The 68870-nt window shown below is 32.5% G+C and overlaps 9 protein-coding genes, 3 long non-coding RNA genes and 2 other non-coding genes across 14 annotated transcripts; 11 read left to right on the top strand and 3 right to left on the bottom strand.

Moving 5' to 3' along the window:
- The first annotated feature begins 9483 nt into the window (after window positions 1–9483).
- Window positions 9484–12164, top strand: LOC122609968 (methionine gamma-lyase). Its single transcript, XM_043782927.1, has 3 exons — window positions 9484–9970; window positions 10548–10928; window positions 11517–12164. The coding sequence occupies exons 1-3, from the start codon at window positions 9568–9570 to the stop codon at window positions 12092–12094; spliced, it is 1362 nt and encodes a 453-aa protein (XP_043638862.1). The 5' UTR covers window positions 9484–9567; the 3' UTR covers window positions 12095–12164.
- A 3039-nt stretch (window positions 12165–15203) lies between these two features.
- Window positions 15204–19052, top strand: LOC122578669 (mediator of RNA polymerase II transcription subunit 10b-like). The gene is made up of 5 exons (XM_043750686.1): window positions 15204–15543; window positions 15679–15759; window positions 15851–15953; window positions 18587–18676; window positions 18875–19052. The coding sequence occupies exons 1-5, from the start codon at window positions 15320–15322 to the stop codon at window positions 18944–18946; spliced, it is 570 nt and encodes a 189-aa protein (XP_043606621.1). The 5' UTR covers window positions 15204–15319; the 3' UTR covers window positions 18947–19052.
- A 440-nt stretch (window positions 19053–19492) lies between these two features.
- Window positions 19493–20422, bottom strand: LOC122578668 (homeobox-leucine zipper protein ATHB-7-like). Its single transcript, XM_043750685.1, has 2 exons — window positions 20011–20422; window positions 19493–19908 (listed from the first exon to the last, which is right to left on the bottom strand). The coding sequence occupies exons 1-2, from the start codon at window positions 20326–20328 to the stop codon at window positions 19627–19629; spliced, it is 600 nt and encodes a 199-aa protein (XP_043606620.1). The 5' UTR covers window positions 20329–20422; the 3' UTR covers window positions 19493–19626.
- Window positions 20423–30755: 10333 nt separating this feature from the next.
- LOC122580386 lies at window positions 30756–32366 on the top strand. Its single transcript, XR_006320783.1, has 2 exons — window positions 30756–31136; window positions 31230–32366. It is a non-coding gene; the product is annotated as an uncharacterized LOC122580386 (long non-coding RNA).
- A 5931-nt stretch (window positions 32367–38297) lies between these two features.
- Window positions 38298–40594, top strand: LOC122580385 (endoglucanase CX-like). Its single transcript, XM_043752655.1, has 5 exons — window positions 38298–38507; window positions 38597–38806; window positions 39098–39298; window positions 39396–39488; window positions 39575–40594. The coding sequence occupies exons 1-5, from the start codon at window positions 38298–38300 to the stop codon at window positions 40331–40333; spliced, it is 1473 nt and encodes a 490-aa protein (XP_043608590.1). The 3' UTR covers window positions 40334–40594.
- Window positions 40595–41457: 863 nt separating this feature from the next.
- Window positions 41458–41560, top strand: LOC122580707. The gene has a single exon (XR_006320853.1). It is a non-coding gene; the product is annotated as a U6 spliceosomal RNA (small nuclear RNA).
- A 1482-nt stretch (window positions 41561–43042) lies between these two features.
- On the top strand, window positions 43043–44051 carry LOC122580508. The gene is made up of 2 exons (XR_006320808.1): window positions 43043–43212; window positions 43403–44051. It is a non-coding gene; the product is annotated as an uncharacterized LOC122580508 (long non-coding RNA).
- A 2226-nt stretch (window positions 44052–46277) lies between these two features.
- LOC122611245 lies at window positions 46278–50125 on the top strand. The gene is made up of 5 exons (XR_006325494.1): window positions 46278–46499; window positions 47984–48097; window positions 48250–48307; window positions 48524–48584; window positions 49414–50125. It is a non-coding gene; the product is annotated as an uncharacterized LOC122611245 (long non-coding RNA).
- Window positions 46335–46437, top strand: LOC122580706. Its single transcript, XR_006320852.1, has one exon. It is a non-coding gene; the product is annotated as a U6 spliceosomal RNA (small nuclear RNA).
- Window positions 50126–50626: 501 nt separating the features above from the next.
- LOC122611244 (growth-regulating factor 8-like) lies at window positions 50627–52823 on the top strand. Its single transcript, XM_043784233.1, has 4 exons — window positions 50627–51157; window positions 51360–51518; window positions 51740–52004; window positions 52098–52823. The coding sequence occupies exons 1-4, from the start codon at window positions 50974–50976 to the stop codon at window positions 52639–52641; spliced, it is 1152 nt and encodes a 383-aa protein (XP_043640168.1). The 5' UTR covers window positions 50627–50973; the 3' UTR covers window positions 52642–52823.
- Window positions 52824–52919: 96 nt separating this feature from the next.
- On the bottom strand, window positions 52920–56604 carry LOC122611243 (protein IQ-DOMAIN 17-like). The gene is made up of 5 exons (XM_043784231.1): window positions 56411–56604; window positions 55718–56044; window positions 54233–54484; window positions 54029–54115; window positions 52920–53944 (listed from the first exon to the last, which is right to left on the bottom strand). Exons 1-5 carry the CDS (start codon window positions 56522–56524, stop codon window positions 53174–53176), a joined length of 1551 nt encoding a protein of 516 aa, XP_043640166.1. The 5' UTR covers window positions 56525–56604; the 3' UTR covers window positions 52920–53173.
- A 4627-nt stretch (window positions 56605–61231) lies between these two features.
- On the top strand, window positions 61232–61866 carry LOC122611013 (NAC domain-containing protein 43-like). The gene is made up of 2 exons (XM_043783965.1): window positions 61232–61427; window positions 61547–61866. The coding sequence occupies exons 1-2, from the start codon at window positions 61232–61234 to the stop codon at window positions 61864–61866; spliced, it is 516 nt and encodes a 171-aa protein (XP_043639900.1).
- A 199-nt stretch (window positions 61867–62065) lies between these two features.
- LOC122580276 (NAC domain-containing protein 12-like) lies at window positions 62066–63006 on the top strand. Its single transcript, XM_043752553.1, has one exon. It carries the CDS (start codon window positions 62072–62074, stop codon window positions 62834–62836), a length of 765 nt encoding a protein of 254 aa, XP_043608488.1. The 5' UTR covers window positions 62066–62071; the 3' UTR covers window positions 62837–63006.
- A 4212-nt stretch (window positions 63007–67218) lies between these two features.
- On the bottom strand, window positions 67219–67821 carry LOC122611012. The gene has a single exon (XM_043783963.1). The coding sequence runs from the start codon at window positions 67819–67821 to the stop codon at window positions 67219–67221; it is 603 nt and encodes a 200-aa protein (XP_043639898.1).
- Window positions 67822–68870: the final 1049 nt, after the last annotated feature.

Raw genomic sequence — 68870 nt, 5'->3', positions numbered from 1 at the left:
TTCAATTCAGTAGCATGCCCCAACAAATGTATCCTTTCATGCTGCACTTAATTATAGTTTATAGAAAACTAGAAGTGTTTTTTATTCTAATTTTTAAGGGTAAAAATTGGAAAACAAAATGTATGTTCAAATGTGATTTTCCCAAATTAAGTTTCGTGAAAAACAATGTTTTCTAACTTATCTATACTCCCTATATAAACAAACTACCCCTTCCCCAAATTAAACACTCTACCTTTAAATTCCTTATTTTACCCTTATAATTTACACTTTCCCAAACACTTTAATCCCGAACTTCTTAAAATATCCTTAGAAAAATTTTATGCATCTACGTATCTATCATTCATATTTTAGAATAGAGATGTTTGTGCGTTTAATTAATGGATATTGTGGTATGCTGATGTTTGTGCGTTTAAATATTAAGTGACGGATTCATATAATTATAATCAATCCGTACATCGTACGGGCATTAAGACTAGTAACCCCATATTAAAACCTCATTTTTAGAAATTTTCAAATACATTTCACTTTTGAAATGAAAAACTCCATATGTCTTTTAAATTAAACACTTTTCCAAAATTTTCATAGGTTTTTCCAAAATAAAAGAACCTTTAGGCCATCTAAATTTTACTTGATTAATACGAGTATTAACTATAATAACATAGGTCCATTAACTCATGAAAATACTTTTCTCCTCTTTTTTTTTCATCCTATTTTTTTTTACCAGATCACCTAAACAATGTAATATAAGTATAAAACATTCCTAGCAACTATAGATAAATTGACATTTTGACCCACAATTCAAATTAATCTTTAATTTACTTGAATACTTCGACATTTTACAAATGTTATTAGTTATGCTAATAATAGTACTATCTGGTAGTCAAAGATGAAACTATAACATACAAATTGTAAACCAGAGTGGAAGCACCATCTCATGAGAGAAGCCGAGATCGTTTTAGACAGGATTTCCTTATAATAAGAGTTAAGTACTTTTTTCGTCCATGTGGTTTGTCGTTTTATCACTTTTCGTCATCGCCGTTAACTTTTGGCTAAAATCATCCCCGTGGTTTGCATTTCGTCCTTGATCCGTTAACCCAGGGGCATTTATGTCTTTTCATCCATCTTAAGTGCAAAATTCGTCCTTATGGTTTATCGTTTTTGCATTTTTCATCCTTATCTTTAACAAACCTCCAAACAAGAATTTAATCAAAAACCTATATATACATACATAGGAAGATGTAATTTAACACCAGCGGTACGACTAATTTAATTTAATTTATAAAAATGTTATAAAATTTACTATAATTTAACTCAATTGTCAAAATATAATTACTATTCACTCAAAAAAAATACCAAATAGGTACTTTATTACAAAGTATAAGTATTAAAGTTCAAAAATTAAAAAAAATATAATATTATATTACAAAAAAAATTTAAAAAAAATTCAAAAAAATAAAAAATGAGAACACCGGAACGGTATTACCGAAAAATATCAAAAATGCCAGAAATAGTTGTACCGGAGTACCACCCTCATACCGGTACGGTATATACCTGTATTTAAAACATTGTATATACGTGTTTGCATTTGAAGGTGATTGAGTAGATTCTCAAATATATATATGTATATATAAGTTTTTGTTTTGTTTGGATAAGTTGTTACCATTATTTTTTTATTTTTTTTTTTAAAGAGAGGATGAAAAATACAAAAATGAGAAACCACAGGGACGATTTTTGCACTTAAATGGGTGAAAAGACAAAAATGCCCCTCACGTGACTTGCATGTGAGGGGGTTAACGGCAAAGTTATAACGGCAGGGACGAAATGCAAACCACGGGGATGGTTTTAGCCAAAAGTTAACGGCGAGGATGAAAAGTGATAAAATGATAAACCACAGGGACGAAAAAAGTACTTTAACTCTTACAATAAATATATCATCTATCTCCGATTATACAAAAGAGTAGTGGTAGTCTTGCTTGACCAAAATTTTTACGAGCAGTATGAAATATGATCAGAACTTTTTGAAATCAAGAAGCAGCATTATATTCTGAAAAATGTTATACTTACAAACTAAATATAGACAAAACTTTATAAACACATATGGTATATTATATGAACCAATGAAAAAAAAAAAAAAGAGTGATAATGTGTTTAAAATTAAAAATAACGGCCCAAAAATGATGCTAATTAGGTAGCTCATGTTTACCAAGCATCAATAGATGAATTGGTATATGGTGGAATTTGAGACTGGGAGGTTTTGAGTTCAAATCCTAGTGAGAAAAAAATGATTGACAAGGGTTTTCCCATATTAGGTTTCCTCTGAAAGTAAAGTTGAATATATGAAGAGGCATGCCGCTGAGTCCAAATTTGTTAATTTAAAAAAAAAAAAACCTAGTTCATGTCCATTAATTATGCAACTGCCCAAAATGTAACAATGTCTCTGGTGGTAGTATACAAAAGAGGAAATGATTCGTCCAATCGTCCATATTTTATTAGTGAAGAAAGAAATGGATAAACTATCTATTATAATCGATGGAGGTCCATATATAATTATTTGATTATCGTGTTTTTTCTTTATGTTATTTTTATGTAATAGCTTAACATGAAATTAATATGCGGTCTGGTGATCAGTTGGGTGTAAAGTAACTCATTAATCGATTAGTGTTGCGAGTTCTAGTCACATGATTAATAACTTTGTAAATGTGTATGGGTGTTTGTATTAGTTATTTTAATAAGTAAAAGAGACAAAAATATAAGTTTGTTACATGCAAACATTTACGAGTACATTTTGTTAAAGTGTGTTACATACAAAAATATATAAGTTTGTTATCTTATTATTATGCATATTTTTATTAGACATATTTTTAAACACATACACCAAATAAGTTGATTTATCATTATCCTTGTTACATGCAAACATCTATTTAATTCATCTTAATAAAAGCACTTAGAAGTTTCATGACTATAGTTTGTTGAGTTTCATAGCTTCAACTTACCTATTTTAGAAACAGATATATACTGATGATGATAGTCGCAACTACGTACAATTTTCCTTAAAATTGTAGATTTATATTATTGTGATCCTTCCCAAAAGCGTATTAATTATTTCAATTTTAATGTCACATTCGTAGATAAGAGCTTGTCTGGCTTGGATAAGAACGTGACGTGCCTTCTCCACGTGATTGGTTTGGGTAGTTAAATCAAAATCAAATGGTGCTACCAAAAACTACTTTCCACTTCAGTTTTAACTGTATAAGATTCATAGTAAATATATGAAGCTTCAAAAGCAGTTATATGTAAGCATAATATTCTAATTTATCAATCCAAACCACTTCCTCTTCTTGGACAACATTGTACCTTCTAGGATTGTACTGATAATGGCTTATTGTTCCAATTCCCACACAATAAGAAGAATGTTACGCATCAAGCTTGATGATTTTTAAATATATCCAAATCCAATTGTAAGTTAAATTTGAAAATAGAATTTACAATTTATAAATACCAATAGAATGATGGTGGGGGTTTGAGATAATATAATTTATCGAGAAACCATATTTTATACATTTAATTAATGCGTGAAAATAGCTTTGCCTATATTTGGAAAAGTTAAAAGGAATCAAGTTTGGATGGCTGAATCTTGTGTTAGAGTGGTGTTGATCATGATCCAAGGCTCTCATGATGCCAAAGTTTCAGGGATATGAATTTCGTTTGTCATTGTCCTCCATGGGCCTCACCTCCCACTTAGTGTGCTTTTCATCTATACTCTTTATTAAAGACGAGCATGGTTGGATCAGTGGTAAACATCCTTGCCTCTGGAGACAGAGGTCATGGGTTCGATCCTCATCCCATGCAAGGGTTGGAGGGCATTTTCTACCATTTAGGTAGAAACTGGAAGCAGCCTCTCTACTTAGGTAGAGGTAAGGTCTGCCTACATCTTAACCTCTCTCATACACCGTTGAGGTATTGGGGCTCAAAATCCGCGGAAGGCGGCACTGAGCAGTTACTTACTTACTTACTTTCATGGTACCCGCGCAATGCGGCGACAGTAGTGAGGAAGACGGTCTGTTAGAGATTTTGGGTAGTTACATAAAGAAAAAAACAAAAAAGTCCAAGGGCAAATCTGGTAATTTAAAGACAGAATTACCTAATATAGAATATGTCATTTCTTTTATAAGGTATTATAGATTATAGATTATACACCCCTTCAAAATAGAAAGTGTTACCAAAATGTCACATGCGAAATTATCAAAATGTCCTTAATAAACACTCCACCATAGAAGGGTTTTTATAAATTACCAAATTTGCCCTTAATGAATTAATTTACTTCCTAAACCCTTATCTTGCTAATTTACATTATAAGTCCTTATCTTATAAAATAGTTCTATTATCTTAACATCAACTTACACCACTCGACACCAATTGTTGATGTCATCACCACGCGTCACCAACCCCACTATACCGTCGTCGCCGTTACCGCTGCCGCATTGCGCAGGTACCATGCTCGTCCTATTTTAGGAAAATGACTGATACTCCAAATAAAATAGCCTAAAAGTCTTCCTAACACTCTAAGAAGATGGCATGTGGTATACTAATTCTCTTTCATAATCTTGCCCCATGATTTTTTCACATGTCATAATCCAATAGTTAGTATAATTTTTAGGTTATTTTGTTAAAAAATTAATCATTTCCCCTTATTTTATTAACACGCTTTATTTGTGCTTTCCTATGTTGTATTATTGCTCGATGGACTTACTTTTATGTGTTGATGCTCATCTTAAAAGAATAGCACAAAAGACATAATGACATTAAACTAAAAAAATTATTAATCAAATCTAGTATTGTTTTTTTTTATCAATAATGTTCCATTCTTGAGTTTTATTTTGAGGAGATAAGAAAATAAAGGGTAAGAAATTTTTAGTTTTTGTATTCTTGAGTTTTTGTTTTAAAAGAAAGGGAAGGAAAATAAGGGGAAAAATAGAATGTTTTGATCCCAAAACTTTCTTGCCACTTTTGGCAAGATTTGAAAGAAAAAGTGGTTAAATTATTATTATATCCCTCAAACTTATATAAAGTTTTTAATTACTACAAGGCTATAAATGTAAAATTGTATCTTTTTACCCTTTCTTTTCTTTCCCTTCTAACTCAAGAATACATTCAACTATCAACTTTCTTTTCTTTTCTTTCAACTCGAGAATGCCTCTTTTTTATGTAATTTTCTATCCTTTCTTCCCCTATCTAATCTTCTCATTTCTTTTCTTTTAATAAAAACTCAAGAATACAGTGTAAGAGTGAAGTGGAGTGGAGTAGAGTAGAGTGGAGACTGTGGATTGGTGTTGTTACACACCTAAATTGAATGAAATCTTTTCAACATCTTAGCTTAGCTGTTTATTGTTTTTTTCAATATCAACATGTATTTTTTGTTTTTCATCTAACTTAGATGTGTGTTATACTACCCTCATTTTTTCTTATTTATAACTACGATCATTGGAGCATTATAGGCAAAATAAATTATTATACTAATAATGTATGTACATGTATATGGTGTAAAATTCCTTTTCTAGAATAGAGGCTTTGAGCCTCAGACCATCTTCAATGCAAAAACAAACCAAATGTCTTTGATGTCTAAAACTTCAAGCCCGTTAAAATGTGTGCGTATATATTTGAAATGTATGTGGAAAGAAACTTAACATTCATACCACTAACAAATGATACGTTTATCAAATATGTATTTTTACTAACTTGTGTAAAGTGTTACAAAAATTGTAGTATTGAGTATTTGATAAATAAATCAATAATTATGGTCTTTAATATTGTTTCTCATGTGGAAAATGTAAACATATATATAATATAGATGTTTGTAACTTTGTATAGTTAGAAATCTAGTTAAGAAATTTCAAAGATCTGTAAAAATATACAGATGACTAAACAATTAAAAACGCTTAGACAATTAATACTACAATACAAATAAAAACAAACGATAATGGTTGGTGGCCTTAATTGATCCACGTATTTTACAATGGCTTCGTCCATGAGTACAAGATCAACATCAACAACTCATTTTTTTAATCATTTGAGAACGATACATTTTGAAGGAAAAAAAACGCACGAAGCATCCTTCGAATGTTTTTAAAACATGATTAAGAAGATCAAATTGAAATGGACAATAATGAAAACGAATGGTTAGATGGGCCATACAACTTAGCAAGAGTAAACCATAAGAAAAAGGAATAGAGGTAAGAGGATGAGTGTTGGTTGTGGAGAAGTTGGGGAATTCGTGATTTGGGTTCGACTCGGTGAGAAGGGGAGTCAGAAGTTTTTTGATAATGGAACTCGACTTGGATTGGAATTTTATATAGAAATATAAGTATATTTGAAATTATATGTAATAAAACTTTAAAAATTTTTATTTTTATTTTATAATTTTTTTTTCCAAACTTCAAATTTAAACATAGTTATATAAAACATTAACATAATAATTCAAACTTGAAAATTAAAAGTTAGATTAGTTGATAAGATCACTCTTCATCATCATCTTGTCCATATCAAAGTTGGAGAACTCATTACTTAGACTCGACTCAATGAGATAGGAAGTCAAGAGTTTATTTTAAAAACTTTGCTAACTCGAAGGAGTTTTACAACTTTGGTTGTGACACGTTAAATATAAGATTCCACTCCTCTTCTCAAACACTAAAACCCAAGGACTTCGGAGTTTGGAGAACAAATCCAACATCATCATGTGTTGTTCTATTTTATCACGTGGTGTAACATTCTCATCTCCAACTCATCAATCAATACCGGATATGCATCGTTATATGTAATTAAATCCTTTTAACTACTAATTTATTACTCGTATCATGGTATGTTTAATTTTTGAGATATAAAAAATTAGTGGGTATTCGATATCAAAGAACATATTCATATAATGGAGTAGTTATGCACGTACTATAAACTATGAGATAAGTTGTTATAGGTGATTCAAAGAAAAAATTTACAGACACTCCAAAAAGTCGAACCTAAAACTTATGGAAAAAAAACTATATCTACCAATTGAGCTTAGAGGTGTAAACGAGTCAAGCCTGCTCGTGAAATACTCGAACTCGATTCGTAAAAAGCTCGTTTCGAGCCAAGCTTAAACGAGCTTGAGCCGAATTCAAGCTTACTGTTGACTCGTTTACTAAACGAGCTCGAGCTTTGAATCCATAACTCGATTAAGCTCGCGAGCCTAAACGAACTTTCATATACTAATCGAGTCGAGCATAAACGAGTTTTTATCACGAACCTCTGATAATCGAGCTAAGTTTTGATCACTTACCGAGCTCAATCTCAAGCCAAGCTCAGACTTATTTAGTTTTTTTGACAAACGAGCCGAGCTCGAGTTTATATATTAAGGCTCGAACGAGCTCGAGCTCGGGCTCGGCTCGTTTATACCCCTTTTGAGCGGGCTACATTTGCTTATTATTAGTATTTCATATATACAAAACCAAATGAATGTTTTTTGGTAAGCTAATGCCCTTCCATTCGTATTTGACTATTCTAATTTAGTTTTCTTAATAAAACACGTTAATAGTTGATATTGTTATCTTTTAAACAATAGTTATCGATAATTTAAAAAGGTATATTCCTTTGATTTTAAGAGAAAAATCGGTTATCTAACAACTATGTGTTTGATTTGAACTTTAAACTAAATTTGTTACATAGCAACCAGATAGGTGTTAAATTATATAGTCATAACATACGACTAAAAAGTTGAAGGTGATGTTTTTCTAATTTGATTGCCGGTTGGCTTCGCATGGTTGCCACGCCCGATCGACAAACCCATACTCCATGCTCGTAGTTGAATGTTGTAAATGTAACTACCATCTTACTCGTATATTTTTAGAAATTAATTCTACTATACTAAGCTATATATATCTATTATTATCTGTAAATGTTTAGGAAAAAAGAAAAACGTACTATTGCCTCATCAGCAAGAATAAAATTAATGCTATTCTTTGTTTCACATTTGGTATAGAAAAACAACTTGAACACATCTATCATGTTGATCGCTTGATCATAATGGTTATACTAATACTAAATGATATTGATTTCCTTTGTAAGTCATGTTTTGCTATGAATTTGTAACGAATTGAAGTTGTTATCCATCTTTGTCAGATCGAGGTGGTTAACTTATATCTGCCGTACTCATCATCCATATATCGAATGTTATTCTGTAGTATTTCATTATGCATTATGTATTCTTCTAATGATCGGAGTTCAATAATCATTAATTATCTTATTCATAAATTTTGATATGTATTACGAATATATATTATACTCGTATTAATTAATATTTTTACTTATATACTTAGACGTCTCAGATAAATCTATTTTTTTAACATAGTTATTACTGTATTTTTTTTGTCATGTTAATCTCTTTGATAATGAAAACTATTTTCATACGAGGCAAGATAAACGAATGTTCACAAACAAACTTTCCTTATATAGATAGGCGAATATATAACCTATATCTTGATTGCTATTTATGGATATACCAAAAACATGTCTTTGCAATATTATGATATGTGCAATGCCTTGTGGACTCGTAACTTATCACTTCAATCAAAAACTTGATATTTTGACTCGTGATTCAAAATGTGACTCGACTCGTACAAATCATGAGAGATCAAGTTAGAGGAATCGTGACCTTTGGATTATAATTAACGGTAAAGATTTAAAAATAATTATTAAATCTTGATCATTGATTTTAGTATAAAGATCAAGATTTCTCTAAGAAATCATCATCCTTTTTATATATAACATAACATAATATAATATAAAGTGAATCGGGTCATGAGTTTTTCACATTAAACTATAGACCTGGATTTCTATGGGTTGTTTTTAGCTTGCATAAAAAATATAAATCACAAAATTTATTGAATAGACTTTTCATATAAAATATATACAATTTTTTAATTCACATTGACAGCTCTTAAAGTCTGTTATTCACGAAATCCTTTAGATAATATTTATGTAAAATCTCTGTTAAAACCCACACAACATAAGAATAAGCTAGATTTCATCGTATACCAATTGGTGACATATATATTAACCGTGACAACCACTTCAAGGTAATAATCTAGTAATAATTAAAGCTGATAAAAATAAATTTGAAATCATGTATCTTAAATTAAGTTACACACTTCTAAATAATGATTTATTTTTATTTTTTTTAATTTTCATAGATAAGTGATCAACCGTTATGTACAAAGAAATCAAAAAAAAAAAAAAATTAATTAGACTCTATGGTCAATCTCATGTCGAAAACTTTCACACCATCTTCCTTGGTAAGTTACATAAAAAAGTCTTAAAAAAAAAAAAAAAAAAAACTTACATAAAAACGAAAAAATTGTGACCAGATTCACTGTACTTAATTACCAATTTACCATACTAATTCATACCATAATAGCCTCTGAATCCTATAAAAGGAGCCCTTCATCACTCAAATTCTCCATCATCTACTACTTCTACAACAAATCTCTTAAATTAATACTCCATTACAAATTAATTAATTAATAAAATCTCCATCCATCAATGGCAAGCACAATTCAAAACAACAACCTTCTTAATTTCTCATCCTCAAAGAAAAGAATGACCCCAGATGACTCATCAAACCACGAAGACGATTTCATCGCCAAAAAACCACCAACAAAACCAAATTGGGAAGACCCTGCATCCGCTCTGGCGAATGCCCGACATGAATTTGGAGAGCATGGCGGCGTTAACATGTCTATTGAAGCTTCTGCCACCTTCACCGTCATGGAACCTGAAACCCTCGGCCGCATGTTCGCAGGAGAGCTAGGCCCCGACCGTGATTTTTTCATCTACAGCCGCCATTTTAATCCGACGGTTCTTAACCTCGGACGTCAGATGGCGGCTCTAGAAGGGACAGAGGCAGCATACTGCACTTCTAGTGGCATGTCTGCCATCTCATCAGGTACATCTTTTTCTTATTTTATTTATTTTCTTATATTTATGTATACATTACATTATGGGGCTAATTAATTTTAATAGTATCTAATTATAAGTGTCAATCTTTTTTTCTTCCTATAAAGTGGGGTTTATCATGACCCATGTATATTCTTAATTGGTTAATTAAAAGCTGGATCCATATACCAACCCATAGCACCATTTTTTTACATTAGTGTTGTATCATAACCATAACGACTAGGTTGTTTTGAATCTAGTTGTTTAATTTTAAGAACTTACTTTTGACGGTTTCCATTCAGTTGCATATGTGTATGTCTTTATAAATTTGATTTACAGGAAACTTTTTAAAAAAAAATTAAATTAGCTATAACCCATATCCTCTCTATTAATTTGTAACCCGAGCTACCCTTAACATTCGATGTATGTAGCTCCCCCTCCATCATAAAAAGTTATGTTGAATACTCGTATTAATTATATATTCACTATCCTTGCTAATTTGCTATTATATTATTTTTTTACAACTAAACTTGCATGCATATAAAATATTGAATACAATAATTTTTGGTTATTATGTTATGGATCAGTGTTGTTGCAATTAGTCAGTAGTGGGGATCATATAGTGGCGTGTCAAACCCTTTATGGCGGAACTCACGCCCTTCTCACTCATTTTCTTCCAAGATCCTCCAACATAACCACCACGTTCGTTGACATACGGGATTTGGAGCAAACAAAGGAGGCAATAATCGAAGGTCGTACAAAAGTTTTATATTTCGAATCCATGTCAAACCCGACTTTGACAGTGGCTAATATTCCCGAGCTTGCAAGGATAGCCCATGAGAAGGGCGTGACAGTTGTGGTCGATAACACGTTTGCGCCTATGGTGCTTTCGCCAGCAAGACTTGGTGCCGATGTCGTTGTACATAGTATTTCTAAGTACATTAGCGGCGGGGCCGACATAATTGCTGGTATGTTCTTTTATAATCTTTAGTTGTGTATATTTTTTCTTTTCTTAGGTATGCCTGTTTCGTATGAATTCGAAATTAATTGATGTTTCTATACATGTTGGAACATATGACCCATATTTAATTTAAATCTTATAAGAAAAAATAGTTTATCCATTTTTATGTTTTAGACATTCATGAAATGAAAGGTTTAAAGTTTGAAAAGAAGAAGCAGGGATACATTTGTTTCATGTGATTCATAATGAACCCCTTTTTACAGTATCATCACATGAAACCTGTTTGTCAGGTTTACTTTTTCATGTATTCTTGACTCGTGTCCAACAACATATACCCGGTCATCAGTATGTTTATGGGTTGATTACAAAAGGCCAAAAGAAAGAAGATGACATATCGATTTTGATAGTCCATGTGAGGTGTTTGTCCTTTTCTAATCAAATTCTTACTGGCTAGATTCAAAAGTAAAAGGTAGTAACAGAATCTTCAAAATAAAATGGGTAAAGTATGAAATTGGTGATAAAAAGATACTTTTGATGCTTTAATTAAATAATATTATCTTTAGATTTATTTAAGATAAGATTTGTCATATTTCAGGGGCTGTTTGTGGGCCAGCTAGTTTGGTGAACTCACTCATGGACCTTCACCAAGGGGCTTTCATGTTACTAGGTCCAACAATGAACGCCAAGGTAGCATTCGAGTTGTCGGAAAGAATCCCTCACTTGGGCCTCCGCGTCAAGGAGCATTGCCACCGGGCTTTGGTATATGCCCAAAGAATGAAGAAAATGGGACTCAAGGTCATATACCCGGGCCTAGAAGATCACCCTGATCACCATCTCTTGAAGTCCATTTCAAATAAGGAGTATGGATTCGGTGGGATGCTATGTTTGGACATGGAGACCGAAGCTAAGGCCAACAAATTGATGAATCTCTTGCAGAACCAGACTCAATTTGGGCTCATGGCAGTTAGTTTGGGCTACTATGAGACCCTCATGTCTTGTTCGGGTAGTAGTACAAGCAGTGAATTGAACGAAGAAGAGCAGGCATTGGCTGGAATCTCGCCTGGTTTGGTTAGGATGTCGGTTGGCTACAGTGGGACCGTGGAACAAAGGTGGGGCCAGTTTGAGAAGGCGCTTTCGAGGCTCCAAGATTCAGGATTGTTATCTAAGAATTGAATGATGATGTGATGTAAACAATGTGGGTTCTTAATTAGTAATGCTATTGTTGTTTCTGTGTTGGACTGTATTTATGTTTGTCACTTTTGGACATTTCGATCAGTTGATCACTGTCTTAAATTAAGCCCATGCCGTTAAGGTAATAATAGCCTTAATTTGGCCATGCAGATTGAGGTATTAATAGCCTTAATTGGGTTTATATGCCATTTTCATCTTTGTATATGTTTTCAATCTATGCACTTCATTGCTGGAAGGGTTACTTAGTTGTAACCATTTCTGTTTGGCACTAATCATCAATAACATTAAGTTATTTGCTTTACAAAGTTCGTTGATTATATTTTAGATTCAACGTTTAATATTGATGATTTCTTCGGCTAAAGTAGTATTTGAAACTCATAATCTTCATTTGTGAACATTGTATCAGAAACTTTCTAGTTCTACCAATAAGTTCATAAAGGGGTGGGTCGAAACACGACCTACTTAACCATGATATCAGACCAATCGTAGTCATCCTTTGCTGCATAGATAATTTGTTCTGTTATTGGCTGCTAGACAGTGTAAGGTTGTCAACACGACAGATCGAGCTGAGCTTCATGCCTTCATCCCAGGTCTATTATTCAAAGAATCAAAGGGTCTATGAATTGGATTTATTGGCCCAATTACTATATAGGCTCAATTACTAGATAGGAGACTATAATTATTGGGCCAACTCATGACCCCTCCATGGCTCCATGCCTCCATCTGCGGTATTTTTAATAGTAGTCAAGGATGTTGCTAATCATAATCCTTACATAATAATTGTCATACATAAAAAATGATCAATCGTCTTTTACAATAATCCTTTTGTTTGAACCATAGTCTTATTCTTCAAAATTATGGTTACCAAGATCATTATATTGATGACTCCAGATATAAGATCCACAATAACATATTGGATGTTAGTATGTTACTCAACGAGCTCAAAACTAATAGCCTAATATCTATTCAAGCTTAAGGCTTGGTTTATACCAAATACAAATATGCAGATCAACCAGAAAATATTTTATAAAATGGCAACTGGTTTGTTGGTACACTATATTGTAATCTAAACGGTAATGGATAAGGTTTTTCATGTTCAAATTTTTTTAAAAAAATAAATAAAAGCCTCTTACTTACACATATACGACTCAATTGGGGTATTCCAATAACCTTTTGTATAAATATTTCAAGACATCTGACCAATAAATCGTACTTGTGATTGTTTCACGACATTGTGAAGTACATAAAAAAAAAATCATACCAAACATATTAGAGTACATTGTAATGTAATACAAGATATAATTATTTCTTTTACAAACTAACAACAAAAATATACTTGAATGGATTATCGAATAATATGTTTTGTCTGTGTGGATTATTTGAAATTGTTAGTTAATTCTCATTTATATGTATGTATATGGTTCTTTTCACAATACATATTTAATTTTTTACAGAAGGCTATGTTTATTATGTTTTTACACTTTTATGTTATTTAATATGTTATTGTATATGGTTGCTATTATATATGTATTGACAGTACTGTCGAACTTATGATATAGTATATTAGGTGCATGTTGCTATTCTAGTCTATCCTTAATGTACCCGGATGATACTCAACAGACAGATTTATTGAAAGTCTCTTTGTCACCGGATCAAACGAGATTAAGTATCTAATGTATAAGTGCGGAAAATCTTATACACTAGCAATCAACAACCAGAACACGAATGTGAATATAAACTTGAACTGTATATTACTTCAGTAAATGCAATTACAAGTAAGATACCAAGTTCGAATTACGAAAATATGAAAAATGAAATGACTGGAAGATTAACCTTAAACATAAATTTTAATCTCTATTTATACTAAACTAATGGATTAATCGGGCCTCGAGTTTCATGGACCGAACCCAACTCGTATGACCATTCGAGCTTGACTAGGTCGAGCTCGACCAAGTCAACACGTTGACCAACTCGAGTTTGACTTTATTATATTCGAAAACTTAACGTTTATTACAAGTACATATTCAATAGACTCAAGACAAACATCTATAATGATGTTGTCACCTGAAAATGCACCAACATTTATCTTTTATGATATTTTTCAGCCGACAGGTATGGTAACTAAAATTTTAACACTTACTTATTTTTACTTCTTTTTGATCGAAAACAGTATCTCTACCTTTATGTAGGATTAAGACTGTGTACATGTCACTTCTCCCATACCCTCCTTAGAGATTGGGTTTGTGTGATTATTTTTAGAGCTATTTAATTGGAAAGTCATCTAACTTGTCCTAAATATCTTTTCTGGGGTCCAAACAAAAAACTTCTCTATTGTGGGGATCAAAACCGGCTAAAACCTCTTTATGGGGTTTGTACCGGCTAGAAGCTGACGTTTTAGCCGGTTTTAGCCGCCGCAATAGAGAACTTTTTTGTTTGGACCCCAAAAAAGATATTTGGGAAAAGTTGGATGACTTTCCAATCAAATAACCTTTATTTTTAATATCTTATAAAACAATTTGCCATTTTTGAAAATCTCAATTCATGATTTGAAATACCTAACATACCCCTCTTTTTTATTCACTAATTTAAACATCCTTATCTAACATACCTATAATATCATTAAATCTCAACCACTCATTTTTTTTTCTCTCTTCCAAAAATTATTTTATTCATTTAATTCATTCAAAATCTTCTATCTTAAAAACCGTATATCGATAAATTATAAAAATTGTATGAATGTTTTTAAAATTTTATTATCTTTCATTAGAGATGTTATTTGATATAATTTCGACAAAATTTTAAATGCGAGGACGGAGCCCATACGAAATTTTATATATGACTTATCACCTTCAATGACCTATCACCCATACCATCTCACCGCCACAAACTTTCCTCGTTTTTTAATAAGGGAAAATTTCATATATATCTCATTTTAAAGACATAATTTATTTTAAATACAAGTTTTTAATGCATAAATATAATGCTTTTAAAGCATGCTTTAAAATATACGAGTATGAAATTATGCGTTTAAAATGGGATATAAAATTTTTCAATCCATTTTAATAACAGGGCAGGAAAAGAAGACCCAAACAAAACACCGTAATATAAAGGCAGAATAGAAAACCCAAACAACCAGGGAAAGAAAAGGTTGACGTTGTGAGTAAAAACCTGTCTGATCATCTGAACGGAAGAATAATACTAATAAAGATGGAAGCCACCGGGGGTAACGGAACCCTAAACAATAACAACAACGAGACTTCCCCAAACGATTCAACTGCGACGACGTCATCATCAATGTCTTCTGACGATCCAAAGCAAAACCTAAATCAAGTTATTAATTCAATTCAGAAAACCCTAGGCACTATCCATCAGCTTTACCTCACTGTCTCTTCTTTCAATGTCTCCTCCCAGCTTCCCCTCCTCCAACGCCTGTATAATTACTCTCTCTCTCTCTCTCTCTCTCTCTCTCTCTCTGTGGTGTGTGTGTGTGTGTGTGTATATATACATATATGTGTGTGTGTGTGTGATTGAATTGAATTGAATCGAATGAAATTGTGTGTATGCAGAAATACACTTGTTATGGAGATGGATAACATGGCGAAACTATCCGAGAAATGTAACATACAAGTTCCCATGGAAGTCCTCAAGTAAATACTTGCTATAAAATTTATTTATTATATATAAGTAATTAGGTAATCTTATCTGGAAAGTGTAATTGAATGAATTTGTTTCGTGAAGTTTGATAGACGAGGGAAAGAATCCGGATGAATTCACGAGAGACGTTTTAAACAGTTGCATTGCTAAAAACCAGATTACTAAAGGCAAAACTGATGCCTTCAAGGTTTGCATTTCTCCCTAATTCCTTCTTCCTTATACTACCTGTTTGTATAAGTGTTTCTGCGAATTTGTAGTGGTATTAAATTATTAATGATCTAAATATCCATTTTAATAACAGTAAGATAATCGATGACACTCCACTTCTTTTTAAACCTTATTTATAAGCATAAAAGGGATATTATCTAAAATATGCTTCACCTAACTGACATATATTGTAGTTCATTTGCCCAAAACTTGAATACACTGCTGATGGCGGTGTGATCACAAGAGCCTGTGGGGAGCCAATTTGACTTGGTCTTAGATGCTTTATTGCGTTTAGACTCCTTGCTATATATTTTCTTGGTTATATTTTTAATGCAACGTGGTATTAGACTATTGTCAGGTTAATGCTTTCAATTTTGATATGTTATTTTAGTTAGAGGGATTGAGTGAACGGTCCACATGTTTGACGTGTAGTTGGTATTTTAGTATTCTTGAAAATGCTTAAGAGAATTTTGGACTTATGGGCAAGGTGAAGTTCATCTATCATGTTGTTCTTAATACTCTCTAGTCTCCACCCATGGAACACTAAATTGTGCACATCCTTTGTGTTGGTCTCTTTGTGATGGGAAAAAGAGGGGTTTAGGAAAATTTCTTATGAGATTATGAACATGAGCAACGTTAAGGGTTGGTTGTGTATTTAGAAATTAGTTCCTGGATATATGCCTGTGAGATAGTGAACTTGATTGAGGGATGAAGATATATATGTAGATCGTAATTTTTTATCGATGTGATTGAATGAAAATTGGAGCCAGTCACCAGTATAAGTGTGTGGAAATGTAGATAACTAAGATCGAAAAGTTATATTGTGCACCAAAACTTTTCAGAACCTCTATTGTATGCACAAACTTTGTAAAAATGTTCAAGTTATGTAACTAACTATGATTGACCAATCAAAAATTTGCACGTGGCAGCTCATATGAGGTGCCACGTATACCATGTTACATAATTTGAACATTTTTACAAAGTTCGTGTTGGAAAAATTAGTTGTTTTGGATGCAAGTTATATATAGCATTTGTTGCTAGCATATAACAATGTCCAAAACGGAGTTGAGATGAATGTGATATTGATGCTCAAAGTTGTCCCTTGGTGACTTCAAAGGGTGTCCTTTCATGACTTGAAAGGTTGTCCCTTCGTGACTTCAAAGGTTGTCCTTTCAGTACTTCAAAGGGTGTCTTTTCGTGACTTGAAAGGGTGTCCCTTGGTGACTTGAAAAGGCATTTGGCTTCCTATATAAGAGGTTAGTAACCTCATAATCACAACACAATCACAAAAAAACACACACACAACACTCTGGCTGATCCAGAGCCTTTTCCAGCATTATCCGTCTTACGTTCTCTTGTTGAAGGTATAGTTCGAGGTGCTAGGTAATGCTTAGGTTGTTGTACCCTGGGAGATAGACGGGTTCACTTGGGTGGCCCGAAATCTGTTTTAAGGGACCTTTGTTGAACAGAAATCCTCAGCCATCACCTTCTTTCTTTTACTTTAGCTTTACTTTATGTTCTTCTAAAAGTATTCTCACTTTCTAATTCCTTTTAATTATTGTAATTTTCATTACTTAGTGTACTTTATTTTCTGTCACTATGTATATCTTTTTCTTGTTTCAAATTTCTTTAGTCTTTATATTGTAATTCGAATAAATATATCATTCTGTGAACGGTTTTCCTACAGTTCGTGCATACAATAGAGGTTCTGAATAGTTCGTGCACACTATAACTTTTCTGTCTTAGTTACAGACATTTTCGTGCACTTATCCCTACTTAAAATTTGACAGTTTTGATATGACATAATAGTTACACATCTATTATGTTAACTAGAAGATAGGACATCATCACATGATTACACGTTTACACTGCACAACAATGTCGATTTGTGAGGGTGAGCATGGGCTATTGAGTTTATTCTTGCGCGATTTACATTCCATCTGTCTGCTCTTGTGTAATTTGTAATTTAAGATATTAACACGAGAAATATAATCGATACTGCATTACTGCTGTATTACTGTTTTATAGCATTCTTAGATCGACTCTTGTCAGTTCTTGTTCGTTGAATTTCACCCAACTAACAGGATTATTCATGGCCGGAGATCCTTATAGAAACAGTCTCTCTACCTGTTAGTAGGGTTACAACTGTCTCCATCCCACCTCCGCCATACACTGCTCATGTTGGGATTGAGTATTGTTGACAATAAAATTGACATAACAGGATTATTCGTTTGTTTGATATTATTAATGCAAACTATCAAATAAAATTGTTTCTGTGAATTAAGTGCAACTAAGACCACTTGCGTTGGTACCCAGTGCTCTTATATTATCTACTTGTTAACTTCTTTTATAAAGTTTCCTCTGCAATGTGATTATCTGAATATCTAAACTAAGAGTGGTCTAATCCTGATAATTAATTCATTTGCATAAAAATATGCTTTTGAGATCATGCTACTAGGAACAATTGAGTTGGTACTCAGTACTGTCAGATTATCTACTAATTAGTTTTATCGTTCATTTATCCACCTTAACGTGAACATTAAACGAAGAGCATTGTAATGCCGATTTTTTTTTTTTCATATGCTGAGTCTGTCCATTCAACTGTGCTTACAGGGTTTGCGGAGGCACCTTTTGGAAGAACTTGAACAAGCATTTCCTGATGAAGTTGAAGAATATAGAGAGATTCGAGCATCTTCTGCAGCCGTGAGTGCTATAAAATTACTGAAGTTTTAGCTTTTAGTTTTCCTTGATTGCTTTCATCTAATATGTATAGCTACTTTGGTTCAGTTTATTTTTCAACCTAATCAATTGGTACTTGCAAGTATTGACTATGGTCCATTTGGCTTTTGAAAAGGCCTTTTTGAATTACGAACATGCTAAAACCTGAATCATGTGATGCAGGAACAAATGCGTCTTGCACAAGCACAAAACATGCTACCAAATGGAGATGTGAAAGTCAAACCTGAGATGTAGAATTGGAGTATGTAGTTTTACGTACCTGCATTGTCTGTAATACAGTAATATCTTGTTTCAAACTATAAGAACACTTAAATTCAGTAAAGCTTGAAACTTATATTAACTTAACTTTGTGTTGGTAGTATATTCATGCAAAATACGAGTATAATTTATGGGCATATGCTCCACTAGAATTCTCGCTGTAAGTGGTGTTGTACATGTGCTTATTTGTTGCTGTATATGTGTGAGTTAGTGATGTATGATAGTTTTAGTGGGTAGTTCTTTTTCATTTTTGAAGCTGTAAAACTGTAGTAGTTGACATGTCTTGACTGACGTACCTTGTTAGACGTTTTAATGTTTAGTGTGTCTGCTTTTTTGTCTCTTCTCTGGTGCAATATGTTAGTGACGTCCAATTCACAATCTGAAAGCTTGACTTCGTGGTAACTCTATATGGTAGGGTTTAGCCATGTCGGTACAAAGCCCACGTTACTATTTTTGTTTAACTGTTCTCTGTTTTCTTGTATGAGCAGGAAATGGCTTTTCAGTTGGAAAATATTGCAGTAGTAACATGAAAGGTGCTTTCATTTATGTGATGTTTATATACATGTGTAATCTAACATCTATGTTTACTAAGGAAACAAACTCTATTTTATGCCTTCTCGATTCTTCATTAACCTACAATCTCTCGTAAAACCGCTTTAGAAGTCCCACCACTTCTGCAGGTCTGGCCCGAAGCTGTGGGTAGTCTCTTCCCAGTCATTGACGTTGCATAGTTGTTCCTCAATGTCTAAAAACTCATTTCCTCCCTCAAAATAGGCAACACTGTCGTAAAATGGAACATTAATTTCTTGGCTATAGTTTTCTAACGTAACATTTGCGTCGCTTTTTGTTGGAGAGTTAGTTACTCGATCATAAGATTCTTCACCACTGCTGCTTCCAGTAGTGTTTTCTTTTTCTACTACATTTCTTAGCATCTCCAACTGTTCATCAAGAAACAAACGCGTTAATCTTTATTCACACAAAATCCCGAAAAGCAATGAACTTCAATGCTGTATAGTTATACAATCACTACTATACTATACCTGGTTAAGCAAGGCCTGATTTTCTTTTTTCAGAGACTCAGATTTGGATGCCAACATCTCATAGTTATGCTTGAGGGTGTTGTACTCTTGCTCAATTTGCCTCGACTTTGATCGTGCTCGTTTGTTCTGGAACCATATAGCCACCTGACGAGGATGAAGCCCGAGTTTGTTTGCTAACTGGTGTTTCATCCTTAATTCTGGTCTCGATTGTGTCTCATACATATACTCGAGGAAGCTTATTTGTTTGTCAGTAAATCTTTTTCGACCCTCGTTCTTGCTCTTCCTAGCTTCTGCTGTTGATACTTTGTGACCAGACATTCTTTTTGAAGCTTTGTCAAAGGACAGTAACTTGTTGATGACTTAAGTGAGTATTTGTGAAGATCTTTTTTGTTTTAAAAATTAAAGAAGACAAGTGGGCGTTGGTTATATAGTGCCTTTATAGAGAGTGAGAGCTTTCTATGGAAGCAACAAGTGTACGCGTTGAAATGGACATTAATCTTACCTAGCTTCGTCTTTTTCTATGCATCCACGACTTGTACCCGTACACGTTTTTTTTCCTGTCAATTCACTTTCAATAGTGTCACTCTTTGTATATAAATCCAGTCTGAAAAGGAAAACATCAAAAACATTGGATTTCAGTTTACTTTTGGCTTAATTGACTTAATTAGAAATTGCTTTAATGTAACAAGTCACAAAAGCCTTTACGAGAAATGATTAATTAGCCTAGAAAAATTAACCTAATTATTAACCTAATTAGGCTAATCTTTTTTAGGCTATACAATTTTTAATAATTCACACATATATTGTATTTTACTAATATAGATAAAAGGAGAAAACACAGATAGATACTAGAATGTTTATGAAATGTGTATGTACATGTTATGAAAAGAGTTGTATGGAAACAAAAGTACAAGTGTGTATAAGCATGAATGGGGATGGATATTAATGGAAGTGGGAATTGGTAGGTAATAAATGGAGTGATGTTTGGGGAGGTCCCTACTACTTTTATTTTGATTGACCAAAAGGAAAGAAGAAACTGGTGAAGAAAGTATGGACACGTTTGTATGTGGGGTGTATGAAAAAAGACAAAAGAGATAAGATACTATGTGCCAAATGGTCCAATTAGGTGTAGACTTGTGGTGATGGGGGATGTTAAAATATCTGACGTGTTAACTTTGTTGTTTTTGAAAGGTATATTCTATATTATTATCAAAAATGAATTATGTAAAGAAAAACGTGTAAGTGTGATTTCCTTTTCAATACATTATACACCTCTACTAATGAAGGACGAGTTATGACAGTAATTCCGGATGAACAGTGACCTATGCTTGTAGCCGTGAAAGCCGTTTGCTAGCTTGTTTTTCTTTTTTTTAATTATATCTTTTTACTTTTTGTTACATAACTTTAATTCTTTTATTTTTGTCAGGAAAGCTTTGTTTTATTTAATTTTTAAACTTTCATCTTTCTAACTTTGGCCACAAAAGTTTCATTCTTTTTACTTTTTATCACATATATTTACTAAAGTTTTATCCCTTTTACTTTTTTATCACATCACTTTCGTTTCTTTTACTTTTTGCAAGAACATTTTGTTTTATTTACTTTTTATACTTTTATTTTTCTAACTTTTATCACGAAAGTTTATTATCTTACTTTTCACCACATAACTTTTGTTTTTTTTCCCTTTTGTCAACTACACGAAAGTTTTAACCTTTTTACTTTTTGTCACAAAACTTTATTTCTTTTACTTTTGGCACGAAAATTTTGTTTTATTTACTTTTTAAACTTTTATTTTTCTAACTTTTGACACGAAAGTTTCATTCTGTTTACTTTTTATCACATAAAGTTGCTAAAGTTCTCGTCATTTTACTTTTGCCACATCACTTTCACTTCTTTTACTTTTCGCACAAAAGTTTTGTTTTTTATACTTTTATTTTTCTAATTTTTTCCATGAAAGTTTCATTATCTTACTTTTCACCATATAACTTTGTTTTTGTAATTTTCGACCAGTTTTTTACATTCCCGGCACGAAACTTTTAACCTTTTTACTTTCTGTCGTATAACTTTATTTCTTTTACTTTTCGCACGAAAGTTTCATTTTATTTAGTTTTAAAAAATTCATTTTTCTAACTTTTGCCACGAAAGGTTTAGTCTCTTTACTTTTTATCACATAAATTCCTTAATTACCATGAGTTGTAAATTTCACGTGTCGTTATCTTTTTCAAGGTAACGCCCAAAGATTGTGAGATGACCAATGCTTTCTTTGTTTTCTTCTACTTTTATCGCGTATCTACGATTATTGCAGTCCGCAACGCAGACGTTGAATTATACTAGTTGAAATGGTTTTTTGGTGTTGTCTGTTCCCTTTTATGTTAATTCTTATCTTCGTAGAAAATTAAATAGGTTAAATATTTTTGTTTAGGTATTTAAGCTCATACATAAGTTTCCGTATTGATGTAGATGTGTTTTAATATATATGAATTTCAGTAACATGATGATGAAGTCTCTTGGTAAGATTCTTGACCTCTATATCGTCGGTGATCAAAGACACGTTTCAATTAATTAGTGTAAACGTGAATACTTTTCAACTCCTTGAAGGCTGAAGCATTTTCTGAAGAAAAAAAAAAAACATGGTAACATATAAGATAAGGGAGGTGATATTCATATAATCATATCATTTATTTTGACATTTTCACTACAATCATGGAATAATGACTTGTATATATAGGTTATCAATAAATATCATATATATATATAGTGGTAGAAGAAACAAAAGCGATGTGACAAAAAGTAAAAGGGATGAAACTTTAGTAAATATATGTGATAAAAAGTAAAAAGAATGAAAACTTTTGCCATTTGTGGCAAAAGTTAGAAAGATGAAAGTTTAAAAACTAAATAAAACAAATCTTTTGTGTCAAAAATAAAAGTATTAAAGTTATGTGACAAAAAGTAAGAACATGAATTTAAAAAAAAAAAACAAGCAAGCTAGCAGGCAGCTGCACAGCTAGCTGCAAGCCTGATTCATTGTTTATTCGGAATTACTGTTCATAACTCATCCTCTATTAGTAGAGGTATATAATGGTAGATGTATAAAAAAGGTTGCTAATATCAAATCCCATAAAATAAGATTAGTTTTGGATATGGGCTCAAAACTTGGGCTTTAAATGTTGTGAATAAAAGGCTTAGAAAAGGAGGTTGGGTTTTACATTAATTAACGCAGTGGGCCGCTTCTAAACTAAATGAGCAGGTATATTCACATTTGAATATCTGATGACTGTATGTCTGTATCCGCTCTATGTGGGGCTGTGGGCAACAACCGCACTAGTATGATTTCGGGCTACAAATTGTAGAATTATGCGTTTGGTTCATATATTCCGATGAAATTAATGTATTTGGTATTTAAAGATAAAGGAATCTATTTCATTGAAATATAAACATTCTTTCATTTTATAAAATCTTCATTGGGAAGGAATATAATTTCATTCGTCACTTGAATCTTTATAAAATTAAAAATATTCTGACAAATTTCAATCCTTCAAATTCCATTTCCATCAAGATATTTCATTCATCTAAAAACTTGATGTGAATCATGCGCGCCCTAACACTCTTACTTTTGAGTTTTGATAGTAATCTAGTTTCCTTTTTTTTTTCACTGGAAGGTTCATTTTCATCATTTAAAAAAACAGAAAATAATCTTTTTAATATCATAATAGACAGTGGCTATTTTTTCACGTGATTGAATTGATCTCATGCTTAAAAAGATAATCAAAATGATCGATTAGAATACTATTCAGTTTTAAATTCCAAGGGTATAAATCAAAAAATTGTGTATAGCTCAACTGTAATGTGTCTTCTAGACAAACCACTTGTCACTATTAGAGATTGCACAAGCTCAAATGTATGATTTAAACTAGACTTAAGACCTGTGTTAATGCAAGAGTTTTACTCGTACAACATAAAGTTATATTGTTATGGGAATGAGAATATAAGACTGTTAGGTATCTAAGCTTAGTGTAGAACACTTACATATTGTTTTCTTAATCCATAAATTTCATAAAGGCTCAAACATTTATTCATTAATTAAGGAATATTAAAAAATTTGTATGTGAGAGGTTCCACACCTAAGCTTAGGTGTCGGACAACCTTATATTCATTTTTCCCTATTGTTATTTAGTTATAATTTATAAGATACTAGTTTCTAATATCCGTGCATATTTTTGATCATATACTTTTTTTTATCACTAGATCATTCGCTGATGGGGAGTTTCATTTAACTAATTGGAAAAAAAAAAAATAATAGAGTAAGTTGCGAGTTATGGTAGTACCTCTCTTTCGAATTCCTTTATAGCACAAGGACAGTTTTCATCAATAACAATCCTACTTTAGTGAATTGTAAAAGACAAACGAATAATGACTCCGCTAAATGAACCTACACAAGCAAACAGTAAAATAAAAGAAATGCAATTTAAATAAAAGAAAGTAAGAAAGAAGAAAGAAATTCCATACGTGCAGTGAGACTGCATCCACTTTTGGCACCTTTCTTTCCAAGACTACCTTTTTAAGTACTTTATCTTGAGATGTTGGAGTAAATTCTATATTCGTTACTGTTTCTTCTATCTATTTAGAGAAATTAAACCAGTGGCTAAGCCAATTCTGTCAAAAGCCTAACACAAGCAATCTGCAATCCCCAAGTTATGAGTCGATTAATCCAACCGAAGTGAATAGCACCTTTAGTTGGTACGTTTCATGAGCTGAAATTCTCTAAAAATTAATTCGGTAATTCGCGCTACAAAGCTCATTCTAATCGAGTTTAACAAGTAATGTGAGTCTACATAGCCTAGTTAAATTAAAATAACCTCTAAGTTGTAACATAAATTTTCTACTTGTGATACATGATCAGTTTACTTGAATTCGAGTTTGAAATACAAGAGTATTTTACCAAGCCTGAGCTTGTATAGATATTGAAGCAAACTGAACTTGCACATTGTAATTGATCAAATAATTTGGATACGAAAACAGTCAATTCTTGTACTTAAATCGAAGCTTAATTATACAGTGGTACCAAAAAGTTAGACAGTAATTGTTGGATATATGGGAGTAAAAGTGGTCAACCTTGAATTGCACAGCAACAGATACACAGGTCCCATTTCCAATGCTTTTTTGAAAAGTTGCCAATCGAAGTCAACAAAATTTTTAAAGTGAAACAAATTTCAACAAATCACAATTAATGTGTCATTTTGGTCCATAAGTTGCAAAAAGGTTTCCACGTAAGAAATTGTTGTGTTTCTTAACATATGACGTCGTTTTATATATTTACTTATTTAGCAAGGTCGTTGTAAAACTCTACTAAGTTAGTTAAGTATCCAAAATAAACTTCTGATTTCATTCATCGTCGAGTTGAGTCTGAGTTAAGAATTCTTCAACCACTATACGGATAAAATGATGATAAAACATTAATATATTAACTAATTTTACATTTCGTTTTCAAGTTTTGAATTATTATGTTACTGTTTTTAAAAAATTATGTTTAAATTGAAGTTTGAGATATATTTTTAAAGTTTTATTACATATAATTTCAAAAATACAATGCTTTTATATAAAGTTCCAATTCGAGTTCTCCCCGAGTTAAGTCCGAATCTCCAAAAACTCGATCTGGACTCCCCTTTCATCGAGTCGAGTCTAAGTCACAACTTCTCCAACCTTAATATTTGGATATAATAATTGGTACTATAAATATTAGTAAGACTATTTACCCCGCGCGATGCGCATATTATTATAAGTTATTGTTCAATTAGTGTTGATTTAAATGTTTTGATGTAGACAATATAAAATAGAGGTAAATATTGTCAAAAATTATAGAGATGACACATAGGATAATGACCTATGTGGCATATTTTAAAAATAGCTTTAAGTTTGAAGATGTCTTTAAAAGGCTAGGTTAACTATTGTTTTAATAATTATATAGATATTATATATTATATATATGCATCATCTGTTTATATTTTTATCAATGTTTTAAAAACCGGTATTTTTGTTATACCGGCGTGGAAAATTTTTTCAATACCGGCCGGTATTGAATAGTGAAAATACCAGACTTAAAATACCGGCGTGATCTCCGGTATTTAAAACATTGATTTTTATACTATAACAAAGTGTGATAAATTGTAGAAGCTCTTGTAAAAAAACATGGAACATATCTCGTTTCATTCATGAAATCTAGATCTTCAAGAATACAAAAGGTTGATATGACATTGACAACTTTTCGGTTATAACAAAAATGAAATATACATCTTAAGATATAACCATATAAATATTTTTTTTTTTGTTTGTTTTTTAGAAAGGTAAAATTATTTTGAGAACTTTTTTTGTGAGAATCTTTGATAACTTTTCAAATCAAGTCCAACCGATGATTGTTCTTTATATGAAAATTATTTTTTGATTGTTTTATGAATAACTTATGTGTAATTTTGAAGTTTATAATTGTGTGAAGACATGGATTATCATCCGTTATATAATTATGTTGAGATTTGGATTCTTGATTACATGTGCACGAATATTGCTATAATCACATGTATGCAAATCGATCACATGTAATCATAGCAATATTCGTTCATATGTGATCAATAATCCAAATCTCCACATAATTGTATAACGGATAATAATTAATGTCTCCACACAATTATAAACTTCAAAATTACACATAACTTATTCAGAAAACAATCAAAATTTTCATGTAAAAAATAATCATCGGTTGGGTTTGATTTGAAAAGTTCTCAAAGGTTCTCGTAAAAAAAAAGGTTCTCAAAATAACTTTTCACTATATATATATATATATTGAATTATACCCGTCCAATTGACGGTATACCCTGAGTATAAAATAATTACTAATTAATTATGAGTGTTATTTTATCAAAGGATAACTCCAATCGAATATAAAACCAAGTAAATGTAATTAAAGATATTTGGATACAACACTTAAAAAGTGTTGATTGTATTAATTACTCATAAACTTTACGGTAAGACTAAAAGCGTTCTTAATGATATATACTCGTATTATGTATGTATACTTTGAAAGGAACATAAAGAAATTTCTAGAAAAAGAAACAAAACCAAAAAAAAGATATAAAAGATTTAAATCTAATATAAAAGCAGATATCAAAATAGGCATGTGAAATTGATAAGGTAAATATCTAATTTAACATTGCTATTTTACAAAGATAAATTAAAATATAGAAAAATATATATACCATTACCATTAATCCTTTTTAAATCATAAGTCTGTTATTCAAGATTGTAGATAAAGAAATAAATTTAATATTACGTAGCTGTAACTTAACACATTTATCAAACTATTAAATATATAAAAAAACGTATATGTAAAAAATATACCATAATGAATATCTATTATCAATATTATTATATATTAGTGTTAAATTAAAATTGTATGTAAATCTTTGCCTAGCTAACTATATCTTTACTTAGTATATATCTTAAAATGTTAAAATAAAAATTATATATAAAAAAATACGTATATGCAAAAAAAAAAAACATAATTGATATCTATTTTTATTATATTATTAAGTTTATTATATCAAATTTCAAAATACCAAAAATAAGCAAAAATTGTTACAATTTGACAAGTAAGCAAAAATCCTACATGTCATTTCAAAAAAAGTGTCACGTGAGCATTTTTATATCCTCTCTTAGTTATATATATATATATATATATATTAGGTTTTTTACCCGCACAATGTGCGGTTATTTGATTGAATTATCAAAGGTTTTAATATGATATTGATAATTAAAATTTGGTTTAGTTAGCATAATATTAATGTTAAATATGCTTGAATATTTTATCAAAACTTAGATTTGTTAAAAAAGTATATTGAATATATCATTTTAAAAAAACGGATAGAATTAATGTCTCAAATAAATAATTGTAGTTATAATGTTTGATTTGATATAATGTTTACCTAATTAATTCAAATCTATCTAAATTTAAATAAAAATATATAAAAAAAAAAGTTTGGAGATGACACATAGGATAAATCCTAGGTGGCAATTTTTTAGCATAACTTTAGATTTGAAGAAGGCTTGAAAAGGCTAAGATTCCTACTCTTTTAATATAGATATAGATATACTAGGTTTTTTTTACCCGCACGATGTGTGGCTGCTTTAAAAAGGTGCTCAATAAAGTGAGATTTGAGTTAAACTTGCTTAAAAAAACATTTAATGAAACGCTTAATAATATGTGAACAAATGAGTTAATGGAATGGATCAATAATGATCGTAAAGAAAAACATATGGACGAACCATCTATTTAGTTTCACTCAATTAAATTAGCAATAACGTATTCATTGTCCAATCATTAAACTAATTGTTATATACATTTGTTTTGAACTAACTTTTCGTCTACCATCATAATATTTTTCTCATCATCACAATGAAAAATTATATTGTTAAAAACAAAAGAAAAAAAAAGATTATATTAACCATTATCATAAAATTCAATAAAAGATAAAAGAATTAAACCAAAAATTGTACATAATTTTCATAGTGATATGAACGAAAGAATTAACATAACTCTTTCAGAAAGTTATGATATTATACAAAGCTCTTAACTCATATAAGATCAATATAATTTAGTGGTGATAAAAAAGCTTATAAACTTTAAATATTGCCACTAATGATTAATGCGATAAGAGTTCCAACTAACCAACGGCCTGAGCAAACTTTCATATAATCACCATAAAAAAACGAAAGGAACCTCATATAAATGTTAAATAAAAAAAATAATGAAATATCATTAGGTATAGACGTAATTTTTTAAATTAAAAAGAATATATCATTTTATCTAATGAGAAGATCTTAGATTCTTACAATATATATATATATATATATATTTATTTTAACATATATGCATTTATTTGTTTTCTAAATATATAGTTTATTTAAAGTGAAATATGGAGTTGACACATAGGATAAAATCTTATGTGACAATTTTTCAAATTAGTTTTAAATTGCGAAAGGGCTTTAAAATGCTTGGTTAACTATTGTTTTATAGGAGTTATAGATATATTATTATATTATATATATATATTTTAATACTTCAGAGTATGATGTGAAATGATATTAGTACCATTTGTTTTGAATGATGTATCACATTTGTGAAATACTGGCTTGTACAGTCAGCTGTAAAACTTGTACATTGTGGTATACCAATAAAAAATAATGGTACGAATATCACCTCCCTAACATAATACTAGTTAGAGTTTTCTAAATTAGTCAAATTAGTTTTTCGACAAGTGTTGAATCTGAAATCTTTTGGTTAGGATTTGTGCGGAAATTAATTTTGAGAAGTTTGGTGGTGGTTTCGTGGTCTAATTCGAATAAACGAGTGAGATATCAATATTTTAAGTTTTTCGACAAATTGTTCGGCCACTCAGTCGGAGAAGATGAAGATGATGACAAATGATAAAGTAAATTTCAGTTTTCGTCTCTGAACTTTTCACGTTTTTCACTTTCAGTCTCTCACGTGTTTTGCACGTGTGAGACTTAACGACTGAAACTTAACACTATTTGGCTAAAGGACGTCAATTGAAAAATTCTGCCAACTTTAAGGTTAAAACTGTAATAAAAAAATGTTAGGGACGAAAAGTGTAAAAGCTGACAACTTCAGGGACGAAAAGTGTAATTTACCTTAATAAAAATAATAATAATAAAAATTAGGGGGTAATTGACTGGATGATAGAAGTGACAACTATGTGTCTGCCTATGGTCGGTAGTTAAAATTACCCCCCGGGGGAAATTGAAATTACTCGATCCTAGTCTTGTAGTGTAGTATGCAAGTGGGCCCTTCTTTAGGAACTACAGTATGATTTTTGTAGGTGCTGCCTGCCACACATCAATTCTGCTACATAATTATATTAAGTGGACAAATTTATTTAGAGGTTTGGTATCCCGATCAGATTATTAATGACAGGGGTCTGCTTTTTATTCTATCATATATACCATTATAAACATGGGGCCATACTTTTTGGTATCCTGTGGTTGGGATAATAGGGGTGTTTATTTAAGCGTCGATTACATATCTGTCGTAAGTATTTTAAGTTACATTAAATTCTATTACGGATTAATAAGTATATATGTACCGTTTTATGAATAAAAAACTTATTCCAATAGATCTAACGAATAGATTTTGGTGTGATAGTGTGTACCGCTTTATGAATGAAAACTTATTCCAATAGATGCTTTAAATTAGAAAACTTATAGAAAAAATTCAATTTATTTTCTATATATAAAGAATCACTGCCTCCTTTTCTATAGATTACAACTAGACGGATGCTCGCGCAATGCAACAGTAATAACGGTAACGGCGACGGTGTGGCAACGACGGCAGTGGTGACGCTGATGTGCAGCGATGATGGTAATGGCAGCGGTGGTGGCGTGGTAGTGATTGTAAATTATTTGATGTAAAAGGGGTTAATATGGTTATTTAAGGGTTGGAGAATCTATGTTGCCAAATTTTAACATGGTTGCATATATTTATATGTATCGTGTGTATCTACGTTCGTGCGTTAAGTGGTGAGTACAGATATGTCAAAAATGAAAAGTACATAGTAAACATTTATACGAGTATTATTTTGAAAGAAATAAAACTAATTTTTACGAGTATTATTTTGAAAGAAATAAAACTAAGGAATAAAAGATGTATATATAAAGTCTCGCATATAGAGATGAATAGAGAAGTTAGGACCGTGTGGGGCGGGTGTTTGGTTTGCATTTAATGACTTTGCTTGTCTTTTTATCAACAACACACCTCTCCTTCTACTACCCTCACTCATACACTCACACATATCACGTTATTCATCATTTTCACACACTCTCTTTCAAATATTACTATCATAGTCATACATCTAAAAATTAGAGAGAAAGAACTTTATATATGTTGTAGGAAGTAATTTGATTTGAGGGGAATGTTGTTTGGCTCGAAGCCACCCGGAATCTTCAATCTTGATTATTGATTGTAGAATCCGGGTGCCGTCGGACCAGGCTTCATTCCCCTCAATTGTACTTCTTGTCATAGAAACACCTATATATTATCCTGTTTCATGATAAGATTTAATATTGTAAGTTGGTTTAAATTTTTATATTTATTTACATCAATTATGTTTTTTATTAGTATCTTTTGATGATTTCCTTTGTTGTGATGATGATATAAGTGATAGATGAAGGAGAAGCTAGCTAGATTGGTGTAATGATGAAGAATAATGCTTTGATCTCTAGCTTTATGTGAAATACACAGAAACAGGAATTAGGATATATGCTACTTTAGAAAGGTGATTTAATCATTGCTATTCGAAACAGTTTCCAAATTTAATTGAAAACTTTTTTTTTTGTTGTTGTTGTTGAGTGAGTATTTATTGATTACATATTGTCAGTCTTTTAGTAAACCAGTTATAATGATGGTTGCAAGAATGTGCTATGTCTGTATCTGCTCTTATTATTTACCCTTGGCTACTTTTAGCATTGATGCTATTATTGACTTTAGTATCACTCTTCCCTCATCATTACCTTATGATTCTCACATGATCATTTTTTCATCTTTCATTCACTCTAGGGTTTGATTTTGCATGATATGTTATATTTGTACAATAATGCTTCTACTTTTTTCTTAATTTTCTTCTTCGATCTTGATGTATTTGTTTTCTAATTAAAGGATTGGATACCGCTGTTGTTGTTATATGCGTTTCTGTGTGTTGCTGTATGGTTGAATTAGTTGTCTTACAATACTGCTGCTATACATACATACATGAAGGCTAGAATGATACATTACGGAGCATTAATTTATTACAATAGACTACTGATCGATCGATTGATTTGATTGCCATAGATGATGTTCATCTAATGTACCCTCACTATTTATGGTGGAATAATTCTGCAATAGATATATTTTATTAAATTATTTATCTAAGTACTAATTATAATCTGTTCATTTTTTATTTTTAAACTTGAATAAAAAGTTTGTGGTTAGTTATGGTTTTGATAAGATAGGTTGCTGGCAAACTGAAGTTGGGTCAGATTATAAAGAGCTTCATCCCGGAGAAAACAAAAAGCTTTCAACGAAACTTGATCTGCATACGAGGCTTAATTTCAATTGAAACTGGTCATTTAAATACAATCTCTGATTATTGCAAATTGTAATTTACAACAATTTAATGAATGAGATGTTAGATCGGATAATGTAGCATACAGGATAAGTAATTAGTTTGTCAAGTAGATAAATGACATGAATGGCCTTTTAAAAACGTGTCAATAGATATGATCCAAACGAGCTGGTTGTTCTCGTGACTAAGTAATTAATTTAGTACTTTTGCAATGAAAGCTTGAGCTTGAAGGGAGAGATCTAAAATGATCATCAACAACCAATGTGCAACAAAGCAAGCTAGATTAATGGAGCTCTATTTGAGATCTTGATGGTTCAAGCTTGAATAATTATAGAGAAGTTGAACTAGTTACATATATACATTAATTAATAGCACTTACAAGCTACAAAATGATCGTGAAGTACTTATATTATGGTTGAACACGGACATGTGAACTTCACCCCTTATATATATGTATCAAGCTCGATTTTATATACTTGAAGTGGAATTCGAGTAGAGATATAACTCGATCGATGAGCTGAGTTCTGCAGGTAGATCTAGTTAATTGATGCTCCCATAACTATGATAAAATTATGTTATAAGTAAAAATAAGGATCCAAGATGATTATGTCCGACTGTTTAAGGGTAAAGTTACTCTTAAATTAATAGGGGATTAATCTTGTATGAGAGAATGATAATAAACGGTTGGAGGGTGAAAATAAAGGGTTTAGTACTTGCTGGCGGTTCCCTAATGGTGTGAAGGATTAGCCTCACGCCACCAAGTGTTGGAGTGAATATCTTCAGTGTAGGTATGAATGCATTGCCCTTTCTAAGTTGTTGTGAAGGGGTATTTATAAGCCTCCCACGAAGGGTGTCATGAGATGGGCCGAGGTACCTAGAAGCTGGGCCTAACGGTAACCTCCGACAGGAGCTCGTCATCGTTAGACAGCTGTGTGGAAATCGTTGGCTTGGAGACACAAGCATGAGTCGTGTGTACCAGCGCGCATGATTCATCGTACTGTTTGTCGGCTAGATCGTCGTAGGGTTCGGAGCCTATTTTTGGTTTCGGTACAGTCTCTGAACCGTCATTGCCGGAGAGTCCGGAGCCTATGGGATGGTACATCATCACCGACCAATTTAAGCAATTTAATCTAGTTGGGCAGAATTATGTGTATCGTGTATGTAATCAAGTTTCACACTATCGAGACCCTAAATATGGATATGTGATCGAGACCCCTTATACGTTTAGTTATATGGGCCGTCCATTATACTCAGTGTAGAATTCTTACAGGCTTGTATTTTCAAGTTTATCCGGCCGCAAGAAAATTCACTCCTGATTTTCAATCTCGTGCCATGGGTCAGGTAATAACTTCTTCAGAGATACATCATATACAACAAATCTTCACATCGACATAAATTATCTTAAATTAGCTCCGATTTCAAACAACCATCTTCAGATGGAGTTTTTTCGTAGGTTTGCCGAGTATTACAAACAAACAAATTCAGAGACTCAAGTACGTACAGTTGGACTTTGTCGTAGGTTTTGCCGAGACCAAAAATCAGGTTTATCAATACATAAAATAAACAAGAATACACCAACCTAAACTTCGAAGACTCTATATTGATCAAAATTTTCAATTTTTAAGCCAACGTTTGGGCGTACATCATATTGTAGGGTACATTATGTGCTTATGATTGCGTTATTAGATCACTTTTAATCGAGGCACATGTACAAAGCATAACTATTTCTTAATTGGCAAATGACATAAAAAGCTATTAAGGTACTTTTCATTTTATTCTCTAATTTAAGGATGCAACTCTGTTTTTCCTTTTAAAGAAAAAAGACTTTTGGAGGTCAAATGACATACAGATGTACTTGTTTTGTTGTTTTTTTTTTCGTTTTTAATCGAGGTTTTTTTTTTTTTTCTAATTTAAAACGTAACTTTAATTATAATTTCTTGATAAAACATATACATGTGTCTAATACGACAAACGTTTGCATAGTGATAGTAATATTGCTCTTAGGTAAACCGTTAAACCTAATCCATCAACCAGAGAATCTGACCACAATTAAGTTCTTAGGTATTGAAAAGTTTTGAATAACCTTCGTATGAGATTTTTGTATAATATTACGCGTGGTTTATCATCAGTCGCTAACTTGATAGTTTCCAAAAGTTTTTTTAAAACAAAGAAGACAAAATTACGTCCATAAATTAAAAAAATCTAAAGAAGAGTATTTTGATTAAAAATTTGAAAAAATTTCAGTGCCTTTTTATGTCATTTGCTCTTTCTTAATTATTGACACAGAAAGAACATGAAATCATATTTATATGACTTAATTGGACAAAAAACAATCAAGTAACGTCCCACTTTGGGCCCATGATTGGATTATCCCAGTAACGTCCTATACAAACCCAACTGCTAACGGCCAGTTTTGGCCCATTAGTTTGGTTTCTCAAAATCATCTCTGAAAGAGCCAGGCTAGCCAGCAGAAGAAACTGTAGTTGGCTTCGTTTCCTTGAAGTTGGTTCCATTTTTTTATTTATTTATTTTTAATTACTTGTTCACCCACCAATATTATCAATAGAATCTATGCATTGTAATGTAATTCTTAAGGTTGTGATAGAACTGAGAAGCATGATTTCTTCAGCATATATCGTACTAACTCTAATTGGCAAATTGTAGTAGACTCATTACTCTGTATATCTAATTAAACTTGTTTTATACGAGTAATTGAACATAAGTAATTCTTTCGTTTTATTTTCTTAATTAATAAAGAAAAGGGGGTAAAGAAGATTATGGGTAACGATTTAGAAGCAAGACACTTGGGAACATAGATGGGATCTTTGTGGCTGTATGTCTAAGCTTCTAATACTTCTCCATAGAAAATGAGAATATGTGAAAATTGAGCCTCGGTTAACTATAACCCTATTAGACTTGGTAAGCAAAATCGAAAAAATAATTTTAGGGGGTGTTTGGTATTGCGATTACAAAACAAAATCTGCGTTTTGAAAAAGCATGTAGGTATACATGCTTCTTTAAAAATGCGTTTCCATAGCCAATAATCACTTTTTCATACAAACACTTTTTTTGATTATTTGCGTTTTACAAACGTAATAATCAGATAATCATTTAATAACGCAATTTCAAACACCCTCCTAGTAATATTATGTGTGTTGGAAGATCATGGCCTCATGGGTACCGATCTAGAAACAAGACACTTGAGTACATAGAAGGGATCTTGTTTCTTTATGTCTAAAGCTTCTAAAATTTCTCCATACAAAATGAGTGATTTCGGAATGGATAAGGTCATAGGGATAATGTGTATATATGGCCTCTTGATTCAGTTTGCATTGTTTTAGATTTTATTTGCTCGTGATTTACAGTAGTTACTTGTACAAAAAAGACACAATATGAAGACAAAGTACATATATGTCATTTTCATATTAATTCCTGTAATTACGCCACACCCCTACTTTCTTTCAAACGCATCTTTCTTCCCCCACGTAAATCATGCCCGTGAAAACTCACTTACAAAACTTGGAACACTGTTAATTATATTAGGAGTAATTTTTAAGCTCAAATACATATTGTTACATCCATCCCATCCCAAAGTTATTGTCATGGTGTTAACCAGTGGCGGATTTTAAAAGTTTTAGTGGTGGGGTCAATTTTTTTTCTCTATCGTTATGTTCCGGGTATTATATTATGGTCATGCAATACATTTAATCGGGTCGGGTCAAACAAAAATAACATTAATAATCTAAATTTTTTGTTCAAATTACCAATGCATAGTTTCTAACCAACAAAAAAACTACAAAGACTTATGAACATACCAAAAGAAAAGGCGTTGGATTGTGGGAAGAAGACCTTGTTACGTGGATTGTGGGTTAAAATATAAATTATGAATGAACTAATTGAATTGTGGGTTATAAAAACTAAAAAGGTAAATTTTATTTTTTGCTAGAGCCTAAAAGTCAAAAAAGGAAGAAAGACTTTGTTACGTGGATTGTGAATTGTAGGCTAATACATAAAACTATGAATTGACTAAATTTAATTGTGGATTATAAAAACTAAAAAGGTAAAATTTTATTGGACTATTAAATTTATTAAACGTATTAAAAGTTTTTTAAAAAAAATCCATGGGGCCCAACTTAATAGATATAATTTTTTTTTAACGAAATACGAATATACTAGTATTATTAAGCGAAAAAATAACGGTGGTCTGGGCCCTATGGGTCCTCAAAGAGAACCGCACCTGGTGTTAACTGTAGTATGTAATATGTAAATATGTAATCAAATGAATGTAATTATGATATTGATCCTTCTATTTATTCTTCTAAGCAAGTAAGCATAATATCAAGTCACATGATAGAAATTAGAGAGAATGATGAGCAAAGATTATAAGTGGTTTACATATGTTAAATTTTTATGGTATAAAGAAGATTATTAGGCTAACAAATTAAGAAAATTAATCATTTTATGTAAAACTTATTTATAATAATGTTACTAGTTATGTCGTTCATTCTTACTCTATTACTATTATAACTTTCCAAGTTAATATTATATTTTACCCAAGAGAAAAATGAATTTTGTTATGTAAAGCTTCATTAACTACATTGTTTTATGATCTACTTCTTGTGTTTTGGATACATCTAAATATCGGTGTTATATTCTTGTATTCTTATTTTACCAATAATTGTGAACTTTTTAAGATTTTGTTAATGGTCTTCTATTTTTAATATACTAGATGGGTGCTCGCGCGTTGCAACTGTACCATTTAATAAGCGATAGTTAAGTGTGGTGGTGATAGATATAAAAGGCGATGGTCGGGGTGTCGGTGATGATGGACATTATTACATTGAAAAGTGATTGTATAAAAGAAAGGGAGACAAAGAAGTGGTGTAAAGTGAATATATTTTACTTATTTTAAGCTTAGGGTAATTTAAGGATATTGTAAAAAGTGCTTAAAGTTTTAAATTCAATGCTCTTTATTATTCACACAAAAAAAATTTAAATAGTATATAATATAATATAAAATAATATAAGAGTAATACCAGTAATTTTCGGGTAGGGATTCCCTCAAGTTAAGTTAGTAACTTGAGAGATAAGGTTAGAAAAATCTTAATCTTCAAGAGTCAAAATTTGATAATCAATTTTGTATCTTAACTCTTAATTTTATTTCAGGCATAATTTTCAATGAGTACTTGAATCGAACACGAAAGGCTCCATTTCATTCTATGTTCGGGAAATTTGTCCATTTGTAGGGATGGAGCCAAGAGGCAGATCACATGCCACATGGAACCATGGAACCCGTGCCTATGCTATACGTTTACCGGCCATATCTTGTTCCTTTGCTACTTATTTTCTTTTTTGGAATTTTTTCCCCTCATAATCATTCACAAAATGTTGTCTCAAATTCTCTACCAAGGCAAAGACTTTGCAGGATCACAATTCTCGTACTATTAGCAGTCATTTTTTACATGCACTATCTAGTCCTAAAACATGGGATTTCCTTCATTTATGGACTAATTTATGGCGTAACTTTTATTTTTTTTTTAATGATTTGATGCACAAAATGGTCAACCTTCTATATATTTTCTTGACCCAAAAATCACATTCACTAATTATTCATATTCCCAAATCTTTACCTTAATTAGTGCTATATTCAGTTCCTTTTCTATCCAAATCAAATAAATAAATAAATAGAAAACATAATCATATCTTCGTTATCGATTACATCAATCGATAAAAACAAACATGTCGCATTTTCAAATGTAGCTACTTCCCTAGAGCCATAAAAAGCTAGTGAAAACACAACAAGCAAACATAGGGAAGCTGCCCATTTTGTTAAATTTTGACTACAAGTATTAAAGCAATTAAAGCAGAAAAAAAAAAAAAAAAACTAACTTAAATTATGGTGGTAAATTAAGAAGAAATTAAGGTGATCTTGATTGAAAACGTTTATTCATTAATTGTAATCAATTCCAAACTAAGTCACACTTGTTTCTTTAAATAGGATTTTTTTTTTTTTTGTTGTCTTCTCGTGATTTCACTTAACCACCACCCAACCCAACCCATCCCAACTTCCTCCTACTATATAAATTAGCCCAAAACTTCTCATCACGTACAAACACAAACAAGATGGCTAACTCCTTCAGTTGTGCTACATTACTCATCTTTTGCACCTTAACCTTTTCTCCTTTCACTTCTGCTTTCACTACCGAACATTATTTTAATGCACTCTCTAAATCCATCTTGTTTTTCGAGGGTCAACGATCCGGCAAGTTACCAAATAACCAACGTCTCACATGGAGGGCTGATTCCGCCTTACGTGATGGTTATTCTGCCAATGTACCTTCACACATACTGTATCTTTTTACTATAATGTTTTTTTGATATGAATGTTTTTCTTGACAAATTTTTTTTTTTTTGGTTATTAGGTGGACTTGGTTGGAGGTTATTATGATGCAGGGGACAATGTGAAGTTTGGGCTGCCAATGGCCTTTACTACTACTATGCTTGCATGGAGTGTAATTGAATTTGGGGATTACATGAAATCCGAATTAGTGAATGCGAAAGAAGCTGTTCGTTGGAGCTCTGACTATCTTTTGAAGGCAGCCACAACCACCCCTGGCACGTTATACGTTCAGGTATGTGCGACCTCTAGTTGCATGCATGCTTAAACAAAAGGATTAGTAACTTAGTTAACTCCACAATTCTGTTTTTATTTTATTCTGGTATATATGTTTGTTTTTGTTTATCCTTGTTTCAATGTGTTAAAAGTTAAAACATGGCCCTTAGGTTCATAATTGACATATTATTTTCAGTCGGGCCATAAACCCATTTGGTTTGTCATAGAATTCCAAGTCATATTTTAACAAACTTTTCACACACACAAAAAAAAAACAATACTAATGTCTTCTTTAACCAAAATTGAAAAGGTTGGTGAACCTAATTCCGATCATCATTGCTGGGAGAGGCCTGAAGATATGGACACACCACGTAATGTATACAAGGTGTCGGCTCAAAACCCTGGATCTGATGTGGCTGCCGAGACTGCAGCTGCATTGGCTTCAGCCTCTATTGTGTTTCAACGCTCTGATCCTTCTTATTCACATAAACTACTACAAGCAGCCATGAAGGTATGTATTCTCTAAAAATTTTCATCACTTCCTGCATCAATTTATTAAATTGTCATGTAAGAAAGCTAATCTTGTAAAATCTATAACGAAATACCAGGTTTTTGAGTTGGCAGACAGGTACAGAGGCTCATACAGCGATTCACTTGGTTCTGTTGTATGCCCATTTTACTGCTCATACTCGGGATACAATGTAAGATGTATGAAAGTAATTAAATCATATGATGACATTTTTTTTTTTTTGTATTATACTAATTTTTCCTTAAAAAATGAATACAGGACGAGTTGTTATGGGCAGCAGCATGGATCCATAGAGCTTCAAATGACCCGTCATACATGTCTTACATTCAAGTAAACGGTCATACAGATGGTTCTGATGATGATGATTTTTCCTTTAGTTGGGACGATAAACGAGCTGGGACTAAAGTGCTTCTAGCCAAAGCTTTTCTTGAAAACAAAGTCAACCAATTTGTACTCTATAAACAACACTCGGATAACTATATTTGTTCATTAATTCCAGGATCACCAAATTCACAGGGCCAATATACACCGGGTGGTCTGTTATACAAACAAGGCGAAAGCAATCTCCAGTATGTCACAACCTCATCATTTCTGTTGCTGACATATGCCAAGTACCTTAACTCAAATGGTGGTCATACTACTTGTGGAGGCTCAATGGTGACATCCGAGGCGCTTATTGTACAAGCAAAGAAACAGATTGATTACATATTAGGTGAAAACCCAATGAGGATGTCGTATATGGTTGGATTTGGTAACAGATACCCGACACGCATCCACCATAGGGGATCATCTGTACCATCTGTCCGTGACCATCCTGAACACATATCCTGTGATGCGGGACATCAGTACTTCAACTCTGGTTCACCAAACCCGAACTTACTTATTGGAGCTATTGTGGGAGGTCCAGATCACAACGATAACTATGGGGATGATAGGAGCAATTATAGTGAATCAGAGCCAGCTACTTATATTAATGCTCCATTTGTTGGAGCTGTAGCATTCTTCTCAGGACCTTGAATTGAGTTTTGATGTTTAACCAATCAATGGATGTTTGAGGATTGAGAGATGTTAATAATGGCACGTATGATCCCATATCCTTTATTGGGGAGTTGAGCTTTTTTATTTGCAAATGAATTAAGTTGTTCTTTGGCGAATTTAGCCAAGCGTGAAATAGTATGATTTTTATCATATCACTATCAAATTAGTGTCACATTATATTTCTTTGACAAACAATACTCTGTAACTTTCTAGTAGTTCTGGAAGTGAAATTACACAAAAAGTGGCTTTGTTTTTGTAGTTCGACGTTTTGCATGACTGATAACGAGTTGACGTACTGATCTCATAAGTCATAACCAATGTGAAAGAAAGTTAAGTATAATGACAATTCAAAGTTTTTAATGTCAATATCTTAAGTTTAGTAGGACATTCGGTAATTTGGCATATACAATGCAGTGGTTATACCTTTCTGCATCAGATCATGTTATATCAAATTTAGATCTTTAAGCTAAAAAGAGTATATATGAACTTCTCTAAGACCAACAGAAGTCAACATTCTCTTCTTGTGTGAGAATTGTTTCATGAACAATGTCTGCTTGACTTTGAAGATCTAAGCTATTAGCAAGTTGACCTTTTAAAGATATCAAATGATCATCAACATTAACATAACTATCAACATCAACATTCCATCACCAACAACTAAATTATTAACTATATCACAATTATATAACACCTTCCCCGAGCACCAGAACTAGATATATTCACTTAGGTCACTAATAAAATCGTCAAACTTGTAACGTTCATCTGAGTAAAGTGATACGCAATGTGAATCCGACGTGGAAAAACACATCAATTTATCGAATCTATTCAGATAACACAATGGATTTCAATGTTAAATGTAAGTGCTAACCATATGATATGATCATTTGTTTTCGACTTTTTTGCATTAGTTGAAAATGGTGAAGTTTTATCTTTACCACCAAAAGACATTTTTTTAACATCAATACTAAGTTTTTTAGACAAATTTGAAAGACGTAAGGAAGTATATATAGTAAAAGTTTGGCCAAAGTACCGAAGCTCGTCCCACATCGACCAGATAAGAATTTTTTGGTCAGTTTATAAAGCGCAAGGTAAGAACATACATCGTCCCTTCGGGGACATCCGATAAAATTGGAACGATACAGAGAAGATTAGCATGGCCCCTGCGCAAGGATGACACGCACAAATCGAGAAATGGTCCAAATTTTTTTTTCCTCTTTCTGCTCGTATGGATTTGATTTCAATTTCTTACAGACCCTTGTTTTTTTGGTATTTTGGTGCGCCATTAGTTGATTTAATTGTTAATTAGGGTTGGCGTACCGATGGATAGAAAGCACAATCACATCCTTTAGGGTTTTTGGTTATCAGTAAGGGTTTTTGTGTCAGTGATAGTTCTTCAATAATCAGGGTTTACGTAGATCGTTCTTCATCAATTAGGATTTATGTGTTGTGGTTGGATGAAAACTGATAACCCTCATTGTCCCAGCCTTGACTACCAGGGGAGTTTGGCCTAGTTTTTTGTTTTTTATTTTTGCTGTATTTTATGGTTTGTTTGCGATAATTCCACTTTTTATGGCTTATTTCCTTGGCTAATGAGCTTATTTTTTTAGTTTTTCAAAATAAATACACATACTATTATCAGAAATATAGCCCATTTTAAACATCCTTTTTTTTGTCCAAAAGCTAATTTTTTCTTGCAATTACTTGTGGATTGGTGTCGTTTGGCAGGAAGGAAAGGGTGGTTCCTTTAAGCATACCATCGGGTTGTGGTCTGTGATCCGCATAATGTAGGTCTTAGCAAGAGAAACATGGGAGAGAGTTATGTAATGAAGGAGATAGTTCAAAACAAAGGCAATTGAATTGGAGTATAAGGTCTGTTGGAATTGTAGTGTAAGAACATGGAGAAGATGATGTAATGTTGATAATCGGATTTGGTAGGGATCTCTGTTTATATGCTTTAACTACCTTGAATGACGGAATTCATTATTTGACAATTTATTTGCTATGTATAATATAATAATCCCCTTTTGACAGTTTTTTCTGTTCAGATTTCTGTACTGATACATGATATTTCTAACAGTTATACGCCTGATAAATGAAAAGAAAGTAGATAAGTAAGAGTAGTAAGATGTTCTTGGAACATCGGTATACGCTCGTGCTTGTGGGGTTTTTCTTTAGCATATCATTTGAAAGCCTATGGCTACATCATATGTGGTAACATGAATAGCCCATGACCTTTCCTTATATGCTTCATAGTGTAGATGGTTAGTATATGCATTTTAGTTGAGGGGGCAAGATGAGTGGGTCAAGAGGGGTTGGGTAATGGGTAAGATGGGTATTGATGTATAGTTAGAAACATCTCAATTTTAGAACAACTCAAATTTAAATTGAAAGGGCTGGGTGAATTCAAGGTACCATGATTTATGTGATATCCCAATTCCCTTGAGGTTTTCCATAGTTACTTACTCAAGTTACAGATTTTGGTTGCAGCTTTTATGTGCGATAATTACTAGTTTGCTTAATGAACTTTGCTTCAAGAATCGCTTTTACCAGTAGATTTCTATGTTTAGTAATAGCATTTTTTTTACAGCAATATAGTGATAATTTACCTAATTTGCTTAGATTTTGCTTATTCTCATTAATTACTACAAGCAGCCATGAATGTACCGACTCTTTAAATTTTGTCATCACTTTCTGCATCGATGTATTAAATTGTCATGTAAGCAAATTTGTAAAATTTAATCAACTAACACGTTTTTTAGTTGGTGAACACGTACGGATGCTGATACAGTGATTCACTTGGTTCTATTGTATGTCCATTTTGCTGGTCATACTCGGGATACAATGTAAGAAATGTGAAGGTATTTTAATCATATCATAATCAAACGCTCATACAGATGGTTCTGATGTTGATGATTTTTCTATTAGTTGGGGCGATAAACGAGTTGGAACTGAAGTGCTTCTAGCCAAATCTTTTCTTGAAAACAAAGTTGACCAATTTGTACTTTATAAACAACACTCAGCATAACTATATTTGTTCATTAATTCCAGGTACACCAAATTCACAGGCTCAATATACGCCACACTGTCTATTTTGCAAATAAGGAGAAAGCAATACGATTTCGGTATGTCACAACCTCATCGATCCTGTTGCTGACATACGCCAAGTACCTTGACTCAAATCATAGTCATACTACTTGTGGAGGGTCAATGACTCAATGGTGCCATTTAAGACGCTTATTGTACAAGCAAAGAAACAGATTGATTACATACTGCCCAATGAAGATGTCGTATATGGTTGAATTTGGTAACAAATACCCGACATCCATCCACCACAGGGGATCATTTGTACCCTCTGTTTGTGACCATCCTGATCACAAAATCATGTGATGCTGTGTATCAGCGCTTAAACTCAGGTTCACCAAACCCGAACTTAAGTACTTATTGGAGCTATTGTGGGAGGTCCAGATCATAACGATAAATATGGCGATGATAGGAGCAATTATTGCGAATCAGAGCCAACAACTTATATTAATCCTCCATTTGTTGGTTCTCTAGCATTCTTTTCTGGACCATGAATTGAGGTTTGATGTTTAGCTAAATGGATATTGGAGGACTGGGAGATGTAATGGCATGTATGATCCCATATCCTAGTTGAACTTTTTAATATGCAGATGAATTTAGTTGTTCTTTGGGAAATCTAGTCAAGGTTGCAATATTTTGATTTCTATTTACTGTCAAATTTGTGTGTCACATTATATTTGCTGGAAAAAACAGTTACTCCATAACTTTAGACTAATTAATGGCAATATCTTAACTTCTTAAGTTTTTATGATATTAGGTAATTTGGCCAGTAAAAATGTAAAATGCATAGATTAGAACTATCTCCAACAAATCATGTTATATCAAATTTAAAGCTTGCAAACTATAAAAGCAATGGAACATTACAATATGGAAGAGTGTTTGAAGATTCTTAGCCTTTGATGCTTTTCAGGTTGGTATATTAGGGGGAAGATAACTTGAAAGTAGTATTGGGTGTATCTTTGTAACACCCAAAACTTGAGTTGCCAAACAATGGTCGTTTTTGGCGTTAAGTTTTCACATGAGTCTCGTGTCCGAATGGAAATCAAAAACGCGTGATTTAATAGCTACGTTCATTATTATTGAACTGATTTACAAAGGGATACTGCAGGAAATTAGAAAGCACTAATTCACGAAAATAGCAGTGACCTTTAAAAGTATTAATATTTAGCAATGAACTTTCATTTATTCCCGAAAATAGTAATATTTGACACGTGTACATGATGACGTGAACATTTATTAACTACGTGATATTTTTTAATGGAATGGCATTATTTTTTATTTTTCTATTATGTAACTTTTATCAGCCGTGTCATTTCCCCACCAAAAATGACATGGCTCCATTTCAGTTTCGGTTTCGGTAAGGTATTTCTTCTCGTCATTTTCTTCTAAAGCTAATTCAGCTTGATTTCATTGATTTCCGTTGAGTCTCTACCTATTTCAAGTATTGAAAAGCTGAAAAATTGTGTATGAAGATCTTAAATGAGACATAGATCTAGTTCTTTTTCGTCTATCTCGAGATTAAAAATCTCAAATTATATGCCAAAACGTCGTCGTTTTAGCCGGAGGGAGATCCTGAGGATGTTCATGGTGAGACAACAGTTTCATAGGTCGGATCTGGGACGTTTAAGAATAGTTCGTCGACAGATGACATAGATCCAGATAGCAGAGGTCCAGAGGTTAGCTCGAACTCAAACAGACCATTGGCGGTTTCTAAGTTAGCAGAGGTCACTGTTATTTTCATAAATTAGTCGAAAAGTCCTTTCTATTTTCTGTAGTTATAAAGTATGCCACGTCATTAAAAAATGCCACATAATCAAAAAATGTCCATGTCATCATGTACGCGTGTCAAATGTTACTATTTTCGGAATAAATGAAAGTTCATTTCTAAAAAATAAAACTTTTAAAGGTTACTGCAATTTTCGTGAATTGGTCGAAAGGTCATTTCTATTTTATGCAGTTATCCTAAACATTTAAAAAGGGCAATGGAATACTACGGATCGAATGTTTCTTAACAATAAACATTTCAAATCAGAGAAGTTAATGAAAACCATAATTATGTAGATGAGAAATATCATTCAAAACTATTAAACGTTCTACAAATATGAATTACTAATAAATATGGAGACGTTTATCATAAGTTGTCTTATCACGTAACTAGTTTTAATGGTCATTTGTTCTTATCGTTTTTGTGTAATTTCAATAATAAGTTTTTGAAACAAACTTGAATCAGTTAACCCTTAATTTAATGAGGAAATGTTAGTTAAACATGCAGTACCTATCTTAGGTAAAGCAGGGGTATTATGTAAAATTCAGGGGGAGTTTATGAAAAATTCAGGGAGGTTATGTATGTTTATTAAATTTAAAGGTTTAATATGTAACTTTTTTTAATGTGACAGTACCTAAGCTTAGGTAAAGTCTGATCATTTTCCCTAATTTAATTATATAATATAATTGAAATTCATATGGCCACTAGCTGTTATTTTTTAGGGGAGGTTTTCAGTTCGAGTCTTACCAAAGGCAAACTTGAGATAATCAGAAGATTATTAAGTGGTTGAAAATCACCTGAACACTAGTCTCACTGAATGATTAATGGGTTATAAATGGTACATAAGATCAGAAGATTTTCATTCACTTACCCACATGAATGAAAGAAGTAAGCAAGTGTAGTTTGGTGTTGTTTGTTTATAGACTTAATAAATAAGTCGTGACTGTTATTAAAACTTAATCTATTAAGTAATCATTTTTTGACTTAATACAGTGACTTAATTTATAACATACGTACATTATTTATTTATTACAAATAAGCTTTTAGTTTGGCCAAAGTACCGAAGCTCGTCCCACATCGACCAGATAAGAATGTTTTGGTCAGTTTATAAAGCGCTAGGTGGAAACACGTATTGTCCCTTCGGGGACATCCGATAAAATTGGAACGATACAGAGAAGATTAGCATGGCCCCTGCGCAAGGATGACACGCACAAATCGAGAAATGGTCCAAATTTTTTTTCCCTCTTTCTGCTCGTATGGATTTGATTTCAATTTCTTTCAGACGCCCTTCTTTTTTAGGTATTATTGGTTAGGATTTTGATGCGCCATTAGTTGATTGAATTGTTAATTAGGGTTTGTGTTACGATGGATGGCTAACAGAAACTATAATCGCATCCTTTAGGGTTTTTGGTTATGCATTAGGGTTTTTGAAGCGTTTACGTACCAGGGTTAGTTCTGCATAGCTTTTTTTTCTTTTTTTTATATATTCAAGTTGAACTGTCAAAAGCGTATATGGTCTGTAATATAATGTTTCATATGAACTAACTACCTTGAATGACCGCATTCATTATTTAGCCATTAATTTGCTATGTATACTAATAATCCCCTCTGACGGTTTCTTTTATCATCTTTTCGGACTGATACATGATCTTTCTAAGAGTTTTTATGCTTGATATAACAAAAGAAAAAGTAGATAATCAACCGTTGTAAAATGTTTTTCGACATCAGTATATGTTTGTGCTTGTAGTATTTCTCTTAGCATTTTATTTGGTAGCTTATGGCTTGATCATATGTGGCAATATGAATAGTCCACTACCTTTCCTTGTTTCCTTCATAGCGTCAATGGTTAGTTTACGCAGTTGTTGAGGCGGCAAGATGAGTGGGTCAGGTGGGGTTGGGTAATGGGTAAAACGCGTATTGTTAGAAACATGTCAATTTTTAAAACAAATCAAAATGATTGGTGCCACACAAAATGGTAGTTGATCTGATATGGGATGGCCTAAGGAATGGTATGAGAGAGTTCCTAACTTACGCAAATATAGTGTTTCTGTTATTGATGAGCTAAGGGGGGATAGAGTTGTTTGGTTTGTAATAAAGTGACTGAAATGAGATTGAAACTTAGTAATGTTAGGAATGATACTAGAAGGTATGGTAGGGAAGTGGATTGGATCAAATTAATTTGGTTCAGTCAATGTATTCCTTGGCATGCTTTTATTATGTGGTTAGTTGTGAAGGATAGGTTGACCACTCAGGATAGGCTAACTAAATGGATTCATTTGAGGCAGTTTAACTGAGCTTTATGTGATGGTCAACAAGACTCTGTTAAGCATTTATTTTGTAATTGTGTGTAGTGTGTACTCAATGGGGCTGTGGCAGGAGATTAGAGAGAAGATAAATGGGCAGGTATTTCTGATGGGTGGGGGGAAATTGTTCAGTGGTTTATTGTTAGTTTCCTACTAAATCCCCTAAAACTGTCTGGAATATTGTACAGAGAATAGCTTTTAGCTGCTAGTGTATAACTGTATATTGGATATCGAATGAAACGAATACTAGGTTGTTTAAACAGATAAGCATACAAAGGAGAAGTTAAAAGATAAAGTGCCGGAGTGCATTATGCTTAGGCTGCTGAAGCTAAAATTTAAGAACTGTGATGCTTATGATGAGCTGAAGTTGACATGGGAAATGCTTTGAGTGGTTTGTATGGGGATATGGGATTTGATTCTAGATGGTATGTTATATGGTATGAATATGCAAGTGAAGCTAGTCCAAATGTTATGTTGCAGACGTTTAGCATATATGGCAAATGGCTGATAGATTGGAGGTCAAATGGCTGATTCAGTAATTGAGCTGTGAATGAGTTATTAAGCTGCGAATGACGATTGCAGTACTGAAGACAGGTTACATTGTGTCTTATGTTTATATTTTGTGGTAAATATGTAGCTAACTAGTATAGTAGTTGGAGTTTTTGATTAATTAGTATTGTATGTAGTGAATGTAGTATAGTATAGGAATTTTATTGGGTTAATAATGGGATTGTCTATATTGACAGTTTCTGGGAAAAAAAAGAGATTGAAAGGGCCGCATGAGTTTAAGTTACCCTTATTCAGGTAGTATCTTGGTTCCCTTGAGGTTTTCCGTAGTTGCTCATCCAAGTTACCTTGTTTGTTTGCAGTTTTTATGTGTGATAATTCCTAGTTTTCCTAATGATTTTCGCTTCCATAATCCCTGTTATTATTAGATTTTTCTGTTTAGTAACTGCATGTTTGGTTTGCTTTTGAAAAGATTTTTAGACTTGAGCTTTGAGTACTTTGTTCATCTTTCAGGTTTGACAACTGGAACATCGAAATGGTGCTCCAAGTGATCGTCAATGATTGAGAACAGTCTGTAAGTACTTAGCTACTATTTACAATATTTAACTAGGTTTTAATCTAATACTCCTGATAGAAGAAGAAATAGAGTAACCATTCTGAATATAAGCCTTTTCATATGTTATCTAATCAGAATGAAGGGAAATTATATCAGCTATGGTTTAGAATTACTTTCAGTAATGCACCTAAGTGTTAGATAATAGAAATCATATCAGCTATGCTTATACATGACATATATCAAGAGAAAGCTAATGCCCCCCACATTCGAACAATTTTTTCTTATGGTAGCCAATTAGGTAAATTTGCAAAGAAGTAGATAGACTACAATTTGGTGACAAATACCCAACTCGTTTCTAACACAGCTGATCATCTGCGCATCTGTTCATGATCATCCTGATGGCATATTTTTAAAGTCGTACATCAGTACTTTAGTTCATGGTTACGGACCTGAATATGCTCGTTGGAGCGATCGTGGGAAATCTAGGTAGTAATGATAACTTTGGAAATGATCAGAGCAATTATAGTGTGTCCAAGCCGGCTACATATATTAATGCTTCATTGTTAGGGCCACAACCTTCTTTTCCAGACATCTAATTAGGGCTTGATGTCAACCAACAGACTTTTAAGGATTCATGGACTTTAGGAATGGCATGTATGATCCCGTATCTATAGGTGGTTTTGATTTGTAATGAAATTTCAGTAAATTAATCTAAATTCTAAATAAGCTGCAATTATGTCATGTAGCTTTACACAATACCAAATATGACATTTTTTTAATTATCCTTAAGATTGCTACCAATAAAACTTGCATGATATCATATTCATAATCTGACTTCATGCTCTAGATTAAATTTCAAACTGGTCAAAATGGTCCATAAGAGTTTGATGAGTGCATTGGAGAAATAATCACGGCTAATGTTGATGAATGTTTTGTTGGGACTTTAGAGTATGTTTTTAACAACGATCCATGTATAATGTATTGATCCTTGTTGCTAAAGCCTGTTGAATATATGCATATGTCTTTGTAACTGTGTAATTCAACTTATTTAATTGTATGATTACTTTTGAAATAACATTGTTCCGTTACCTTTTTTTAACACCACCACCGAGTTAAACAGCCTCAACTTTTTCTTCTAACATGGTCAAAGCATCAATTAAGTGCTTCCTAGGTGATACGGCAGAGATGAACATATGAACCCGGGCCCATGACCAGTCATAAGCCTACAGTTAGAAAGCCTGATTCTAAAAATCATTGTTAATCTCAAAACAGTAAAAGTCCATTTACTGTGGACACTCTTATACAATAGTCGAGCATAGTTAAGCCCCAAAATTTTGGACGACGGTCAACTCAAACAACAAAAGCATCATATACCCAAAGATAAGTAGTACAGTATATGATAGTAACCACCAAGAAGGCAAGAATTACATATCAAAGATAGAAATAGGTCTGTTACCCAGTTATCCCATACTAGTTCCTGAATTGTGTAAAACTGATTGTACATCCCAATTGTTTTACAATTAGTCTTCATTAAAAAAGATTTCATCTTTTGTGTGAGACTGTGACTCTATGAGTGTCTGTATGAGTGTTTTCTTTGAAGAAAAAATGCTCCATACAATGGTCAAAATTTAGATGCTACTACAAAACATATGCTTCGTGTTTGTATATGTACCAATCAATACACACCAAGGATATGTGTATAAAGGAAACTTTAAACATTAAATGGATGGCAAAAGTTGGGGCCCCCACACACACGACACCCAAAAATAGTATATGGCTCAGGAGCATAGATAGTGACTTATCTCTACTAAAAAACAGCCACGCTATAAATTTATAATCCCATGTCAGAAATACCTTCCTTTCTAAACATACAGCTTCTGTCACCCTCACCCCCCAATTATCTCAGAGCCAATACATATACAATACAACTGTATGTATCTCTCTTTCTAGGTAGTTTCATGAAACATAAAAGTCAAGCTTCAACTCTACATAGACATGGCTGTATCTATATTTTGACTAGATTTTGAGTTGACTGTTTAATGACTTAAATGGACTTTGATGAAAAAGGGTTGACTGAATGCTGTCAACTCTGTTTATGCATATAATGTATACGTATATATGTATATGTATTTAATTAGTTTTCATGAATTTGAGCACACTCTTGATAAAAGATAAATAATTACCTTTTCCAAATGAACACTTCCAAATTTTATGAATTTATACACCCAACATAGAGAACAATATTGTAAAAAGAAAAAGAAAAGAAAAAGTAGGCTAGGGGACCAACATTTGTAGTAGCTTTTTGTTTGGATTTGTTTGTCCATGTTCTTTATTTGGGGTGAATGTAGGAACCATGGGAACCATTAGAAACTTTTTTTAATATTTTTGTATTTTCTTGCTAAACAAAATGGGGAATGGGAATAATATGGGAAGTGGTGGTGGTGATGATGATTTCGGTGAACCAGCATCGATGTTCATGAGGTCTAATGTTGGGCTAGGAGTGATGAACATTGTACAACAAAATACTCCACCATCTTATGATTATTACCACCCTCAAGATTCTACTCAGTTTTCTTTGAAACCCATTTCAGGTTTGTCATTATATAAACAATGACATATTTATACTTTTCATTAAAAGGGTTCAGAATTGGTCACGAGTATACCCTGGTTGCCCATGTACATTTGAGTCAAAGACTCACCTGAAAAGCCTCATCAGTTTATATATATATATATGTATTATTTATCTTTTTGTAAGATAGTTTTGAAAATATTTATGTAATTTGTGAATTGCAGGGTCAGAAAATGGGGGACTAAATGTAGGTTCTGGGAAAGTATTATTCACAGAAACTCAGTGGCAAGAACTTGAAAGGCAGACTATCATCTACAAGTACATTATGGCTTCTAGACCTGTTCCTCATCATCTCCTTCTGCCTCTATCCACTCATTTCAACAGTACTTCCTTTTTCTTCTATTAATTACTATCTTTTACATTATTTTAATTTCTTGAAAACAGAAAATCATAAAGGAGCACTTGTGTGTTTGTTGCTAGTTATAGGATCCCAATAAGGCAACAAGTAGCAGTTTTTTAATAATTCTTTTGGGTAAATTTATTTTTTATTTTTATTTAAAAAAATTTTTTTTTTTTGGGTAAAATATTTGCATTATCTTAAAAGGTGGAATGGACATGAGGTTTGCAAGTGGGTCGGATCCGGAGCTGTGGCGGTGTAGGAGAACAGATGGGAAAAAATGGAGATGTTCAAGAGATGTGGCACCAGACCAAAAGTACTGTGAGCACCATGTCCACAAGAGCAGACCTCGTTCAAGAAAGCCTGTGGAAATTCAATCCCAGAACACCAATGTTACAACCAGTGCCCTCAATATCACTCCTACTATATATGCAAATACTCTTAGTGCCACTTCTTCATATCAACATCCCAGGTACAGCACGAATAGGCTAATTTCACATTTTTAGTAGTCTTTGTTGTGCAATTTGCCAGTTTTATGAGTTTGGTATGTGTGTTATGAATGAAGGGGCACCGAATGGCTTATGAAGAGTGGCACTCTTCCTATGTCTTCATCTGCCAACCAACAACTTCAGCAGCAATCAATGGATTCACATTCACCTAGAGTAGGGTCAAAAAGGACTCACATTTTTCGACAAGATTCTGAGGGAAATCTTCAAAATGATTCCCACATCCACTACAATAATAGTAGTGTGGCTAGTGATGCGTCAGTAGGTGCAAGGAGGCAGAGCTTCATTGATGCTTGGTCAAGAAGTGGAGGAGGTGACGATTGTTCTCTTACTTTATCAATGCAATGTAGTAGCGGGATCGATAATGATGATGATCAGAGTTATGAAGGAGGTGTTGGATTGTTGGATTTGGATAGAGGAGATGGTTTGAAATCACATAACATGTGGTTGAATCAGGGGTCTTGGATGAGTTCACCACCTGGTGGGCCATTAGGTGAAGCCTTGGGCCTAGGGATTGCTAGTTCGGCAAAAGGCACTATGGACATGCCATCTCGTCACAGCCATAGCGATAATGACGACAGCCATGGACGTGAGCTTAGGTAAACTTGAACCTAGACTGTTTGATTTGGATCAGTGAAAAGGTCTCGTGTTTCTAGTTGAAAAAGATTTCAGTTTGCCCACCTGTTTGTTTTGGCATTGTTCATTCATGATAATGCTAATGAATTATGTAAAATGAATGACAATTGCATGAACTAAATGGAAATACTCGGTATATTTATTTCTTATTGCCACAGTATGCTACATCCTAATGACATTTTTTTTTATCCATGATATTTTGCAGTGTCAACTGACAATATTCTAACTACATTTCTTCACAATGATTATTTATAATATTATTGCACTTGGCTCATGTTGCATCTTATCATAGCATATGCCCATGCTCAATATGTCATGGTACGTAGTTGGAAACAATGAAGAGAATACATTCAATACTTGATATATGAAATTGCCTACATCTGATCACAACACCTAAACTAGATGTGACTTCTCTATTTTCTGTTGAAATGCCTCTAATCTGTGATTCTTCCTTCTTGATGATGATGATGATGATGATGATGATGATGATGGGGATAGCTTACCTTAGCCACCTTCTTAAATCGGTAGTAGAACACGGCGAAATTTCACCACCGGCTGTGCTGTCTGCATAATACCAATGCTGTCCCATACCAACATGACCTACTTGGACACTCTTGAAGCTTGGACTCCTTAGGTTATGACCATAATCACCATAATGAGCCTCACTGCCATTGTCACATGGATCTGGGACAGGGTAGGCTAGTCTTTTTTTCGCAGACCCCAATCGGTCTCTCTCTGGTGTCGACGGTCTCTGTCTAGGTGTGCTATGTGATCTTATTCTTGCTTTTGCTGACTCTGTTGCTGCCATGTAGTGAGGTATCGCCATGTCATTTGCACAAGTGCTATAACGAGAAATGGACCCCGTGACACGTGGAGTTGACCGTAGGCTTTGAATGTTTGCATTCAAGTAGTTTCTTTCCTCTTTCAAACATCGAGGACTTGCTGAGCGTATCTGTAATGGTCTTGTCTTGATTGGAGATGGTGTGATGGGTTGATGACACGTGGAAGGACTGTAGCTTGATCTTCGTCCCGGTGAGCTGGGCATGTAATGTGAACCATGATGTGGCAGTTTGTAAACACCAGTACCTGACCGGGAACTTGGTCTTGAACAATCAATTTCAACGGTTTTTATAGAATCCCTTCTACTATCATAGGAAGCTCTGCTATTTCTCTGGTTTTCCCATTGCTTTGCTTCTATCCATCTCTCTAACCAACTAGCATTTTCTTCAAACTCTTTTTCATCCATAGTAGATGGGTTTCTGTAGGATATCTGTACCTTGATATGAGTTTTCATTAGTTTAAAGAAGTGCGAGTCTAAAGAATAGATCTTAATTAACCATGACACAAAAATTACCTTTCTGTTCTGCATTATGGCATCAAGCTCTTCAAGATTGTGTGGTCTGTCACTCCAATCATCTGGGATGCAACTTCCATCTCTGGACTGTAATAGGAGATTTTTAGATGCATGAATGAGATTTTTAACTTACCTTAAAACTTTTTGGGAGAAAGCAACTTTAAAATGTCTCTAAATGTGGGATTAATTAGTTGTTATACTTACCATGGACTTCCTTTGTCTTATGTCTTGAAGATATTTTGACTCCCAAAAAGGTGCATTATTCTCAGACATCATAGACTTTCTACTGCCAGCATCATGTGAGAGCCTAGATCGTTGATCTTGTAGACGAGATTGCACCCGTATAAGCGCCTGCATGCATCTTAGAGTGACGGTTGCTTGCTTCCTCACGTTCTGGCCTCGAATCACCGCTTGTAGCATCACAATCCCTTTTAGTGCTCGTAACGCCCTTCTTGCCTATATACAAATCAAACCTTCGATTATTATTTATTAAAACTAGTACGACATCTCAAACATGATATATGTTTGTCACATAACTTCAATATACATGTTTATCACATGACTCATTTCAAGTTCAAACCGCCACAATAAAACAAAAAGCTAAAAAAAAAAAAAACATATAAATATTTGTTAATTAAAACATTGGTCCAATAGCCACTGACAGAATATCAGTAGTTAACAAGTATTAAACAGTGTTAACACATGAAGTAGTTAACGTTACATATATAGGACTGTTGCTTTTGTTGTTGTGCACAATCCACATGAATCGATTAAATTCCATGTTACTTTGATACTATTATTATTTTTTATTTGAACAGTAAAATATACAATCAATCTTGTTTGCTTATCATCTATAGTAACATATATAGTATAATGGAATCTTGTCATGATAAATATATAGTTACAAGTCACGTGAGTTTCTGCACCACCTACCAAAGTCCTTATTCATCTATATATGAAGAGATGATAATGACTTCATTTCTAAGTTTATTTCTTTGGCATTTGATATTCAATGTATCTTTTCAATATATTGAATGTGCATTAAAGTTTTGTTGTATGAGAAGATATGAAACTTTGTACGTGTACGGAATCATAAATTTAAGTGATGCATATGTATATTTACCTTTTACAAGAAAACTGAAAAACACAATATAGTACAGTACATGTCATGAATAAGAAATTTCATAAGCAAATAGACAGTTTCAGGTCAGCATAAATTAAATGAGATTAAAGTCATAAAAATCATTAATTAGAGTAAAGCATATTTTTCATAAAATGCTCATTTTATATATTTTTTTTTCTTCGTTTGAGCTATTGATGAACTCTATATCGTATCAATTTATAATTAAAAAGTAACTGAGCTTGTTAACAGCATCCAATTGGATAATTGTACGCTTTATAAAATTTTAAATTGGTAACTGCATTAAAAATCTAGTAAGCTTATGCACAAATATCATAGGTAAATTTAATTAATTATGTTTAAGCGAATGATAAATTTACAATAGATTTATGTTATATATATATACTACCACTGTTGATAACAGTAATTGTTATATTGACAAAAAAATAAAATTGTAAGAATATAATGACTAACATAAATATAGATAAAAAATAATATACATGAGACAAAAAAAAAATTGCTGACTTAAACCCTCAAAAATATAAAAATAAATTCAAGGAAAAAATTACCAAATAGCCACGGAAAGATGTTTGGATGAGAATGGCAGCAAAATGGTGTTTAACAGAAATAGTAGAAGGTCTGGTGGTGAGCCGAATAATCTCGGCAGCTGCGTGGGCAGTTGTGGCTGCAGCTTCAGCCGCTTTTATGGTAGCTGCTGCCATTAAAATGGCATGCTTTTCTTCCTGTGCAGCATGGTTAGTATCATCATGTTTAGGTTGAACCACAACATCATCATTAATTATTGATGTTTTATAATTATCCTTCACTTGTGTTTGGATTTGCACGCTACTAATCGATGATTTTCTAAACAACCATCTTCTCTTAGTATCCCTTTTCTGCAAGGAAAAAAAAACACATTAATATGTTATATATATATATATATATATTATTGTACATACACTCATTTGTTTGATTACTAATTAAGACAGAGCTAGAGTGAGTGCAATTGTTAATTTGGATTTCATTTTTCTTTTAATGATGAGCTGATATGTACACAAACATATATATATCCCTGTGTAAACACTACCTTTTTAATTAAGTGTTTATGTGTTTTTTTTTTTTAATAATTTAAATCATAATGCACTTTTGGGGGATAGCTTAAATAAGCACACTTGAAGGTGTTTATTATATATAGAAATAGAAATGTTACAAAATAATTAAGCATAATTAGCTAAAATGCCCAAGTGTAGTTACGTACGTACCCTGTCATCATCTTGATCTTGATCAACATCCCGATCTTGTGTTTTGGTGGATTTATTAGGACTAAAAGCCCGCTTGACCGCGGTGAACCACGAACCACCTCCTTTCTTTCCCATAGCTATAGAGATATGAAAAATGAAAGCAAGTACGTGATGTTAATAAGATGGTGATAGTAGGAAGAGGGCCGAGGGAGATATTTAAGTAGAAAAAGGTAGTAGTGAATGTGGGATTGTGTTAAATATTAATAAATCGTCCAATGAGTACGGGCAATTCTTGCATAGAATAGATTCTTTAGGGGTTTTTGATATGTTGCGTCAAAGAGTTTTTTTTTTTTTTTTTTTTTTTTTTTTTTTTTTTCATCTATTGGGAAGTAAATATTTTTCTATCGGTGAGAAAATGATCGGGAAGGTAAATGATCTATCAGCCATGCATCTAAATTTTATTTTCTTCAAATAGCCACGTCGTATAGTGAGTGCAATTGAACCGACCATCAAAATGAATAAAATTATTAATTTTAGTGCACTTTTCATATATATTTTAGTCTAAGTATATGAATTCTAATGAAATTTAAAATTTTTCTTTACATATGTTAGAAATCTCAAATTTTATGTTTTAAGAAATTTGATTGAATGTTTTTAGATTCAAATTTAATCAAATATCCTACCAAACATGTTATGGGAATAGAATTCAAATCCAATTCCTATGAATTCCTTCCAACCAAACATCCCCTAGTGTATCATAAAATTTTAAGTATTCACCAATTTTAACAATATATATTTGATACTTTAATAAAAATCAATACAATGATTATATTTGCACTATTTAATATATAATTATTTAATTAAAACAAATTTAATGTAACTAAAACTCAAATTTAATTATTAGTACAAATTAAAGGCTCATTGGTAAAATACTTAATTTTATTTTGAGGTTTCCCATCCGGGCTCAAATCCTGAAAGGATATTAATGATTTCGAATATTTTTGTCAAAATGTAAGGTTTCATCCCATACATTAACGTCACGGTAATTTCCTCCTTTCCACAGTCATTACAAATACCTTTGTACAAATTTGACGGTCGATAAACATTCAACTTACGTCCAATATTGTTGCGTGTTTACATTTATAGTTAGTCATGAATCCATTATCCATCTATATCTATACCTATACATACTATATTATAAAGCAAATAGCTTATTTTTAAAATTTTAAGTTTTAATATTTACTTCCTAAAAATGGCTCTTTTATCTATTCTATCTATACTAATATATAAAAATTATAACCCATGTTGAAAGTTTACAAAAATAGAACAACCGAATTGACCAAAATATCATTAATGAATTAAATCATCATCAAACTTTAATATTAAATTACACCATTAGTTCATTATATTATAAAATATCTCTATTAAACCCCTGTAAATCAGATATCTTTACCTACACCAATTGATGCCGCCGCCACCGTCACTATCTGTCGCCACCATCACACCACCGTCATCGCCAGCTCGCCGCCGCATTGTGCGGGTACCATGCTCGTATTTACCTAAAATAACTATAATACTCTTTCTTTCTCCTCAAATCCCAACCAATCATTTTTTTTTTAATCTCTCATCCAAAAATCATTTTATTTCTCTAATTCATTCAAAATCGTTTATTTCAAAAACCGTATATCGATAAATTATAAAAATTATATGGGTGTTCTTAAAATTTTATGTTATTTCATTAGAAAGGTCATTAGATATACTTTTGACGAATTTTTAAATTCGAGAACGGAACTCGTACGGCTAAAGGAGGAGCCGGTCAGGTAGATCGTCCCATCACTGCCACCGCCATTACATTGTCACTCCGCCATCACCTCCATCACTACTGCAACGCACAAGTACCTTTCTCTAGTTTTTATAAATGAACCTTAGTAATTTTAATTTTTAACCCGTTTCCAAAGGATTGCTTTGTTTCCTTTTTATTATAACTGATTGCATGAGGGGTATCCATTATTGTTATTACTATTACTACGACACCCAGAGAGTGGGTTCGTTGCGTAAGAATCCAAAGACTGGCCATTTAGTAATGCGCGCAGATGAGCCAGAAGGTACTACTATTACTAGTTTACTACTATATACAAACATAAAGTATTTAATAACAACAATCCAATCAAGTATAATAATATGAAAATGAGACCACAGACATTATTAAGACCACACTGACTGACCGATTTCACGTGGTCATGTACAACAACCAATGACACTCGATACCCAATGGGGGGGTGGGTCTGATAAGTTTGGGTGGGTTTCTCTCTCTGGGGTCTTTGGAGAATGGGGAGGTGGACTCGGTCAAATGTTTACTTTATTTAGTTTGACGATAGTGTTATCCTTTTCTTGGTCCCTCGGTTTGTACAAATCTTGGTCAGGTCTCATGTGTGTTGTGTTTGTTTGAGTTTGAGTTTGGGCTTTGTTTGTTTTACTAGCAAGAAGATGCCATCTTATTATCCAACACGAATCAAATTTACTGATTCCTATGTCACCACAATCCAAGGGCCCATCCACATTTTAAAAAAGATATGGATTTTAAAAGATATGGTGGAGTACAAATAAAAATGGGTTTCTTGTCACCCGTGGACCGTGGTCCATTATGAATACTTTTAAATTTTTTTAATTGTAAAAGAGAAAATAAACAGAGGAGATTATGATACATCTCAAATTGATATATCTTAAATTAATTGGAAAAGATGAAAAGATGTTAAACAATTATCGTATGTATACTTGACAAAACTAATTTCAGTCATCTTAATAAAATCGTTTTAATTAAAATGATCTCGATCCGCCGATTCCATGTGAAAATAAAAATCCATGTTATTGATTTAATCATATCATACTTTTAAGATGATGGCAATGGGGTTAGATATGGTCATGCCTAGTAGCAAACACCGCCGCAACGCTTTAGGCATGAGCTAGACATGGAGCTTTTAGTCAAACATTGCCGCTTAGGCATGGAAGAAGGATAGAGAAATATTTAATAATTTAAGGAGGGATAGGAGAGAGTGAATATGATTTGAGGAAAATAGTAAAGGGATGGTGAGACATGGTTGTCATGGTTTAGGCATGATTAGATATGATTAATTTATGCATGGAATTATGTTGATGTGTGTTATTGGTGGATTGCTAGACATGACTAGGCATGGAGATAACCATTGTCATCATCCTTAGATGTTAAAATTAAAAAAACTATTCATACTTAGTTATGAAAACAATTTACGCACATTAATTAATAGATAGATACGAATAATTTAACAAAATCCTATATATCTTTTAGAAGTACGTATAAATGAATAATTAATTAATTTGTTGTGAGGAGTACGTACTCTTGTTGTGATCGAGTGTATTCTTCATAATTATATTATTCATAATTACAATGTGAAGTGTGATGACTTACGAACGTCACTAATATTGGTAAAAAGGGAATTGTAACGCTTATAATTATCATGATCGTCTGCCGTAGTTGTTGTGTAGTTGGTACTGGAATGATGACGGACAGAAATTCTTCAAACCTTCATCATCATCAATCATCATCTCATCTCATCTTTAATGTAATCCAAGTTTTAACCTTTGACATTTATTATCCTTTATTTTGGAATTGGTCTATGTATACAAGACATTGACACATACATGAGTGATATCCTTGTACCTTTTTCTAAACAAAATAAAAAAATTGAAGATAAACACTCAAAAAGTGATGGTAGTCGGTGACCACGCCGAGCCACCTCGTTGGTCTAAATCTTTTATATATATATATATATATAAGAAACCTAATTAACGGCTATCACAGCAAGGTTTTGCTTTGCTTTTTTTTCAATTATTTTTAATTTTTAAACCATTAAGAATACGTCATTATTTTATCTATCTAAAAATAATGTTTTAATAGAAAAATGATCTTGTGATTTCGAACTTAATTGGGGTTTAAATTAAATGGTTTAAAATGAGATGATGAAAAAAGGTCGATGGTCGTTGTCAAGATAGAAGCATGTCTCCTGCTCACATTCCACATGGTCCACTCTAATGGGACCCCAAAATCTCCCTACAAAAACACACTTATTTATATATATATATATATATATATATATATATATATATATATATATATATATATATATATATTGTGTATGTGTGTGTGGGTATTTTTATTGTTATGTTTAGGTGATTTGTAGTTGTCGAGCTATTCATCTTTTGCGTACCTTTAATAATTTTTAACTATCTTTCTGGTACGTGAAAGTTACACACAGGCGGTTCCCAAGATTTGCTAAGATATACCAATGCTAATTAAACATGAGGTTCAATTTTGAAATGAAAATTTTAACTGTTCGTTCAACTCGATCAAAAATAGCTAATATCTCGAAAGTTTGTAAGTAAACTTAACTTAATTGTCATCTTAATCAACTCAGCTTTTGTTAACTTTTTTTCTTTTTTATTTTATTATATACAAGTCTTATATAAATATAAGATTTTGAGGGTCCTAAAGTATTTTTGCCGTTTGTATTCATATATATATCACCCATGAGATGAATCAAAACCAATTAATGTTATATGTAAGATCGAGTGATATGATAACGATAGTAAGTATATACTTGGTCCAAATGGGTTGTTGCCAAGCCATTGTCTCATAACTTTTTATGTCTTCCTTTTTTAACCCTTCTCTCCAATATATAAATTCATGTTCCTACAAACAAAGTTTACGTGCAACTTATATATATATATAGCGCGCTATTATACACATAATTATTTTGAGAGTGTAGTTTGATCGATTGATCCGGTCCCAATCACTACTAGCTAGCTATGTCAAATAATGAAGAAAGGAAGATATCTATGAACGTCAATGGTGAATCAAAAGTGCCCCCGGGATTTCGGTTCCACCCCACAGAAGAAGAGCTTCTTCAGTATTACTTGAGGAAGAAAGTTGCTTCCGAAAACATTGATCTTGATGTTATTCAAGATGTTGATCTTAATAAGCTTGAACCATGGGACATCCAAGGTACATACATACATATATTCATTAATTTAACTCATCATACATACACTACTGCTAGAATAATTAATGTAAGATACAACTAACTTTTTTTTTTTTCCTTGTGTACATACATTATTGTGTAGTGAAGTGCAATATTGGCTCCACACCACAAAACGATTGGTACTTCTTTAGTCACAAAGACAAGAAATATCCGACTGGGACCCGAACAAATCGGGCCACTATAGCTGGTTTCTGGAAAGCTACGGGAAGGGATAAGGCGATACACAGTGGGCGTCAAACAATCGGTATGAGGAAGACACTAGTATTTTACCAAGGGAGAGCACCTCATGGCCAAAAATCTGATTGGATCATGCATGAATATAGACTTGATGATATTATCCAAGATTCCAACGTAAGCAGTTATTTCTCTCCATCTGGAAATACTCCATGGGCTGTTATCTAAACTTCATATTTTAATTAGAACATAAAGATTTAATTACCATCATGTCAAGTAGTTGAGGGTAATTAATTAATTAAGTAGGTCATATATAGTTTCATGTTTAATTTGATTATGAATTGAACTAGCTAGTATTACCAACTAATTAAGTGTGTGTAATTAATTACATAATGAGTTATTATAAAAGGATACTATACATATATTCATATTTATGTATGTGATCCATCATATGAAGCAGGCTTCCAACTTGTGCGATGGTGGACACGAAGAAGGGTGGGTGGTATGTCGTGTTTTCAAGAAGAAAAACTACTACAAATCCTTTGAGAGTCCCCGGAGATCATTACTATGTCGTGGCTCCATGGTCGACACTACTACTAGAGAAAAGTTGCAATCCTCATCATCATCAAACAAAGATGCCCTTCTCGAACACTTACTTATGTACATGGATAGTAGTAGTAGTAGTATTCATCAATCTTTTAAGCAGGAAATTACCGATAATTTAACCAGCACCACTCATCAGGATGCAATGCAGCAATTCGTGAACCCCATGCACCTCCACCTCCCCGGGCTTCAAAGTCCAACTATTACTACTACCTCGCCGCCTCCTGTAGTGAGCTCGGCCACCTTCAACAACCAAGAGTCGAGTCTAAAAATAACCTATAATTCAATGATGGACTTGCTAGGAGAAGCTGATCATGAATACACAAGTAACATTAATATTGACAGTACTAACAAAGTGGACGATTATGATCATTGTAGTAATAATAATTGGGCTGATCTTGACAAGTTTGTGGCTTCTCAGCTCGATGGCCAAATGGAGGAAAATAAGCATTGCTCCTCTTTCTATGCGGAACATAACGACAAGTTGTGTTTCGCGGTTGACATCCATGATGACCAAGAGGTTTGGAGCAGCTTAGCTAGATCGTCTGCGTTATCATCCGCACTGATGGATCCCCTATGCCACTCTTCAGTATAATGTTTATAGGTTTTTCATCATGGATCACATTGTGTACGATCTAATATATATTTTCAAATACAAGGCGCATAATGTAAAGCATATATATACTCTCTAATACTCGTATAAAGTTTGAGTTGATAGTCTTGATTGATAGAATTGAAGTAAGCTAGCTAGGAAAGGAAGAATAATGAAACCTAAAAAAGTTAATTATCTCGTGTTTTATGTTGCAAGACTATTTTTATTTGATTGTCCTATATATATAGCGTAACACTCTGGTGAGAACACTTTTAAAATAAGAACGGTAAGAACACTTAAAACATCATTTTGATGCATTAAAAGTCCATAAAATTAATATAGTGCATAATTAATTATCATTATCTAAGTGTTTAACAACACATTGATCCGTCAAAATAAAAAAGTCACGTTTTTTGTTGGATGCATCATTTTGATGAATATGCATCCAAGATAGATGCACAAAACAAAAAACGCGATTTTTTTTTATTTTGACGGATCAATGTGTTGTTAAACACTTAAATAATGATAATTAGTTATGGACTATGTTAGTTTTATGGACTTTTAATGCATCAAAATAATGTTTTTAAATATACCATTCTTATTTTAAAAATGTTCTCACCACCGGACCATATAGGTTACTATGACATCCTTACATGCAAAAGTTGAAACTAGTTTTTTTTTTATATAGTTAATTAATGTTGATATATAATATTTTATGTATGTTTATAAATGCAGATAAGTACTTAGTAGAATATATAATTGCTTTTTTTTATTATTGAAAGTATATATAAAGATATAAAAATAAAAATTACATGTAATGCATATGTGAGATAGAGTTCAAATTATATAATGAATAAAATAATTCGTAAATGTGTAGAAATTTGTATAGTTATTTTTTTTTATATAAACAATAATAAAAAAAATATAATAATACCGTCTTAATTAACATACATTTACTTTATGTCTTGGATTGAATTTTAATAATTTAAACGATTCGAACACAATAAGTCACTATAAGTTCTCATAACATTATATTTTTCTTGATGTTTCGGCCTTACCAAATGTTTTAATTTTTTTGTCAAGCTAAAATCATAAATTTATCTACATCTCATTTTAAATACATAGAAGAACACTATACGGAACATCTCACACGTACCTTTAGTAATCGGAATATATTTTATACGGAGTAAGTGAAAAGGTTAGTGAAGTATATTATATGATTTTTTTAAAGACTTTTTCATATTCATAGTACTAATAATATATTAGTTCGTTACGAAGTTTTATAGTAAGGGCTATTTATATTTGTCCAATCAGACACACTAGACTCTGACTACATAACAAGATTTTGTCACTAAAACAATTAGTTGCTGGACTATCCTTTTCTAACATACTAGAAAGTCAAAGATCTTTGGTACGTGGTAATTTATTTACCATACTACTTTTTCGTCTTTTCCCACTCGATCGAGATTTATATACATATAATTGCTTTATATTAACTACGGTACGTCTTCTATTTTAGTAATTAATTTACATACACTCGAAACCGTCAAGGCTCTCCTTTGAAGATATTTTGGCATGAATCACACAAATTAAGAGTGAAGCAAAGGAGCCATCGGTAAGAGATTGAATTTCAACGAAACGTGCACTTTCTAGTTTTACCTATTGGATCATTGACGAGCCTTGGTCCACCCAATTATCTTCGTTCCCTGAGTATGGGTTCAAAGAACCATAAAAAGAAAAAACTTTTATTATAAGTAAGAGAAAACTTTCGCCCAATCAATATGAAAGCCCGGCCAAATTTTGACTTGAACCCATAACACTTTCCATCAATTTTGGCCAAAACTAATCCTAAATTATTGATAATCCTATGGACTATGATTGTGATAATCTATCGATCAAAGAAAAAACCCTTCAATTCAATCCCAAAAAGCTAAAAGATTCAAAATCTTACGTTTAGTAGAGTGATATGATAACGGCTAGCAAAATGTTAAATTTGGGAATGGTTGATATTCTATTCGTTACTACTTTACTACATAAACTAGCGAGGCATCGAATTCACTTAATTTAAGCTAGAGTTTAATTAACTAGAGTATGAATGTATGATTGCTTTGCTACAGATAGTTGGACTTTGGTTTAATTAAGACCTTTCTCATCCGAAAATTGACACCTTACTAACAGTTTGTTGCGTGATAAGTTTCTATCAATCCCAAACGCACATACTTATCTTTGAACTTTTACTGAGTAATTCAATTGCAACTTTATTCAATGTTTCCATTTAGATCTAAAGTTATACAGTATATAATTATATATCATCTCATCATAATTAAACATGACGATAGGTCAATAGTAATATGATCTAATGAACATCTATCCGACGTGATCAATGCACTAATAATAAATATGGATATAGTTAATATGGAGTAGATATAAATTTTTAACGAAGTAGATATGAATGAAACCTTTCTCACTAATGTATTCCACCCGCTATCTAGAAATTATTACATAAATTTGAATTTTAATTTATTATATATGGTTAAATATTACTCGTATATATAATTTTTTCTTTAACTGTGATACTTCTAAATAAATGACATTGTGCACACTCATTTGAATATTGTGACTTCTTTCAAAAAGGAAATTCATCTAATAGAATTCAGTGGGCCAATTGATAAAAGATGAAAAGAAAGAAAGATGCCAACATGTGTTTTTATGTCTATATATAACACAATTTAAAGTCCCCTGGACCTAATAAATTTGACTTAAGATACATCTACCGGTTGTATCTACAGGTCAGCACACGTGAAATTCGTTTGCTCAAATAAAATCAAACAAATAATTATTCCCCATAGAGCAATGAAAGTACATACCAACCTTCAATCCGGAATGTCAATTACATTATGATCACATACGACTAATATATATTGTTATTTATGTTTGTATACTCAATTCATTTCTAACTTTAAAGGTGAATCTCGAAACTATTAATTAAGATTGGTGGCTTACTAGATTGGCCGGGTCTTGCCAACTGATATTTAAAAAAAAAATGTTTGTATTGCCGCTTTTTAAAGAATAAATAATAAAAAAGAAAATGATTTCTTCTTTAAAATTGATGGGAAATCGTAGGCACCAACTCCTTAAAGTTATAAATAGCTTTGACAATGACGACAGCCGTTTAAAGTTTTGTTAGATTTAAAAGTCTTGGGCCTTTGAATGTGGCTGGGCAGCTGGCCTTAAACTGATATCACGCAACGTGGGCTACGTTTCGCTTATTACATTTAATTCGGGGCGGGAGGGTATGTAGGCCCATTATTATAACTCTTTTGAAAAGTAAGCCCATTATTATAATTATTTTGTATTTCGTGAAACCAGGCCAATATACATCAGATCGAAGACCGAAGTACCCATCCATAGGTCCATACCCCACGACTCCATGATACACCATTTTAACTCCCCCAAACCCAAAATTAAAATATAAAATAAAATCGTGAATTGATGCAGAAAAGAAGTCATAGATATTTTGTTTCGACATATTGATGGATGCACGGATATACGACCTATTGTTTGGTGAAATGAAGTAGAACGACCAAACTAGATCTTTGGCCAAATAGGCAAATAGAATACACATTTATCAAAGCCAGAATCATTATCAATCATTTGGTGAAATGAAGTTTTGGGAATTTCAGTCAAAGTTCCAATTTTTGGCTAGTGAAAACATTTAAGGAGAAAAAAAAAAAAGACAACTCATGTATGGTAACATCATCAATCTCTATTTAAAGAAAGCTTTAGCTCATTTGAGTTTTTTTGGAGCAGTGGAGACTTGAATCCTGCATATTATTCGGCCATAGGATATAATATAATGTTACCAAAAATATTGTTTGTCGAGTTCAGATCAACTATTTAATCTATTCTACCGCGTCTAAAAATTACTTACTTGCTCCCCTTTTGGAGAGTGCTAATCATAAAAAGAAATGCTTGGCTTTAAACCAAAAAAAAAAAAGTAATGTGTTTGCATCTTGTTAGCAATCACAGTGAAATGGGCTCCAAGTGTTAATGTATTATGGAAGTATTTGCTACATAATTGGTACCAAATTTACTACTTATTTACTTCTATTGGTAATTAAACACCTAAAATTAAGGTGAATAAACGATTTAGTATTCTTTCAAGTAATCCTTCAAATTAACTCAACACGAAATTTTAGAAAGTAACTAGCAGTCATGTTATCTGCTAACTGATACATAATTATATATATAAGATCATACAAATTCTTTCACAAAAGTTCAAACAAAGTACTGTAATAATCAACTAAAAATTAAGAAAAGAAAAGACTGTTTAATTGTTAATCAATACACAAAATAATTAACATGTTGATGATGAGTAGTACTAATTACATCTCTAATACAACATCTTTTTTAGAACCATTTCTACTACTGCTGCAAAGACTCCACTGATCAGACAACGCGGCCGCAGACGACGAATTACAAGAAACCGCGGCCTCATTCCCACATTTCGCAACGGTCCTCACATTCTCAATCAACTCCTGTGTCCTGCCTTCTTGTGACAAAATCTCCAACAACTGTTCTGGACTTATCACAAGTTTCACTTTCCAAAAACCACCATTAGTAGTACTATTCCTAGTAGAATTCGCTTCAGTGTACGATCTTTTAAACATTCGGCGACTATCAAACGACATCCTGTAAGGAGCAGGGGTGTTTACAGGAAGACTATTCGATCTTACGTGTCCAACTTTGGTCCCTCTTTTTTTATCAAGTGGAAGAAGGTAATACGAATTACCCGCGACTAGAAACTCATTGTGTGGAATTGGTTTCCAGAAGAGATCGTTGCCCCGGAAAATCCCGTGGCCCGGAAACTCGTCTGTGATGCATTCAGCTGTGACGGGAGCATAGAATTCCATGATGCCACCAGCTGAATTTATGACCTTGATTATACGATCATTTTCTGATGGCCCTCCAAACAGACAATTCCCCATAAATATGAATATATATATATATATAGAGAGAGAGAGAGAGAGAGAGAGAATTTTATTATTGTGTATAGAAATATTATTATGACAGTGTGAAAAATTGATGAAGAAATTGAGAGGGAGGGAATTGAAGGGGAGGGAAGGGAAGGGGAAGGTAATGATGAAAAAGGAGGGAAAGTGAAAGGTGGTTTTGTCGTCGGTGGGATGCTTCTTTAATTAGCAATTCTTTGCCCGACCATTTCCAAAAAAGAATGAAAGCCACTTATCACTCTCTCTTTTCTTTCTTTCTTTTTTTTTCCCCCTATTATTATTCGATTACGAATAAATTTGTGGGGTTTATTTAATCGTACCTGATAATAATATTATTATGACAGATTTTTGGCTTACTTCGTTCGTTTTTATCCATTGGAGGAATTCAAAGGAGAACCTATACACTAATTAAAACCGGCCAATAAATCATTATTGTATTGATATTTTATTTATTGATTAACATCATTTTGGATTCATTGTGTTAGAAAGAGACTATTTAAGTAACTATAAAAGTATGAAAAAAAGACTATGCAACTTTATAGAGTTTAATAATAGACTGTCTCACTGTCAAATTAATATCTCGTTTTACTGACACTAGTAAGTAATTTACTGACGACATATGCTTGTATGAGTAATGAGATATTTCCTATCATGGGTTGAATTATAACAATTCTCATATAGAAAGTGTAATTTTCTTATTTTCTATCCGGAAAATGATTTATCCTTTTAAAAATTAGTCTCAAAATCTCCCTAGTAGTTTTAAATGGTGACACGTAAATACTACTAATAGCCTTTTTTAATCTCACTCCTTGATTTTTCCACATGTCCTCATCTTCAAGTTAAGAGGATTTCTAGACTATTATATTAGAAAGATTAATCATTTCCTTTCTATCCATCACTAATTCACTACAGTCTACACACCAACCCTCAACTTTTTTTTATGGGTAAATTACACAAAAAAATATTCAAGTTTGTTAGATTTTTAAATTTATGGTATTTAACTTCTTTTTTTTTTATCAATAAAA

The sequence above is a fragment of the Erigeron canadensis genome, chromosome 8, assembly GCF_010389155.1.
Source record: "Erigeron canadensis isolate Cc75 chromosome 8, C_canadensis_v1, whole genome shotgun sequence".
NCBI classification, from domain to species: domain Eukaryota; kingdom Viridiplantae; phylum Streptophyta; class Magnoliopsida; order Asterales; family Asteraceae; genus Erigeron; species Erigeron canadensis.
Note: the sequence above shows the minus strand (reverse complement) of the source record. Positions and strands in the feature narration are given on the sequence as shown.

Excerpts from the sequence above, each read along its gene's own strand:
- LOC122609968 (XM_043782927.1), top strand. The coding sequence starts at position 9,568 with ATGGCAAGCACAATTCAAAACAACAACCTTCTTAATTTCTCATCCTCA. Across the intron at positions 9,971-10,547 it reads CATGTCTGCCATCTCATCAG|TGTTGTTGCAATTAGTCAGT; the intron begins GTACATCTTTTT and ends GTTATGGATCAG. Across the intron at positions 10,929-11,516 it reads CGGGGCCGACATAATTGCTG|GGGCTGTTTGTGGGCCAGCT; the intron begins GTATGTTCTTTT and ends GTCATATTTCAG.
- LOC122578669 (XM_043750686.1), top strand. The coding sequence starts at position 15,320 with ATGGAAGCCACCGGGGGTAACGGAACCCTAAACAATAACAACAACGAG. Across the intron at positions 15,544-15,678 it reads CTTCCCCTCCTCCAACGCCT|AAATACACTTGTTATGGAGA; the intron begins GTATAATTACTC and ends GTGTGTATGCAG. Across the intron at positions 15,954-18,586 it reads GCAAAACTGATGCCTTCAAG|GGTTTGCGGAGGCACCTTTT; the intron begins GTTTGCATTTCT and ends CTGTGCTTACAG.
- LOC122578668 (XM_043750685.1), bottom strand. The coding sequence starts at position 20,328 with ATGTCTGGTCACAAAGTATCAACAGCAGAAGCTAGGAAGAGCAAGAAC. Across the intron at positions 19,909-20,010 it reads ATCAGGCCTTGCTTAACCAG|TTGGAGATGCTAAGAAATGT; the intron begins GTATAGTATAGT and ends CTTGATGAACAG.
- LOC122580385 (XM_043752655.1), top strand. The coding sequence starts at position 38,298 with ATGGCTAACTCCTTCAGTTGTGCTACATTACTCATCTTTTGCACCTTA. Across the intron at positions 38,508-38,596 it reads GTGATGGTTATTCTGCCAAT|GTGGACTTGGTTGGAGGTTA; the intron begins GTACCTTCACAC and ends TTTGGTTATTAG. Across the intron at positions 39,489-39,574 it reads GCTCATACTCGGGATACAAT|GACGAGTTGTTATGGGCAGC; the intron begins GTAAGATGTATG and ends AAATGAATACAG.
- LOC122611244 (XM_043784233.1), top strand. The coding sequence starts at position 50,974 with ATGGGGAATGGGAATAATATGGGAAGTGGTGGTGGTGATGATGATTTC. Across the intron at positions 51,519-51,739 it reads TCTATCCACTCATTTCAACA|GTGGAATGGACATGAGGTTT; the intron begins GTACTTCCTTTT and ends TTATCTTAAAAG. Across the intron at positions 52,005-52,097 it reads TCTTCATATCAACATCCCAG|GGGCACCGAATGGCTTATGA; the intron begins GTACAGCACGAA and ends TTATGAATGAAG.
- LOC122611243 (XM_043784231.1), bottom strand. The coding sequence starts at position 56,524 with ATGGGAAAGAAAGGAGGTGGTTCGTGGTTCACCGCGGTCAAGCGGGCT. Across the intron at positions 56,045-56,410 it reads AAGATCAAGATGATGACAGG|AAAAGGGATACTAAGAGAAG; the intron begins GTACGTACGTAA and ends TTTTCCTTGCAG. Across the intron at positions 54,485-55,717 it reads CATCTTTCCGTGGCTATTTG|GCAAGAAGGGCGTTACGAGC; the intron begins GTAATTTTTTCC and ends ATTTGTATATAG.
- LOC122611013 (XM_043783965.1), top strand. The coding sequence starts at position 61,232 with ATGTCAAATAATGAAGAAAGGAAGATATCTATGAACGTCAATGGTGAA. Across the intron at positions 61,428-61,546 it reads TGAACCATGGGACATCCAAG|TGAAGTGCAATATTGGCTCC; the intron begins GTACATACATAC and ends ATTATTGTGTAG.
- LOC122580276 (XM_043752553.1), top strand. The coding sequence starts at position 62,072 with ATGTATGTGATCCATCATATGAAGCAGGCTTCCAACTTGTGCGATGGT.
- LOC122611012 (XM_043783963.1), bottom strand. The coding sequence starts at position 67,821 with ATGGGGAATTGTCTGTTTGGAGGGCCATCAGAAAATGATCGTATAATC.